General features: G+C 48.5%; 7 annotated features.

The window, feature by feature from the left end:
- Positions 2,537-3,452: an enhancer, noted in NCBI's record as "H3K4me1 hESC enhancer chr18:76447079-76447994 (GRCh37/hg19 assembly coordinates)". NCBI's record gives its function as "activates a minimal SCP1, AML or CMV promoter by ChIP-STARR-seq in primed H9 embryonic stem cells {active_cell/tissue: H9 hESC(primed)}" and the evidence as "EXISTENCE:reporter gene assay evidence [ECO:0000049][PMID:30033119]".
- Positions 16,734-18,181: an enhancer, noted in NCBI's record as "VISTA enhancer hs1011". NCBI's record gives its function as "enhancer in: forebrain[5/7]" and the evidence as "EXISTENCE:transgenic organism evidence [ECO:0001131][PMID:17130149]".
- Positions 35,884-36,804: an enhancer, noted in NCBI's record as "H3K4me1 hESC enhancer chr18:76480426-76481346 (GRCh37/hg19 assembly coordinates)". NCBI's record gives its function as "activates a minimal SCP1, AML or CMV promoter by ChIP-STARR-seq in primed H9 embryonic stem cells {active_cell/tissue: H9 hESC(primed)}" and the evidence as "EXISTENCE:reporter gene assay evidence [ECO:0000049][PMID:30033119]".
- Positions 37,180-38,715: an enhancer, noted in NCBI's record as "VISTA enhancer hs1056". NCBI's record gives its function as "enhancer in: neural tube[5/8] | midbrain (mesencephalon)[5/8] | forebrain[7/8]" and the evidence as "EXISTENCE:transgenic organism evidence [ECO:0001131][PMID:17130149]".
- Positions 37,180-39,264: a biological region, named in NCBI's record as "VISTA enhancer hs1056".
- Positions 38,070-38,667: an enhancer, noted in NCBI's record as "H3K4me1 hESC enhancer chr18:76482612-76483209 (GRCh37/hg19 assembly coordinates)". NCBI's record gives its function as "activates a minimal SCP1, AML or CMV promoter by ChIP-STARR-seq in primed H9 embryonic stem cells {active_cell/tissue: H9 hESC(primed)}" and the evidence as "EXISTENCE:reporter gene assay evidence [ECO:0000049][PMID:30033119]".
- Positions 38,668-39,264: an enhancer, noted in NCBI's record as "H3K4me1 hESC enhancer chr18:76483210-76483806 (GRCh37/hg19 assembly coordinates)". NCBI's record gives its function as "activates a minimal SCP1, AML or CMV promoter by ChIP-STARR-seq in primed H9 embryonic stem cells {active_cell/tissue: H9 hESC(primed)}" and the evidence as "EXISTENCE:reporter gene assay evidence [ECO:0000049][PMID:30033119]".

Consider the following 71,570-nt stretch of genomic DNA (forward strand, 5'->3'; position numbering starts at 1 on the left):
TAGAGTTAGCATAAAAGAGACACGTCACAGTGATGAGAGATCCCCCAGTCAGGATTATGAATTCCGTGACAGCACATTTGTCTTGATATCAATATGTTTTTTCATGAATTGCAAAGAAAAGCAGGTGTATAAAAATAAAACTCGCATAAAATATAAATTATCATCGTGCAAGTTAATTCTATACCCTCAGGATACAATAGCTCACGCACTTTATATTTGCAAAAATGTTTGTGAGTTACTTTTTGAGACTTATTTATTTATTTCTATTTATTTAACATTGTTTCCTCACTGAGAGGATTCTGAGATCGACACCTTATTTCCATAACCGTCCCTGGGGGCCAACAGTCTTAAAGGTGTCTGTATTAACCTCGATATCCCAGGTAATATAATACAGAGTGTGACATCCCAAGTGCGCAGACACTGCAGGCAAGCCTTCTCCTTTGAGGGGCTGGTAAAGGAAAAATGGAAGCAAATGCTCTTCCCTATCAGAGCTGGCACCTCCAATTCCGCGCCTCTGCTCGTTACGGTGATCAATGTCTAGGAGGTTTTAGCGCCCACCTGCTATGGGCACTGTTTCTGTTGTTACATCAAAAATGTCCTAATTATTTTAGTGGATCCATTTCTGTGTTGGAGATCATTTTCCATTTTGTCTCTATGGAAAACAGAAGAGTTGGGAAGCCCTTGGTGAACACATTCCTGTCTGTTTTACCCCGCAAAGGATTGAAGACTCTTCAGGAACTCTCCAGGGAATCATCCCCTAATATAGGGTCGCCACCAAACATGGTTCTGGCCAGAGCGTCTCAGCTGCCAGCACTCACCGGAGGGCCCGGTTAACAGGCAGCCTTCAGCTGGGTGGGTCTGGGTGGGCCTGAGCACGTGGGGCAGGTCTCAGGTGATGGTGATGGGGAGGCCGGGGCCCAGGGACCAGCAGGGACCCAGCTGCTGACAGCCATTCAGGCGTGGTCCTGAGATTCAACTCATCCCTCCGCCCCCACCATCCACCCCAGAGGCTCGAGGCTCTGACGCTGCTGCCCCGGGGCCCAGCTCTGCTTCCTCCCCAGTGCCAAGATTCTGCCGAAATGCTGCCTTCTGGACTTCCCCAGCATCCACACCCAGAAGGAAGGGCTTGTTTCTCCCGATCTCAGCCCTGCCACTTCCCACACTGTGAATGTCCCCTGTGTCCACCATCACCTCTCTGCCACCTTGCCCCACTGTCCCACCTAGGAGGGACTGGAGGAAGAAGCCATGACTAGACGTTATATTCTGGTCTGGGGAGCTTCTCAGTGGACGTCCGGCTGAGTGAATGAACATGGCTCCAGAACTGTCGCAGAGGAAGCTGCCTCCACATCCCGCCTCCCGCTTTGCAGCGAATTCTCACAAGTCTTACGTCCCACCTTTTGCAAAATATCCACGCCAAGCCTGGATGATTTTTATAGCTGAGGCCATAGCAAGCACTCAGGATCCTTACCAATCCGTCCTCCTCTCTCTGGACACAGAAAAGCTGTGTTAGACGGGAGCTGCGTGCCCGGTTTCTTGCCCACGGGCGGTGGTGGCAGAGTTCACACCTGTTACACCGGAGCTGACTGTAACTGTGGTGCACGACCTGCAGGCTGTCTTTGCTCATCAGTCCCCTAAGGGGAAGGACCCGGGGCCCAGCGTTAAAGATGGTACCCCACCCCGTGCCCCAGATCAGAGGCGCCAGGATCCTGGAGCCCCTGGGTGTCAGGGAAGACCCGGAACGCCGAATCCTGCTGGGAAGAAAGAAGCTAACCCAGCGAACTGAGTCACTGGGGTGTGGACGACGCCCAGGGCGGCCGCTGGCCTCCTCTACCCCAGCCCCAGCCGAGTGAGACAAATGCTTCACACCACACTCCCTGGACTTAGAAACCACTTCACGCGTTTTCCAAAAACCTGACTTACGTCCTCCCTCTGCTTCTATTTTCGGACGGAGAGACAGTGAAGGTGCACTCTGTCACCTCCTTCTAAGCAAACCCGCCATCCAGTTTATCTATCTTTTTTACCAAAGAGGCACAGTTGCAAGATAATATGACTGATCTTTTCATTAACTGAATTTTCTCTGAATATTATGCCTTGGGTATTTGGCACAGAAATAAGAATACTTGGGAACGCTCGTCTGAATGTCTGGAGCTTAGGTTTTCTGCCCCGTCGGTAGCATCAACCACACCCTCCCTGTGCTGTGTGGAATTATTGTACTGGAATAGATTCCTTAGCAACAAAATATATTTTGTGGATCCTGTAACATCTCGCTGTGCTTTGATGCTTGATAAATATTTAATTGCCCATACAATATCAGTTCTGCTAGGATATACTGTTCATTAGTCTTTTTATTGAGAGTGCATTTCTTAATTATATTGATCACTCATATCATGTGAACGATAATTGGTTCTTTCTTCTGACCATATATTTTTAATGAAGTGCTTTTGACCTCTTTGTAATGGCAAAGTATGTCTTCCAGATAAAGTATATCACTTACAGTGCAATGCCTGCTCCCCTCCTTTGAATATTGTAGATCCAGACTTGAGTTTGAGGGATTATTCGTTTATGTATCTATCAGGAAACCTGTCTTGGCAATCGGGGGCCATGCTGTTCGTGACAACAGAATGAAGTAGTAACAGCTATCGTGATTTTCAGATAAGCTCTGAGCGCACACCCACACAGCTCTCAAACCCTCACCATTGGGCCCTACGGCTTTGCTCTTCATGGCTACATGGCGGCTTCTCCAGTCCAAGGTCAGATGAAAAGGCACAAGCTGCAGGCTCAAGTGTTGTGGGGCAGTTTCAGAGTCTGCTCCCGAAGACAGGACTTCACCTGTCACAGTTTCCTGTAACCGGCATCACGAGGGGGACCGGGGTCAGACCACCTCCTCCAGAGCCCTCCCCTCGGGCTCCCCATTCAGGCTCCTCCCTCCGGAACCCCCTCTGCTCCCCCACTCAGGCTCCCCACCTTGCCTTGGGGCCCTGCCGCCAGCCCCTGCCTGAGGTTGTGCTGTCCACCTAGGTCTAGATCAGCTGAACTGAATGGCAAGGACACCTGTCCCCCCGCCACCTGTCCCTCCCCACCACACACAGGTGCACCCGGGCTCTGACTGCCCAGCCATGGAGGCCTCACCAGCCCCCAAAGTCCTGAGAGAGCCAACATTGCTTTCACAGGGCCCCAGGCCCTGGGAGCTGTCACCACCTCGCCCCAGAGCCATGTTGCTGGCCAACCACTCGGAAACATGCCTGGCTCAGACCAGAACCCCCAGAGGGCTGCGCCTCTCTCTGTCACTGCAGCCAATGCCAGCCTACCAGTCGCCAAATGTGTCCCCCCAAAATTCGTGTTGAAGTCCTAACCTCCAAGGTGACAGTGTCAGGAGGCAGGGCTTTGGGAGGTGATAAGGTTGTGAGGGTGGCACCCTCAAGGAAGGGATGCGTCCCCCTGGAAGGAGGGCCTGTCATTCACCACCACACAGGGCACAGCAAGAAGGAGCTTCCAAGAGCCAGAAATCGGGCCCTCACCTGACACCTGACCTGCCAGGGCCCTGACCTGGATGCTCAGCCTCCAGAACAGTGAGAACTAAATGTCTCTGTCCCTCAGCCACCCAGCATGTGGCATTCTCTGTCCCTCAGCCACCCAGCATGTGGCATTCTCTGTGGCATTCTCTGTCCCTCAGCCACCCAGCATGTGGTATTCTCTGTCCCTCAGCCACCCAGCATGTGGCATTCTCTGTCCCTCAGCCACCCAGCATGTGGCATTCTCTGTCCCTCAGCCACCCAGCATGTGGCATTTTGTCATAGCAGCAGGCGTCGACTGGGACACAGGGCCCCTCAGGACCGCCGCTGCCTGTGGGCTGGCACCACGGACTCTCCGTGCCCAGGGCAGACTCGGCCTGGCCGGGTGGGGCCCGACCTTCCTCCTTTCCTGCCCTCTTTGCTTCCCTTTCCATCCCTGGCCTGAGGACACGCCCTCAGAACATCCTGAAAGCAGGTTCTCTGCTTCCACAAATGCAACCTAAGAGTCAGGGACCCATGAGTCCTGGGAACAGATGCCAGGATCGGCCCGGGCTGGGTAGAATAGCTACAGGCCCTGGCACCTCTGGGGCAGGAAGGCTACTCAGGCCTCCTGCTGGGTTTGACTGATTTGGGGTGAACGGGTGCAGGATTTCCAGAATTTCAGAAGTATTGAGGGGGGTAAATAGTAAACATGGAGGCTGCAGAGTTGGGGGCTGTGACCAGAAGCCACCCGTCCACTGAGGACACAAGGAGACAGATCCTCTGGTCAGAGACCCCAGCCCCCAGCTGCAGGAAAAGAATGCCTCCCCAGGCAGGTGCAGGTCAGACAGGAGGGGGTAAACAGGGGGAGGCCGGCGATAGGCATGAGCCAATCTGGCAAAGTGCTTATGAGAGACGCCTTGTGACACCGACAGGGCCAGTCACAGGCCCAGCCCAGGCCTCACCTGCCAAGGCTGAGCAGCCACCACCACGACAGGAGGCCCGACCCACCAGCAACAGAGACCTGCTCCAAGAGACCCCAGCTCCAAGCCCCCAGCTCCGAGCCGCTGGCACAGAGCCATCTTGGGAGGCGTCCGACCAGCCACTTCTTAGCAAGTCTCTTCTAGGGGACCCGTCCCACCCCAGAAGGGCACCATTCTGTCCCAGCCAGCACTGATGTGGACTCTGGGTACAGTTTCAGCCATCGCCACTGCCTGAGTGGCTGATCATCGCCCCAATGTCCACAAAGGAGCTGCCAGGGTGGGCTCCTGGCCTGGGACACCCTGTCCCACCACTGGCCCCTCCAGGGTGCCGAGCTGACAGGCATGGAGTGGGCTCTGGAAGATGTAGTGTGGGCCGTGGGAGGTGACACAGAGACGGGCACTTTCTGGAAAGGCAGAGAGAGACCTGGCTGGAAGGATTCATACAGATGGCTTGATTCTGTTGGATGCTAATTTCTTAACAGAAAACTTCCCACCTCTGCAGAGCACTCTTAGAACAGAAGCTTACATAGCAGGGACCTCGTTTCCTCGGCTGATTATCCTCAGGTTTACAGACAGCAGTGGAAGCGAGAGGTCAGGAAACACCGAAGCAGATGCCGTCCTGACCACAAGCTTTCCAAGAGAGTAGACGGGAGCTGGGGCATCCGGGCCTCACTCCTGGGGCACCCAGTTTACATTTTGAGTATGTCCCTTTCTGACAGCCGCCTGCCTTCAAACCACTTCCGATGGCTGTTGGGTGGACACCTGCGCAAACCACACCAAACTGGTCCATCATGGAAAGGCTGATGTGGAAAGGGGAAACTGCTTTTTCTCTTTTCCAGATGTCTAAATGAGACTGATATTCCCTCTGAATACACGGCCTGTTCCCAGATGACAGGCCCTGGGAACGCCAGAAACAATGCGGAGGAGACAGTGACACGTCCCGTCTCCAGCGGAACACACCGAAGGCACTGGCCTTACCGCATCACCCCAGAGTTACCAGGATGAGGATGCTGCAGACTCCACACAGAGCCAGCACAGTGGGCCATGTCAGCGCCATGGCAGGGTTTTGGGAATTGCAGGCCAAGTTGGAGAATGGTTCTTTTCAAGACAACAGCAACAGTAAGAGAAATGGAAAGTTACCACTTGACTGCCACTGTGCGGAATGCTTTGTGCAAAGCATCCTACTTAATCTGCACCATGATATAAGCCAGAAATTTGAATAAAGAGAATAATTGTTGTCAGCGCCAGAGTCCAGGTAGAGCCTGGGAGCCCCTCAGGCAGGGAAGGCTCCATCTTCTTAGGAAAACAGACCAGGAACAAAACAGCAGGTTTGAGACTCTGCACCTGCTACAAAGGCGGCTGGTGGCGTTCAGGTGGCAAACCAAACACTCACTCACTCAGGTGGGCCTGAGAAGGAAGACCACCAACACCATAACTCCTGTGGCAACGCAGCCACACAACAGCGATTTAATTTGCTCTTCAGAAGGATTGTATGAACAGTGATTTTGTCTGCGCAGCTCGCTTACAAAACAAAACTTAGATAGCAGGGAAGCATGTGCATGTGAAAGATGCCCTCTGAGACCCTGATCATCACCACCTAGTACATCTTATGTGACTGCAGAACACAGTCTTAGAAGCAGGGGGATGAGGCAGGGCTGTCAGCGAGCAGTTATGACTTGTGGAGAGAAACTGCTTCTTAAGCACTGTGCGGGCTAGGGCAGCATTTGCTCAGAGCTCACTCCCCTAGGCTGGCACAGAGTAGGAGCCTCCTACCAGAGTGTGAAAGCAAAACAAATCCAAACGTCGATGAAGGCAGACAGGGATGAGGCAGCCATCTTTGTTTAAAACAGAGCTATCCAGATGCCACTTTAGACTTTTTTATCTGAGGCACATCAAAGCAAGGAGCTCATTTCTTTCTCCAGTAAGCATTATCTGTTGTTTACTAACTGCAAGGCCCAGAGCTCCGCCTTAGAGATGGAGTGGAGAGAAAATTCAGACCCAGCTCCTCTCCTCTCTGCTCATGATCCTGTGTTTGGCTACCTTAGTATTCTGCTTTTTTTTCACCTAGGTAAACATGGAGAAAGTTTTTAAATGCCAGAGAGAACTGAAAGAAGGACCTCAAAAATACGAGTGCAAATGTTCCCTGAAAATGTATGGATACTCAAACAGATGCAATTTTAAGTATCTGGATTCTCTACTAGCTATGTTACATACTATTCATGGGAAAATAAAACAAAAAATACCTAGGAGTGGAAATATGGTCTAACCTCTCCATCATGATTGATTAAACATTAGAGAGAAGAAAGCGTAACTTTACCGGTATACAGATTGCGCCACTAAGACTATAACGCCTGACTGAGAAAGAGAGGAATTAGATCAATCACTTAGACTATTTTTAAGAAAATGAGAATTGACTATATGATTTTTAAACAGTATTTGTCTGAACAACCCAAATCAACAAAGTAAGTGTTTCCCCTCATCCCCTGCTCCGTCTGTTGGCTCCAGTTCTAAACACCCTCACACACAAGGGACATCACGAGGCTTCCTTATTTGGAATAAGTTGTCCTGAACTTATCACTTTATTATCCCTTTTAATTGTTTATTTAGCTTTAAAATAATAACTCACATATTTCAAAGTTCAAAAGGCAGGAAAAGGCACCCAGTGAAGTTTCCCTCACACCTGCCCACTGGCCTCCCCTGCTTCCCCTCCCAGAGGCACACAGTGGTAAGAGCGTCTTGTGCACGTCTAGAAACATTCTAGGAATATACCTACAAATGTGCACTGGGTCCTCTTTTCATTTTCGGTAGGTTTTAGGTCATGGTAGCTGCATTGTTCTGAACCTTGCTTTCCGCTTTTGTTGTTTGTTCGTTTTGCTAGGGAGCATTTAAGGTATCATCACATGGCAATTATAAAGACCCTTCTCATTGTGGTAAAGATGTGCATTGTTCCTCGTATAGATCCCTAAATAACTAAATAAGAATGAGAGACCGCTGTGTGGTACCAAAGAGTATTTATGGGGTCTCCTATGGAGAGGCATTAACTTCTTTCCTACCTGTTGCTTTTACAAAAAAAAAAAAGTGTCACTTCACTTACAAGTAAGTATGCCTACAGGATAAATTTCTTAAGGCAAGATTACTGTGCCAAAGAGTACATGTGTAATTTTTATACTTCTTGCCAAGAGACCTCCTTAGAGGTTTTACCAAGTGACACTCCCATCACTGTTTCAAAGACCTGTTATCTCTTCAGCAGTGTGTTACCAAGCTTTTAGACCTTTGCCCATCCCGTGAGTACAAAGTGACAGCTCAGTGTTCCTTTCATGTGACTTTCTCTTACTCAGAATGAAACTGAGTATCTTTTCATGTGTCTGAGAGCCATTTGTATTTTTTCAGGCAGTTTATGTCTTATGCCCTTCATTCCATTACATTGTAGATCTTTTCTTCTTGATTTGTAAGGGCTCTTTATATATAAGGGAATTAGCTGTTTTCCTGTTATGTGAATTATAAATATTTTTGCCAGTTTGTTATTTGTCTTTTGGCTAAGAAATGAAGAAAAGTTATATAGCTGAATTTACCAACTAGTTTCTAAATGTTTATGTCATAATTTAAGATCTTTCTATATCTAAGAATATTTTTTAATACCCCCGATAGTTTCTTCTAGTACTTTCATGGTCCATTTTTTACACTTAATTTTTTTGTCCATCTGGAATTTATTTTGGTATAAAGTATGAATTATGGATCAATATTGTTTTCTAGTTCCATACTTAACTGGCTCCAAAATTGGCCCAATCAATCTCAGTGTTATATGTATTATATTTAACCTTATGAGAAGCAGATATCATCACTCCCCTTGCACATGAAGAACTGTGGCTGAGAGGAACTAAGACTCATTCCAGGCCAGGTATCGTGGCTCACGCCTATAATCCCAACACTTTGGGAGACCAAGGTAGGAGAATCGCTTGAGCCCAGGAGCCTGGCAACATAGCGAGACCCTATATCTACAAAAAAATTAAAAATTAGTGGCGTATGCCTGTGGTCCCATCTACTCAGGAGGCTGAGGATGGCTTAATCCCGGGAAGTTGAGGCTGCGGTGAGCCAAGGTTGCACCAATGCACTCCAGAACAAAAGAATCATTCCAAAGCCAGAGAGCCAGGACTTGATTCATTGAATCTGAGCCATGCTTTCTGCTTCACTGGTCACCCTCATCCTGTGCAGGTTTAACTTCCTCACCACAAGCTTTAAGCATATGCATGCAGCATTTAATGCATATCCAAAAGGACAGATCAAGAAATCAGTGGTAGACAGATAGATGATAGATAGATAGATAGATAGATAGATGATAGATAGATAGATAGATAGATAGATAGATAGATAGATAGATAGAGATAGGCAGACAGACAAGGGTGATGGATCAGTTGATCAGTAGACAGAGGAAAGAGGTCTTGAAAGACACATGGAGCAAACAGCTTCAAGGAAGACAGGTCCGTTTGAACCAGGAGTGGGAAATAGGCACACTCCGGAGCCAGGCACCAACCACTGAACTTCCTCGGGACCCATATGGGGCATGTCAACACCCCAGCATGTCCCAGCATGGAGCCCACAGGGAGAACTCCCATACAGAGCCCCCAAGGAGCCTTCACTGACACTGGGCGACCGGACCAGCAAGCACTGTCCGCACAACCAAACTGCCCGCAACAGTCACTGTGGATACTTAAGAACAAGGCTGCTGGTCCCTGCCCTGGGTCTCCTGAATTGACACCAGGATGGGGCTGGGAACACACATTCTTAACTTGTTTCTCATATATCCCTATGATCCTAACAACAGAGAACCTCTGAGCTAGGAGCTACAAAATAAACCTGGAATATTTCCTTTCCGCAAGAACCTTTAAGGAGAATGTGAGGCTTCGTTTTTCTTTCAGGGATATCTCATACTTCCCTGGATCAGAATTTTCAAGCTAATTTCCTTCTTTATAAAAATAAATGACTTGGAGCTAACTTCTTTCTAAAGTCCCTCCTGTACCTCACCTTATAGATAACCACCACCATTAAAGTATTGTGATCATATGATGTAGCCATTCCTGTTTAAAGAAGTTGGCTAAGGTATCCCAAAAGTTGACCAACACTTTGTACCATCCGTCCAGTGCCCATTTTGGAATTTTTGAAATTGGTAAGTTACTTTAAATCAGAATCTTAAATGAAGATAATTACTAAGTATCCTGGCTGTTGGATGAACATTGGTACAAATTATCTAAAGATTATAATAAGCATCTTTCTCATTAGAGCTTTTTTTTTTCTCAAAATTATAGCTCCATGAAAAGTCCAGTCAGAGTACTCTTTGAAATTTCTCAAGTTCTTACTAAAAAATTCTACAGGTCCTCAGCCGTGGTGGAAGCGGAGCAGCACATTAGTGTAACATCGTAAGGAAGATGGCTGCGGCCCACTAACCATAAGCACCTGCACCCTGCAGGGCCACCTGCTCTGGGCGTCATGCTCCATGAGACACCATGGGGTAAGTTTGGAGTCCTGACCATCACTCCAGACACATCCTGCTTAAATCACAAGCAGCACGGACTCCCCTGAGTGGCTGCCACTGGTACCCTGCAGAGGGCACGACGCGGGCCTCACACCCGGGGGCATCGGTGCCTGTTTCTTGAGTTTAAATAGCCAGGATTCTGAAGTCATTCCATAGTTATTTACTGAGGACCTACTATGCAGCAGTCATTTTTTGCTGAAATCTGGGGACACAATAATTGTCAAGAAATAGCCCTTTCCGGCTGGGCATGTTGACTCACGCCTGTAATCCCAGCACTTTGGGAGGCCGAGGAGGGCGGATCACCTGAGGTTGGGAGTTCAAGACCAGCCTGATCAACGTGGAGAAACCCCGTCTCTACTAAAAATAAAAAATTAACTCGGCATGGTGGCGCATGTCTGTAATCCCAGCTACTCAGGAGGCTGAGGCAGGAGAATTGCTTGAACCCAGGAGGTGGAGGTTGCCATGAGCCAAGATCACACCATTGCACTCCAGCTTGGGCAACAAGAGCAGAGCTCCATCTCAAAAAAAAAAAAAAAAGAAAAAAGAAAGAAGGAAACATCCCTTTCCCTGAAAGAAAATGCAGTCTCGTGGGTGAGATCAGCACAAACTTAATCAGGGCAGTTATGGAAGCATTGCAAGGAGAGGTGCCAGCCCCCCCACCCCCCAATAGTATGAGAACCATCATTGCCAAAGGAAAAGCTTCATAAAAATCATAACCTGTTTTTAACTATGTGAATGCTGATAGTGAAAAACTGGCATAGAATAGTAAATATATATATATATATGTGTATAATAGATATACGATTTTTCTTATCCCTAAGCTCACTGAAATCTGCATCGTCTCAATGCCCTGCCACGGCTTACACACATTGAGCTATTAACAGATTATAGGAAACAGCTGAAAAACTGGCCCTGAACTTACGACAGCCCACACAGCAATGAAACAGCACTGGCAAAATCAAAACATGGCTAATGGGCTAAGTTTTATTTGTTTCACTGGGTTTTTGATATTTCATTGTGTTTCGACATTCCAGATACCCTAAATCATCTCCCTCAAGTTCAAAGTCTCACAAATCTCTAGGGGAGGGGCAAAATGCCGCCAGTCTCTTTGCTAAAACATTGCAAGAGTCACCTTCACTCCAGTTCCCAACATGTTGCTCATCTCCGTCTGAGACCAGCTCAGCCTGGACTTCATTGTCCATACCACGATCAGCATTTGGTCAAAGCCATCCAATAAGTCTCTAGGAAGTTCCAAACTTTCCCACATCTTCCTGTCTTCTTCTGAGCCCTCCAAACTGTTCCAACCGCTGCCTGTTACCCAGTTCCAAAGTCACTTCCACATTTTTGGGTATCTGTGCAGCAGCACCCCACACTACTGGTACGGATTTATTGTATTAGTCTGTTCTCATGCTGCTAATAAAGACATACCCATGACTGGGTAATTTATAAAGGAAAGAGGTTTAATGAACTCGCAGTTCCATATGGCTGTGGAGGCCTCACGGTCATGGTGGAAGGTGAAAGCCAGGTCTTACATGGCAGCAGACAAGACAGAAAATGAGAACCAAGCAAAAGGGGCTGCCCTTATAAAACCATCAGATCTCATGAGACTTATTCACTATCATGAGAATAGTGTGGAGAAAACCGCCCCTGTGATTCAATTACCTCCCACCAGTTCCCTTCCACGGGAAGGGAATTATGGGAGCTACAATTCAAGATGAGATATGGGTGGGGACACAACCAAACCATATGTTGTTTGCTGAAGAAAACCAAAGTTAAGTATGGCACAAAGCTCTGAGTTAATCATTTGGGATTGTACTCAAGAGGAAAGCCATCTTACAGACAATGCTGACGAGCACTGACAAAGCGTCCAACATGAGGTGACTCCAGACTCGAGCCTTTAGCACTGCTGGGCTAAACCCGACATTGTCTTCCACTTTGGATTGTCAAGAGAGGATACGAGAATGGGTCATTATTTGTTGAAACAGAAGAAAAAAATCTTTACAAGTTACTTTTCTTAAATTATTCTGTCTCTGAAGAAAGTCAGATACCAAAGATAAATTGTATCTGATCCCAAAGTGCCTGATCTAACAGCAAATGTGAGTGACCATCATCAGTGAGCAGCTTGCTCTAGTCACAGATGGGTTTTAATTTCAAATGCCAGAATTTTGGTTGGTGCAATGCTACTTTTTCTTGCTGGAAGATTGGAACCAAATTCCTTCCAGCTTCCGGGAAGGTGGTGAGATTTAAAGCACTCTTCCTGGAGCTCTGCCACGGACAGGGCAGCTGCCAGTGGGGAGCATGCCCTGCCACCCAGCGCGCACCGCAGGCATCTCAGGAGCCCAGCCCCTCTCTGACCTCATCCTGCCGCCATCTCCACAAAACTCAGCCTCACAATCGCCCCCCGGCGCCCCAAAGCCTGCCTTCTGCAGGTTGTGTTTATGCCCCATTCAGAGCACGCACTTTCAGATCAGGCAGGTTTGGGTGAAAAACCCTGAGTTACGTGAATTTGGGCAAAGTATTTAACTTCAAGTTTCCGTTTTCTCATGTGGAAGATTAAGATACTATGGTCTGTCTTAATTTTGTCACAAAGATGAAATGATCTGTGAACATTTCTGTCATTCTCCCACACAAAACCCTCAGCAATGGTGTCGGTGGTGGTGGTGGTGAGCGCGGCGCTCCCCATGCCCACCCCAACCTTGGCCGTCTGATGTCCAGGTCCTCTTTCCTCTCTCCTGTCTGGTGAGCCACTGAGCCCTGTCAACTCCACCTGGGTCTGCGTCTGTGCCTTCACCCCTCAACTCTGAGTCTAATGGTGGCAACAGCCTCTAGCCTGAGCCCACTCCTGTCCACCGGACATGTCGGCATCCATGTCCTCGATAGACCAGGTTGGTTTCTTCCCATTTTAAAACTTTTTAACATCCCATCCCAGCCTACCTGACCAGCCTGAAATATCAGCTCCTTCAAAGCCCCCACCCCTCCAGGCACTGGAGATTCCCTTCTGCCCCCAACACGACTTTGACCATGAAGCCAGTGCTGTGATTCTCTTGTTCTTCCGGTTCCATTTGTTCCAGCCTGTCCTCGCCCATCAGACCCTGAGCTCTGAGGACAGGGGTCCTTCTGACCCTCACACATCGCGGGCTCCTCTGCGGTCAAGTTGCTGACCTCAAGTATCTGCAGACACCGTGGTAATCACGCTTAAGCTAGTAAACTGCACTACCGGGAAAGTCTTCAACGTAGCTTTTCTTGCTAAAATTTAAGTAACATTTTTCCTGTTCTATTGTAGAGAGGTATCTACAAAACTGTTCACAATTGATGAGAGACTACCATTAAATCATGACTTAGCTTATTTAGCTTTCTCTTCTCTGGGGTGGATAATCCCGATTATTTTATTTCCATGGATCAGCCCACCCATGGGTCGTGCCTTTGTCTTGCAGGTGTTGTCCTTATCCCAGCTATCTGGCCGGCCACAAGCAGGGTCAAAAGCGTCACAATTCTGACAACTGCTAAACAGATGACAATGACTTTGCCATGCAGATGCCAGCTAATTTAATCTGAGCTGCACTGCCCTTCTTGGAGGGGTTTGGGGGTGATACTTGCCTCATACTGAATTTCTTTGAAAACTTTATTACATCCACTCCGGCCATTTGGGTCTCCCTGTCTGTTCTGACGACCCGGCACACAGCCACTGCCTAAGGAGTGAACATTTATTAGGCGAATGGTGATGCTACAGTCAGCGCCCCAGAAGCCCCACCACAGGGTCCTGACTGGCACTGGCATGAACAGGTTTTCATTCTCTTCAGGAATGAGCGCAGGTGGCCCCATGCTCCCCCACCGCCTCCCTCCCCTCCCCAGCGAGGGCCAATGACCATCCAGAAAATATCGTTTCTCAAACCCAAGCTCTTTCACCCTCACCTCTGAACTTCTAGCTTGTGAGACTAAAACACAAAACAAAACAGCACCAACTCATCTCTGTAGAAAGTCCAGGCAGGCCGCGGTGGCTCACACCTGTAATCCCAATACTTTGGGAAGCCAAGGCGGGTGGATCACCTGAGGTCAAGAGTTCAAGACCAGCCTGGCAACATGGCAAAACCCCGTCTTTACTAAAAATACAAAAACTAGCCGGGCATGGTGGTGCATGCCTGTAATCCCAGCTACTCGGGAGGCTGAGGCAGGAGAATCGCTTGAAACCGAAAGGCAGAGGTTGCAGTGAGCCGAGATCAAGCCATTGCACTCCAGCGTGGGCGAAAGAGCGAAACTCTGTCTCAAAAAAAAGAAAAAAAAGAAAGTCCAGTGATTTTGATCACGCACTTTAAAAAGATTGCAAAGGGAACACAGGTAAACATCTTCAACCTAATTCAGTCTGAAGAAAATGATGGCCTTTGTTTTGGTTTCAAATTCATTCCATCCTCCCCAGAACACTTTTCTGGATGGGGCTGTGTTCACCCCTGTGTTTCTGTCTCAACTGTGTCTCCTATCAACAGTGAGCTTTCCTGTCCTTGGCCTTCTCTCCTGGAATTTGTATAAATGTCTCCTTGGTTTACGAGGCCCTCTCAATGTGGCACCATCATCCGTGGGAACCTCTCAACGTGGCACCGTCATTCATGGGGTCCAAGTGTGGCACGAGGTTGGCAATGCCCCATGAGATTTTTGTTTTGGGTGAAAATTAGAGTTTTATGTTGTGGCTCCTTTTAATTCAGTCAACAGGGTGCTGTTTTTCATTAATGAACTTTCACTTTGGGAAAACAAGAAGCCTTCCAAACTTTAAGGAGACTGGACATGGATGAAATGAAGAAGCAGAGGCAGGAGAACTTAAGAATGCTCAATGGAAAACCACGAGTACAAAGAAAAAGGAAAAAAACAAAAACAAAAAAAGAAAAAAGCCAGAATTCTTGTGATGTGTGCAGACGTGCCGAAGGAGAAATTTGAGCATTACATCCAAGGACAATGCCTCTCTAATCATGACCCTGAAATGGGAATCCATGCAGCCACCGTGTCCCACTGTGTCCCACTGCCCAGCTCTGTTCTTCCTGAGGGACACTCTGCAGGAAAACACAGTCCATGTCCAGGTGCCAGCTCACTCCCCGTTCCCACTCATCCCAGGTGCTCGTGCCATCGTGGGCATTGGCCTCTGCTGTAGATCTCGTCCAGGCCCCTGAAGGTGCCGCTGTCTGAAGCCATGTTCCTCTGCTGGCACCGGTGCCCACGGATTGACCAAGGCGCTCCAATAAATGTCAGCTCCGGCATGAACATTTTGATTAATGACACAAAAGCAAAGAGAGTGTGTCTGACTCCCAGCTCTGTAGAAAATTAACGTTGAAGCAGTAATTTACTCTTGCAGTCGGCAAGACATTCGAAGAGACTCAGATACCTACCAAGAGTGAATAATCCACACATGTGAACATGTATGTGAGCTGCCCGGGGAGCAGATAATCCTCATGTGTGAACATGTATGTGAGCAGCCTGGGGAGCAGATAATCCTCACGTGTTAACATGTATGTGAGCCTCCCAGAGAGCAGATAATCCTTATGTGTTAACATGTATGTGAGCCTCCCAGAGAGTGAATAATCTGCACATGTTACCATGTATGTGAGCTGCCCGGGGAGCAGATAATCCATATGTGTTAACATGTATGCCAGCCCCCCAGAGAGTGAATAATCTGCACGTTAACATGTATGTAAGCCACCTGGGGAGCAGATAATCCTCACGTGTTAACATGTATGCCAGCCACCCAGAGAGTGAATAATCCACCTGTGTTAACATGCATGGGAGCCACCTGGAGAGCAGATAATCTGCACATGTTAACATGCATGGGAGCCACCTGGAGAGCAGATAATCTGCACATGTTAACGTGCATGGGAGCCACCTGGAGAGCAGATAATCTGCACATGTTAACATATATGGGAGCCACCTGGACAGTAATGGAATTCAGACTTCTGTGCTCTGCCCTAAATACTCTGATTCTGTAGACATGGTGAGGGATCCAAGAAATTGTGCTTATTTACACTTATTTATTTATTTAGAGACAGAGTCTTGCTCTGTTGCCCAGGCTGGAGTGCAGTGGCATGAACACAGCTCACTGCAGCCTCCAACTCCTGGCCTCAGGTGATCCTCCTGCCTCAGCCTCCCAAAGCACTGGAATTACGAGAGTGAGCCACCACACCCGGCCAGAGAAACTGCATTTAAACAAATTTTGTTGGTGATCTGGATGCAGCTGGTGCTCAAAGCCCACTCTGAGAAGGCTGCAGCAGACCCCGAGCCCTGCCAGGACCACCTTTGCTTTCCTCATGACTCCAACCCCAGGATCAACCATGGCACCTTTGGTCTTAGATAATATGCACACTTTAAAAGAATGAGTGGGTGGGAGCAATGGATGAAGGAATGAATGAAAGTTTAAGAAAGGCAATGATACGCATAAGGACAGGTGCAGGGATCTAACTTTTAAGACACATCTACGATTCCTACTACCAGGCATTATGCTAAATCCTTCCTCACAGCAGCAGTGAGGGGTAGCAATTCCAATTGTCTCTTTAGAGATGACAGAAAGGCTCAAGGAAGTGAAAACCTCGCCCACCATTCACAGAAGTAGCTAGAGTCCGAGGAATGAAGTCGGGACTGGGTTTCTGTTACACCAACACCAAGGCAGGCTCTTTCTGCAGAAGAAAAGACCCCAAGAGTTAATGAGCTGCAACCTAAATGGGCCATTATCTTGAAGTCTAATGTAGAAAATATTCTCAATCAAGTTTGCCAATCAGCCTGGATAAATAATATATGCAGACCATATTTGGGGGGTTTTGTCTAAGGTTTTCTTAGAGTCTTCTCCTACAAATACTCTAGGTCCACAGCATTTGATTCAGATGGAAGGAAAAAATGATAATCTGTAAATAATGCTTTTGGTGTTGTGAAGACAGAACAGAGTGGTGAATGAAAATGAGATTAAGAAAGAGAAGAGTAGCATTCTGCAACAGCATCTAGTGCCATTTTGGCATTGCATACTTGAATTTCCAGCATTAAATTGCATCCTCTTAGAAGAATAGTTCAAGCCGCAGTAAAGGCACCTGATTAATGGAGCTTGAACAACTTCAAAAACCACTGAACAAGTTCTGACTATTTCTTATAAAGTTTCTTCTCTGCAGGCTGGGTAAACAGCACACTGTCTCTTTAACTGATTTATTTTATTTCTTTTCTTTTCTTTTTTTTTTTTAGTTTAAAGATTACATTTAATATCTATTTCCCAGCAGTGTACAAACTGACATCATCTACTCATAAAAGCGGAATGCTTTGCTTTTTTAAGCTTCAAGCTGAATAACAAATTGCCACAGATGACAGCATAAAAGAATAACAGAATGGAATCAAAAGAAAATTCATTGTCAACAGAAACCCCCTGCTGAGGAATTTCAATTTCATATATCTAATTATCCCTGTCAGTTGGAAGAACTGACAAAAAGCATTCTTTGTTCTCTCCTTCTGCCTCCCGCATCTCACTCTCAATTAATTCCGGCATACAAATATGACTAATTGTCTTTGCAGTGCTCAAGAGCGCTGTATATAAATGTTCACGAACTGAAAATGATTTGGAGGGTATTCATGCACCGATTTATGATATTTGAACACAATAGACATGCATAATTCAGGTGACCACGTTAGCACCCTCCCAAGCCCGCATTACAGAGATTAGGCAAGATTCCCTTTCACGTCCTTTTTTCATATCTGCTTTGTGACAATAACTCACTTTGCACCTATTAAAAGAGGGAGCATTATATGTCTGCGGCGGCTCATCGAAATTACCATGAACAAGATCATCAGCATTTAAATAACATGTGGGCAGTGAAGAGAAGGGGTTGGGGAGGGCGCATAAAAATATCGGGGACTTTTTAAAAGCACAGCAAGATCTCTCAGAAGGTTAAAGTTTGAGCTTTGATTTCAGGTTGTTGGTGTTTGGGAGATTTGCTTTGTTTTGTTTGTTTATTCTGGGTTTTTTCTCTTTCTTTTTTTCTTTTTCTTTTTCTTTTTTTTTTTTTTTTTTTGGCCCCTCAAGCTTGATCAATGTTGACAAAATGCATTTCAATTAATATAACTAATGATCTCCTTGTCTTCTTGTCATCAAAATAAGTAAAGATTTGTCTCAATTTAACTTCAGCAACTTGTCTTTACACTATTTGTAGCGGCATCTAAACAAAATGTAAATGGGATTCAACATACAATGAAGACGAAATAACATTTAAAAGGACAAAGGCTTTGCCACTAGAAAATAAACATTTTCTCTATATTTTAACAAAATGATTTTTATAGTTATAAAGTTCACTCTATAATTATAAAACTCTATTTTTATCATTATAAAGTATAATCTGGAAAACGAAAGTGAGAGGTCTGTCCGAATTATGGCATCCAAATGGTTTGTTAAAATAAATTTATGTCACTATGACATTTATTTAACTGTCACCAGATAAGCTGAATTGAATGCTTGACCTAAACATATATTTTACTATCATCTGTGCTTTTCGGTTGCGAAAAACTAAAAAATGAAGCTTGCGTTGGTCACGGCGGAGCAGCCTCTTTAAAGTTTAGAGAATGGAAGCTATTCACTAACAAGTAGACATTTTTTGGAGTCTAATCATATTGTCAAGGTTACTAATAAAAGGCCAATATGACATTCTAAAGGGCTTAGTATAAATTACCAAAAAAAAGTGCTTTTGAGCAGTGAAAGAGATTTTTTTGTAAATTGTGTCTCCTGAATATTTTTAGTGTGGGAACTTGAAGAAGCTCGCTTCCGGGGTTATTTTCTCAGAGAAAGCACAACTCAGGGTGCCTGATCTCTGCCGAGACGCACGCCAGCGGCTGCTCACCTGCCGGAGACAGCTCAGTGACCGCCCAGGGAACCGCTCTTCCGACACACGGGACCCGCCAGGCCACAGGGCGCTCCCCGGCCCTCACCCCTCCCCAGGCCCTGCTGAAGGCCCACGTTGGCCCCAAGGCTCTGGCCTGTCGTCTTCTCTTTGTGTCCTTTGCGCATTCACAGGAGCACTCAGGCAGCCTTCAACATCCAGGGAAAGGGGACACAATTAATTCGTTAAAAAGCACGTGGTGGCCGTGAAACGTGGCTTTCGTCACCGAGGCTTCAGCGCTTGCCCGCCGCTCAGACACTGCAGAGGCAGGACAGAGGCATGGCGGCTATGAGTGTGTGGTGTGTGTGTGAGTTGGGGGTGTGTAGTGTGTGTGGTGTGTGTGTGTTGGAGGTGTGTGCGGTGTGTGTGTTGGGGGTGTGGTGTGTGTGCTGTGTGTGTTGGGTGTGGGTGTTATGTCTGTGTGTTGGGGGTGTGGTATGTGTGTAGTGTGTCTACGGTGTGTGTGTTGGAGGTGTGGTGTATGTGTGGTGTGTGTATTGGGTGTGTGTGTAGTGTGTGTGTGGTGTGTGTTGGGGATGTGGTGTGTGTGTTGGGTGTGTGTGTAGTGTGTGTGTTGGGGATGTGGGGTGTGTGTGTAGTGTGTCTATAGTGTGTGTGTTGGGGAGGTGTGCTTTGTGGTATGTGTGTGGTATGTGGGGGCGTACGTATTATGTGTGTAGTGTGTGTGGTGTGTGTTGGGGATGTGGTGTGTGTGTTGGGTGTGTGTGTAGTGTGTGTGGTGTGTGGGGGTGTGTGTATTGGGTGTGTTTGTGAAGTGTGTGTGTGGTGCGTGTTGGGGATGTGGTGTGTGTGTTGGGTGTGTGTGTGCAGTGTGTGTGTGTGGTGTGTGTTGGAGATGTGGCACGTGTGTGTGTAGTGTGTCTATGGTGTGTGTGCTGGTGAGGTGTGCTGTGTGGTGTGTGTGGGTGTGTGTGTTGGGTGTGTGGTGTGTATGTGTGTGTGTATGTAGTGTGTGTGCTTAAGTAACTACAGAAGATCTTCTGAGATTCAATGAGAACTACTTTCCCCAGTTCACCACTGAATCCAAAAAGGCCGTCCCCACGAAGAAGAAATAGGTCCTGAATCTAGTGGTGAAACCCCGGGCTGAGGGCTGCTCCAGGCAGATCCAGACTGAAGCTGGGGCCAGCTGCCTGAATGCTCACCAGTTTTTGTATAACATCTGATAAAGTGTTCTCATGGTCGCCTCAAGCAAAGAGAGACATCTCCGACCTTCCGTGATAGCAAATGTCATGGTTAACGCTTTGGTCAAGTTGACTCGTCTTCAACATAATGACAAAAATTCATCAACTGCAGGAAAACGTTCTGATATTCCTTATCAACTGCCAAAACCAAACAGTAAAACAATAGTGTAAATTAAAGTTCAATCAAGAGAAAATAGGTTTGTTTGTTCTCAAAAGATATTTAAAGTTACCAGACTGAGTAGGGAGTTTGAGAGAGAGAATGAACATCTAATAAAGCATCACAGGAGAAGGGCTTTTCCAGGAGAGCCAGAGCTCAGGGGAGAGCTTGCACGGGGGGCGGGGGTAGCTGAGCATCTGTAGGATTCTGAGTCCATCGCATTCTGCCCTGAGCACGTCACCATCTGCCACCTCCACACCTGAGCTTGCTGACAGCACAGTGTCCACATGTCTCTGTGACCAGCCAGCCATGTGAGCTGGGCCACGAAGGACTCAGGGCCTCTTTCAGTCCTGTGGGCGAGGAACCAAAGCTCTGGCAAAGCCAGAAAACGCAAAGGGCAGCTAGACAGTGGCCATCAGGCGTGGGCGGGAGGGACCTCCCAGTGGACTGCTGCGGAGCAGAACAAGGGAGGCAGGCAGGCAGCCACTACTGCAGAGCCTGGGCCTCCCGGAGGGAGAGGGGGGATTTCCAAGGCTGAGAAACGAGAGGAGGCACAGAAGAAAGGCAGCCGGTGACGGGGACAGGATCTTCCTCGGCTTTGACAAGACCCAGGGCCCCTCGGGCCACGGGGACCCAGGATTGCTGGGAGACTCCAGCCGACACCAGCACCTGGCGTGGCCTCAGAAGCCTGGCAGGGCTGTGGGTGAAGGGAGCTGTTGAGGTCCCTCAGGAATTCTGCCTCCATTCACGTTCTCTGCTCATAATATTTCATCTACTGATATGCAGAGTTTCAAACTTCTGTTTTGCCTAGCTCCAGAGTTGCAGGGAAGGGGAAGCATGTGGAGGGCTTCTGTGATCTGCACGTAATCGCCTGGACAAAGTCAAGTGCTAAGTGTTTGGGTTAAAGTGTTTTCTAAAGACTACAAGCACTTTCAACTCTAAGCCCCTAGAAGGAAGGCAGACTCTTACAGGCAGAGGCTACAGAGCCTACGGCGCAAGGGTTAACTGATTGTAAAACGCAGGCACGTGGCTGGTTTTACCACATCCAAAAATACGATGATGATGCTGATTGGGTTGTGCCACAGATGACTGAACCAGGCCCAGCAATTGTATTTGCATAGAAACTGTAATTACTGGAAATTTCCTGCTCTCCTTGGTCCAACGACAGGGCGTGGTGAAGATGACACCAGTGTATCCCCCGGAAAAACGCTCAAGGATTTACAGAATCGTGGACCGTTTTCTTCTAAAGGGACTGAGGAGCTGGCTCTTGGGGTTCAGCTGTTTTCTTTACAGCCCAGAGAGGTGAGGGACCTGCCCAGGGGCACGCAGCCAGCGGCCAACTACAACTGGATCCCACGGTTCTCGACTTTTAGTAAAAGCCCCACAGTGGCATTCTGCCCCACTGTAGGCTGATGGCGGCTTTAAATCAAACTGCACCTATTTTCGAAGCCGGTAAACTCTCCACAGGCTTTGCACCATGACGTTTCCTCACTTTCTCTGCCAAGGTTTTACACAGGTGAGGTTGTGATGGAACGAGGGTTGCTGGACACCCTGGCACATATTGTGCTATGGCTGTGGCAAATCCTAGCAACGCAACCGGAAGCCAGAGAGAGCCCAGGCTGGTGCTGGAGAGGGGGATGGACCGGCCAGGGAGAGCCCAGGCTGGTGCTGGAGAGGGGGATGGACCGGCCAGGGAGAGCCCAGGCTGGTGCTGGAGAGGGGGATGGACCGGCCAGGGAGAGCCCAGGCTGGTGCTGGAGAGGGGGATGGACCGGCCAGGGAGAGCCCAGGCTGGTGCTGGAGAAGGGGATGGACCAGCCACTGTAATGAGAGTGGCTCCGTTCTGGAGTTTCTGCAACACACAAACTACAAAAATAAAAATGTGCTTTTTTAATAGGTTTTCAAATTTTTACGTTAAGATGACTGTAGATTCACAAGCAATTGTAAAAACTAGAAAAGAGAGATCCTGATAACACCTTCACCTGTTTTCTCCCAGTGATAACCTCCAGCATAACCGTGCAACAATATCACAGAGAGGAAATTAATATCAACAAAATCCACTGACCTTTATAAAGATTTCACCATTTTTACCTGCGCTCATGCCTGTGTGTGCAATTTTATCTCAGGGGTACGTTCATGTGACCACCAGCACAGTCAGTGCACAGCACGGCTCCTTCACCAGGATCCCTGAGCCGCCCTGTATGGCTTCGGCCACCTCCGTCCCAGTCCCCAACCCCTGGAAACCACTAATCTGTTTCCCATTTCTATAATTTTGTCATTTCAAAATACTATATGACGCCAAGCGTGGTGGCTCACGCCTGCAATCTCAGCACTTTGGGAGGTCGAGGCAGGCAGATCACCTGAGGTCAGGAGTTCGAGACCAGCCTGGCCAACATGGTGAAACCCCATCTCTACTAAAGATTTAAAAAGTAGCTAGGCGTGGTGGCACTCACCTGTAGCCCCAGCTACTCAGGAGGCTGAAGCAGGAGAATTGCTTGAATCCAGGAGGTAGAGGTTGCAGTGAGCCAAGATATCCCACCACTGCATTCCAGCCTGGGCAACAGAGCGAGACTCCATCTAAAAAAAAAAAAACAAAAAAAAAACATTGTATGAATTACATCATACATATGGAACTTTTGAGACTGACTTTTTCTACTCAGGACAAGCCCTTTGGGATCCAACCAAGTTGCAGCATGGACCAGTTGTTTTTGCCTTTTTATTCCTGGGTAGTATCCTGCTGGATCAGAGTTTAACCATTCACCTATTGGATGACATTTGAGTTGTTTGCAGTTTTTGCTATTAGACATAAAGCTGCTAGGAACATGCATGTCCAGGTTTTTATGTGACTATAATTTTTCTCTCTAGGATAAATGTCTAAGAATGCAATTGCGGGGTCCTATGATACAACATGTTTAGTTTTGTAAGAAACTAGCATTCTTTTCCTTTCCGCCTGCATATGGCATTGTATCTGAGGTGAGTTTCTTATAGACAGACTCTTGTTGGATCACGTTGTCTTCTTCTTTTGAATCTCCTCTGCCAGCCTCTGACTTTTAATTGTTCTGTTTAGACCATTTACATTTAAAGTAAGTATTAATCTATAGGAACTTATAACAGCCATTTTATCTGTTTTTGGTTTGCTTCTCTGTTTTCACATTTCTCTTTTTCTCATGTCTTGCTTTCCTGTGGGCTACCTGAACAATTTTCAGGCATTCACCTTGATTTATTTATAGTGTTTTTAGTATACCATTTTGAATCGCTTTGCTCTCTGCTGCTCGGTAGTACAATTTACATACATAACTTACCACAGCCTACTAGTATTAACATTTTACCACTTTGAGTGAAGTATTAAAGCCTGGCTTCCGTTCAGCCCCTTTCAATAGAATTGTGTTATTTTCCAATATGCACTGACGTCACATCACTTAGGGTTATCATTTTTGCTTCAACAATCAAGTATGCTTTAAGAAACTCATGAGGCTAATATGATATTTACCTTTATTTTCACCCATTCTGATCTTCTTTCCTCTCTGAAGCTCCAAGTCTTCTTCCGTTGTTATCTCCTCTCTGTTTGGAGAACTTCCTTTAGTGATTCCTTAAGGGTGGACTTTCTAGCAACAAATTGTCTTAGATTTTCTTCATCTGAGAGTGTCTTGATTCTCCTTCATGTCTGAAGGCTGTTGTTACTGGACATAGAATTCCTGGTTGACAGTTCTTTTTCTCGGACTTGAGCCACGCTGTGCTGCTTCCTCTCATCCTCCTGGTTTCGGGTCAGGAATCTTCTGACATTCGGGGCTGTGGCTTGTGGGTAGTGTCATTCCCTCTTTCTCTCTAGTTTTCAGAAGATTTCTAGTTTGCATAATTGTGATGTCTCTTGGTGTGGATTTCTTTGAGTTTATCCTACTTGGGGTTTGTTTAGCTTCTTGAATCTGTGATTTTGTCTTTTGCCAAACAACAATTTATTAATTCATCAAATACTTTTTCAGCCCATTCTCTCTCTTCTCTCCTTCTGGAAATCCAAGGACATAGATGGTAGCTTTTGTGTCGTTGCACTACAGGTCTCCACTGCGTTTAAATGTTGTCTGCCTGTGCTCCTTGCTGTCCGGTTGGGATAAAGGACACTCACCTGTCCTCGCTTAGGTCCACTGACCTTGTCCTCTGTCATCTCCACTCTACAACTAAGCCCATGCAGAAAGTTGGTTTTTTAATTATTATTATTTTGGTGATTCTATTTCTCAGTTCTATTATTTCCATTTGGTTCTTTTTATATGACATATTTCTTTGATGAGATTTTCTGCTTTTTCATTTGTATCAAAAGAATCTGTAACTCCTTACTGAAGCACTTTTATGAAGCTTTAAAATCCTTGTCTGATCATTTCAACCTCAGACTTATCTCAGTGTTGGGTTTCCTGATAGTCTTTTCTCATTCAAATCGTGACTTTCTGGTTCATGGCATGATAAGTGATTTTTGGTTGTATCATGGATATTCTCGATATTATAACATGACACTCAGTCCTATCAAGCTTTCTGTTTTTAGCAGGTGGTCAGCATATTGAGGTACAGCACAGGGCCCGGGTGGGGTTGTGTGTCTGTTTCCCACAGGGCTTCTCAGCACCTCCGAGCCTTGCTGTGGGTGAATAGGGAAGAAGTTCACTATCGGGTTTACTGCCCCGCCCCAGCAGAAGCAGGGTGCTGAACCCCACTGCTGGCTTGCTTTCAAGTGGAGGCATGAGCCCAACACCCTGGTGGGCCCTGCTGAGCCGGGACTTGGGAAATTATCCCTGTGCTCAGCCCCACAGATGCTGCCAGGCAGAACCAGAGCACTGCAGACACTTGCGCAGGAGGATGGGGAAGGACCTGTTGAAATCTCAAGGAGGAAAGAGGAGGTTCTGCCTTTCGGTTTGTGTGCAGTTTCCTGTTGCTAGACCACCCTGTATGCCACCCTTGATTTAGGGGAGCTGCCTTTTCTTGGAGATTTCTTGTCTGCACCTGTCAGTGGTTCTGGGCTAGCAGTCTCTCAGGGCCCTGTCCAGCCCCCAGGTGTGAGGGAGGCAATAGAGATGCCCAGGGAATTCACTGCCGCATCACTCCTCCAGTCCAAGGCCCTGGCCTGGCCACTCCACCTTCATCGCACTCCTCAGGGGTTCATGCTTGCCTGTGGTGTGACGGCCAGGATTGTTTACCTGTAAGAGGGAGGAAGTGGGGTGAATGGAACTTTTCCAACTTAGCCAAGAGAAGAACTTGTCCTTAACACTTTTAATCCATTACATAAAAATAGAAGGAAATAAAGAGATATTGTGATGAATTAAATTCAGTATAGACAAGAACCTCTCTATCTCAGCAATGTTGACCTCTGGAGATTAGAGATTCTTTGCTGTGGGGCTGCCCTGCACCATGGGGTGATGAGCAGAACCTGGGCCACCACCCACTAGATGCCAGGAGTGAACCCCTCCTGGTGGGACCACCAAAATGTCTCCAAGCATCACTAAAGTTTTCCAGGGGGTCAGTTCACTCTTTCTTGAGATCCCTGGGTCTAGAGCAATTGTAAATACTTTATCTACATCCAGGCTTACAAATACCTAGAGTATCTTATTGATTCTTTTTAGAAAAAATTAATGAATTATAGCAAGTTTCTCAATATTACTAAAATTGCGTGACAAAAATATATCTTGCCAAAGCACAATAGGTCAACGCGGTATCCAAAAGATGTTTTATTAATTTCAGTGATGTCACTAAAACTACCATTTTAATTCAAATGCATAAACTTTATGTCAAGAAACACATGAGGTGTGAGGATGCTGAGTTATGAATATATGAGAGTCTGGACACTGGTTTCAAGGAGTTTATCTGAATTTGCTCATGTACTCAAACTAGCATTCATTGATCACTTATTAGTTACACCTATCAAGTGCTGTCCTGGGGACAGAGATAACAGTGATCAAGACCAGGTCCTCCTTTTGTAGAGTTCACAGTACAGTGGGGACTCAGGCGGAGCACAGCTCAGTACCAGGGAAAGGGGTGTGCCCTGCCCCCAGGCGGTTAGGGAGGGCTTCCTGTAAGAAGTGGGACCCCAAATAGAAAGAGTTTACACAAGCAATTGTGGGGAAGAGAACCTGGATAAATGAAAACCAAATCAAATATGTAAACACAGAGGGCACTCAGTCAACATGCGATCACTAACAAATTTGATTGATTAACTCATGATCAGATGAACTTTCTTTGCAGAGGCCAGAGGAGAGCAGGGTGAGGAGGGAATGTGACCAGTCCAGGGTCTCACCTGCTACTGAAAACAGAAAATGCCAGATTATAATCTTCCATTCCTGGGCAATCAAAAAATGGCACGAAGGATCATAGGACACGAGTACCTCCCCTAAAAAGAAACAGAACAAACTGAGGAGTCCTAATTTCCCCCCATCTTCCCATTCCCAAAGTAAAAGGCAAGAGTCAGCCTAGACAGGATGCCGTCGGGGTGCGGGGTTTGGAGCTGAAGCAGACATTCTTTACAGAGAAAATACATGGTGCTAAAAGCCAGCAAAGTTGGTGTTCTTAGAAGTCTGAAATAAAATATCAGTGACACCGAATCCTAGTGGAAATTATGGAGTCAGTAGCAGGAAGTCAGGTAAGAGAAACAGGCCCAAGAATGTGGCACCAGAATGTGAGAAGGAAAGAAGCACTTGGAAGCTGGGCACAGTGGTTCACGCCTGTGGTCGCAGCAACTCGGGAGGCTAAGGCAGGCGGATCGCCTGAGCCCAGGAGGTCAAGGCTGCAGTGGGTGATGATTGCACCACTGCACTCCAGCCTGGGCAACGGAGCAAGACCCTGTCTCTAAAAAAATTATTTTTAATTAAAACTTATCTGAAAGAAGAAAGGGTTCAAAGCAATTGCCCTAACCCCCATGGGGAGTCTTAGCTGCCTTCAGAGGTGGCCAGCGCACCCTGGGCATCTTAACAAGTCAGGGGCACTGTGACTCCTCAGAGGTACAAGACCCTAAATGCCAAATGCTCTGCTGGACAGAGCTGCTCAACTGTGGCTCAAGAAAGATCCTCTGCCTCAACAATTTGAAGCATCAATCCTTCCAAGTTTACTTCTTTCCATTCTACCTGTCCTATTCTAGTGGGATGGAGCTGAGTTGCATAACTGATAAAATGTTCCATGTTGAGTGCCTCAGATCCTGGAAACTATCATGGTATGGACTGCAATTCATAAATGGAAGCCCTAATCCCCACTCTGATGGAGTTTGGAGATGGGCACATTGGGAGCTGATTAAATCACAAGGCAGGAGCACTTGCGAATGGGATCAGTGCCCTTATGAGAACAGACAGGAGGGTTCTTCCCACTGCCCACCCTTCACCACGTGAGACTCAGCAGGAAGATGGCAGCTGCACCCAGAAGAGGTCCTCCCCGGACTCCGGCCCTGCTGGCACCTGTGCTTGGCCTTCCAGCCTCCAGCTTTCCAGCCTCCAGTACTGTGAGAAAATAGACTTCCACTGTGTGAGCCACAGTCTATGGTATTTTGTTATGGCAACCCAAGCTGACTAACACATATCAATTGACAGAATCCCAGAAAATTAGAAAACTTTAAAACACTCTTTTTAAAAAATTCTCTCAAGGCTCTTGTAGAAACAAAACTTACATATTAAACCAATACTTAACTAAACAAGGATAGTATTTAAATACCCCTAATCTGTTGGAAAATGTTCAGGTTCTGAACCACCTTTACAGATGCAGGTTTTTTGGTCCTTTCTGAATGACACTGTAAGATTTGAGCCTTTTATTAGATCATATGACAAAAGTATGTGACCACTGGCCCCCGGGAATGGGAGAATGAGAAGGAGAGTTGCTTAGACTTCTTGTTCTACATTTCTGTAGGGTGTGTGATTCCCCCTGCAAAGGTGAACATACAGGGTGCCTTGGGTGCCTGCTCTCTGGCAGGGCAATTGAGTTCTGTGCCAGTATTTGTCCAGTAAGCATCCTCATTCACAAATCAATGGAGTGTCCTTGTATGCAAAAGGAACAGAGAAAGAGCTACCATCTCAAAGAACTATATCCACCTAAAGGCCATGGGAAATGTATGGTGGAACAAGTCAGAACCCAAGGCATACAAAACATGATGAGAATAACAATTGATACTAATTGAGCACTTACTGTATACCAGGCACTTGTCAACGTGTGTTCATGAATTATCTCAGTATTGCCACGCACTAATAGAATATTATTATTCTCATTTTACAGACAAAAAAAGCTAAGAAAAAATGTGAAGTCATTTTCCCAAGTTCACAGAAAAGTGGTTGGCAGAACAGGGACTTCTATCTAAAAAATGGACATTTGTACATTAATTGAAACACACAAATACATGTACAGCCACGGTAAGAAAATATAAAAAGAAAAGAAAACCAGAACTTCCCAGCAGCCAATAGCCAGGGGCGGACAGGCCTGAAGACAGATAGTGACTGCTGTAGACATGAGTTTGTGATAGGGTCCGCGACCCCAAGTGTGCTGCTGTCCATGGTCCTGGAGGATTGTCGCCTAACAGGGTGTGGCTGTTTCTCCTCATCCCGGGTAACTGGGGATCCTGTCCTGGCTCTCCAAGGAATGCTGAGCTATATACAAGAAGTTCCATGGTGAGAAAAGTGGGAAGCAGAGAGAGAAAATTCTGGAGTCACAAACACTGTCAGATTCCAAAGGAGAAAGCAAGAATTTGTTTTCAAATAACTCCATGTAATATTTATTTCAGATAATTGGAAAGAATATGGTTTTTCTTTTCAATGTACTCTCAAAAAGCAGTAATTCACCGAACACTATGACACCTATGTTCGTGTGGGTTTTCCGGCTTTTCACTTTAGGCCAAAAGCTCCCAAGTCCTGGTTTCTGCACCACATATTGCCTTTGATGCAGCAGCATCTTGGTAAATAAACAGCCAGAATGCCACGACATCAGATTCATGTAAATGGCTGGTTGCAGCCTCTCTGACTGCCCCATCTTCAGTCACTCATAAGGTAAACTTTCCTTGCCTGTGTCTTTGAAACTTAAATAGGCTTTGCAGTACCTTCCGGGCAGCTTGCTGTGCCCATGAGGGAACGGCCACTGAGGAGAGCAGACAGGGAGAGAGGGAGAGTGGCCCCAGACGGTCCACCACCCTGCGCCGGACATGGGGCAGATGTAAGGATAAAACTGTCAGCAGTGAAAACACAAAGAGAAATATTGCGATTTCCTATTATCCACATTGTTCCCAGGGGCTGTTTGCCCAGTTGCCATGGCACAGGCCCTGAGATTTCATAATTTTTCTCCTGCCGGCCATGTGCCCGTGCAACAATGTGAATTCAATCAGCCCAGACGGTTGGGTTTTGTCCATGTGAGTGGAATAAAACTTTTCTCACCAGCTAAACCCACAAAGTTTCTAAAAGCCATAAATAATGGGTAACTCCTATAACTTGCACCTGCCTGTTTTATTTGATCAAGGCTGCAAGGACTCAGAGGAACTGCAGAGCTCCCAAGTGCCGGCGGCTGCTCGTGGGTCAAGCTTCCCAGACACATTTTCAGTGGAAACGTTTATTTTGATAGGGAGGTATTCTTTCTGAAGGACTGAAATAATGCTGGTCCAAGTACTAATTTTAAATGGAACAGTCCTAACTAAAAACGATTCCTTCCACCAGGCAAAGAAAGGGGGAATAATGTGGGGAACCATCAGGACTGTCTGAGCATCAGAGGACGGAGGAGCAGGTTTAACCAGCAGATCGTGAGGGAGGACTATCTGAGCGTCAGAGGACAGAGGAGCAGGTTTAACCAGCAGATCATGAGGGAAGACTGTCTGAGTGTCAGAGGACGGAGGAGCAGGTTTAACCAGCAGATCATGAGGGAGGCCTGAGCATTGGAGGATGGAGGAGCAGGTTTAACCAGCAGATCATGAGGGAGGACTGTCTGAGCGTCAGAGGACAGAGGAGCAGGTTTCACCAGCAGATCATGAGGGAGGACTGTCTGAGCGTCAGAGGATGGAGGAGGTTTAACCAGCAGATCACTAGGAACAGAAAGTGAGCACGGAAACCCCACACATTGCTTTGGTTGTGGTGAAAGGCAGAAATGCGTAATACCAGCCAGGGGTGTGAATACGGAGGACCCAGAACTGGAATTATCTGTCACACCTAGAAAGATTATTTGAACTGTTTGAAATTATTTGGATCCTTTCAGAGAATAACTTGCCCTATTTAAAAATATCGTTACAATAAGATCAAGAGGAACTTTTTCTGAAAAGTAGTTATCTGACGTTTGCATATCATAAAAAGTATGTCATTAGTTTAAATTTACTGTGGAGAGAGATTTAGATATGCTTTTTTTGTCTCTATATTCTGATACAAAATTATTAAACTTCCAAGACTCTTAAAAATCTATGCACATTATGGTCAAATGATCACGAAATTCTTTATTGTGTTTTTAATGTATTAAATGACCTAAAATAATAATACTGGGAAAATGCTTCTTTGATACAAAACTAGAAAATAGGACTATAATAAATGTATTTGCTGGAAACCGTTTTTCAAATTAACAAATCTATTTTCTATGATATGCTGCCAAGAGTCATGTTGCTTCTCAGGGCCCACTGCAAAGGACAGGCCATTATTTAAGCCATTTCTTAATTCAGCAGGAATTAAAGAACAAGAAACCAGACAATGGAATATTTGCAGAATTGTTTTTTGAGGTCATGTATAATGCCCACTAATCTAAAGAGACTCCTATTTTGAAAAAAGTTGGCAAAGGCTAAAGATGGCTCAAATAACTTCAAGTATTTGAAGTAGTGAAAGAAAATATCGGAAGACAGTAGCTGAAAATGGCAGTGAATGCCGTGTGCACCTGTTATTTTGATCGTGACCCACGATTTCTCTACCGTGCCACCATTTCCACTGGCCAATCTCGTTCTGTTGCCCAGGCTAGAGTGCAGTGACACCATCTCGGCTCACTGCAACCTCCACCTCCCAAGTTCAAGTGATTCTCCTGCCTCAGCCTCCCAAGTAGCTGGGATTACAGGCACATGCCACCATGCCCAGCTAATTTTTGTATTTTTAGTAGAGACGGGGTTTCATCATGTTGGCCAGGCTAGTCTCAAACTCCTGACCTCAAGTTCCCTGCCCACCTCAGCCTCCCAAAGTGCTGGGATTACAAGCTTGAGCCACCACACCTGGCACCCCCACCCTTTCTGATATTCTTGTGACCAGTTCACCAAAGGAGATATTAATTTTTAAAATGCACTTGTTTTTCCGTTGAGATCCTGCCCAGTGAATGTTTTCATAATGAGAGAAATCCCTACACCACGTCTTTAGCCACCTGTGCATTGCGCTTTCAGGGTGGAGGCAGTGTGGAAGAAAAGAAACACCTCCCTCCGGGCCGGCTTTGAATCCGGATCAAATGTGGGCAAGTGGTCAAATAGCTCTGAGCAACAGTCAAAATGAAAACTGAAAATCTAGTTAAAACGTCTGAAACCACTTCCCCCTTGAATTCTGAGCTTCTGGCCCTCCACACCCAGAGGCCTCCACACACAGCAGGCCTGTGCCCTGAGCACGAAAAGCCACTCATCTGGGGAGGCCCAGGCAGGAGGAGCACTTGGACCCAGGTGTTTGAGACCAGCCTGGGCAACAGTGAGACCTTGTCTCTTAAAAAAAAAGAGAGAGAGAGAGAAAGAAAATAAAGGAAAAAAAAAGCCTCTCACCTGCTTTAGCGAGCTCTGCCTGTGCAGCTGGACTGCTTTTCTCTTTTTCTTCAGTTCTCTGGATGCTCCCTGCGCCTGATTTCTTTGATGTCTTGGATGATTCACTCAACACCTGAGACGATGAGGAATGAGGGGAGGTGTTTACAGCTGCCTGGATCTTAGGTGAGCCTGGACCTGCGACCTTACAAATGTGGTTCCCATGATGTCCGCTCTCACCTCCTGTAACACTGAACAAGGCGGGGAGTGGCGGGACTTCCTTCCGGCCCGCGCTGGCCCTCGAGTGCTCGTGCATTTGACCACGGTGGCTTTTGTCAGGACTCGCGAACGTGTGGGTCTGTCCGGGCCCAGTCTGGACCTCCAACTCCACTGGCCAGGGCACCCTTAGGTCTCCATCCCTGCTCCTCCCTCTGGGAACGGAGTGGCAGCTCTCAGGAATCAAGGTTACTGCATTTCTGAGGACCATGTGAGAGGAACAGGGATGCAAGACACGTTAAGGATGGGAACAGCAGAAGCTGAAGAGTGCCAGTGGAGTGAAGACGCCCGTGTCTGCACTAAACAGCTAGCAGGGAGAGGAATTAGAGAGTGTTGTCTCTCAAGGCAGAGCACCTATCTAAAAGGCAGACATTCCTCTCACCAGGTAGAGCAATGCCCATGACCGACACCATGGGTCTCCACTTCCCAAGCCCATGACCGACACCGCGGGTCTCCACCTCCTGAGCCCATGACCAACACCATGTGGGTCTCTGCCTCCCGAGCCCATGACCAACACCGCGGGTCTGCACCTCCCGGGCCCATGACCGACACCGCAGGTCTCCACCTCCAGAGCCCATGACCGACACCGCGGGTCTGCACCTCCAGAGCCCATGACTGACACCGTGGGTCTCCACCTCCCGAGCCCATGACTGACACCGTGGGTCTGCACCTCCAGAGCCCATGACCGACACCGTGGGTCTCCACCTCCCGAGCCTATGACTGACACCATGGGTCTCCACCTCCCAAGCCCATGACCGATACCCTGGGTCTCCACCTCCTGGGCCCATGACCGACACCGAGGGTCTGCACCTCCAGAGCCCATGACCGACGCTGCGGGTCTCCACCTCCCGAGCCCATGACCGACACCGCGGGTCTGCACCTCCCGAGCCTATGACTGACACAGTGGGTCTCCACCTCCCGAGCCCATGACCGACACCGCGGGTCTGCACCTCCCGAGCCTATGACTGACACCGTGGGTCTCCACCTCCCAGGCCCATGACCAACACCGTGGGTCTCTACCTCCTGAGCCCATGACTGACCCCGCAGTTCTCCACCTCCCAACCCATGTCCAGGACATACTGGGGGGGCGGGTGCATTGCATGTCCTCCTGCTGTTTGTGGGAGACCTCGGTCACAGCTTTTCATCAGCATGTTGACTGCCTGGGTGTCACAAAGGGTGACTTGGGGACGTGGCCCACATGCAGCGCACTCTGCCATGCCTCACTCCAGTGCCAGGTGCTGGCAGCACACAGAGCAGGCCCAGCAGGGTGGGCTGCGCTCAGTTCCAATGCATGGGCTGAGCTAAGGTGCAGCAGCACTGCCTCTTTTAGGTATTGACTATGATCACATTTAAAGGTCCCTATGCAGCAAAGCCTGCTGGGCTGGCCACCCCACCAAGGTTTTGGGGAGGGTGGGATCCTACCACAAGCCCCATTCTGTGGCAACCTCAGTAAATCAAACATGGGACCAGCGTGGCTGTGGTGTCCACGAGTCTGTCATGGTTGGATGAAGGTTCTCAGGGCAGCACTGCTGTCTGCACCGTGCACATGCGTCTCAGCCCCACAGACGCAAGAGGAGGCCCTGCTAAACTGGGGGTGCACTAACCACTCATTTTATTACATAAAGGAGTGTGAGGGCCTTTTGTCCGATGGGCTGTGACATGTTCCACCTTGCTTTTAAGCAAACATGTTCAAAGAGAAAAAGCACACTTTTCCCCTGGTGTGTGTTTTGGGGCGGGTGTGAATTTTAATTAAAGTGGATAGGCCATCAGGATCAAGTCACACCATGTTGCACTACACGGGAAAAGATGGGTATAACAAAGTGATGTCCAAGGAACAAAGATGACACCATGTAGAATAAAAATGGATCTATGCAGAGCAAGACAATGTCTGTGCAGAGCACTGTGTGTCCAACAACGAGGATATTCCTATCAGAGCAAAGCTGTGTCCCTGTAGAGAAAGGATATGTTCATGCAGATCAAGGCTGTGCCCGTGGAGATCAAGGCTGGACCCGTGGAGATCAAGGCTGGGCCCACATAGATCAAGGCTGGGCCCATGGAGATCAAGGCTGGGCCCGTGGAGATCAAGGCTGGGCCCGTGGAGATCAAGGCTGTGTCCGTGGAGATCAAGGCTGGGCCCGTGGAGATCAAGGCTGGGCCCACGTAGATCAAGGCTGGGCCCATGGAGATCAAGGCTGGGCCCATGGAGATCAAGGCTGGGCCCATGGAGATCAAGGCTGGGCCCACGTAGATCAAGGCTGTGTCCATGGAGATCAAGGCAGGGCCCATGGAGATCAAGGCTGGGCCCGTGGAGATCAAGGCTGGGCCCACGTAGATCAAGGCTGGGCCCGTGGAGATCAAGGCTGTGTCCATGTAGAACAAGATTTTGTCCACGTAGAGCCAGGATGTTCTCATGTAGAAGAAGGGTATATTCACAGAGCGCAGATACGTCTATGTTGAGCAAGGGTTTTTCTGGGATTCGAGCTCTGCTTTTCTAAGGCCTGTGTCTATCCTGCCATGAGGACTTTCACATCAACCTCCTTGAGCCGGGCCCTTGAACGGTCAATGTGTGGGACATGGATATGTTTTCCAGGGCTGCAACATCAGAGTATCACAGACTTGATGGCTTAACATGGAATGTATTTTCCTGTCATGTTGGAGGTTGCGTATCTGAGCTCTGGGTGTTAGCAGGGTTGGCATTTGGCCGCTGAGGAGGAGAAAGTATTTTACATGATGGGGTTCAGGGCTCACTGCCCCAAAATATGGCACTTTACATATGGCATTTAAGAATGGGGCAGAAGCAGGAAGGTCACTCCCCAACCTTCTCCTCCTCTTCCACAGAAGCAGGTCATAAAACCTAGCAGGTACTTTCTGGCCTTTCCCTGAAGCGAATTATAAGATCCTCCTGACCTAATGGCCTCCACTGCACTGCCAGGGAAGACACATCCTTAGCTTGGAAGATGTGGGGACAGAGAGATGCACCTGCACACACAGGCTTTGCTGCATCCCCGCTCCATGACCATGTGATCACACCTGTCTGGGGCCATGCACTTCCTCATCTAAGCCAGCCTGACAACACCCAGGCTCCCCCAGTTCTTTGTGTCTTCATTCCGTTATGAAGGCCTCCATGTCATTAAAACGTATTAATTAAATTCCAGGTTTTTCTCCTGTTAACCTGTCTTTGTCTGATTTTCAGACCCAGGTGGGAACCCTAGACAATCCGGGACAGCCTTTTCCCTCAGTGGCTCCCGACGCCTGCACAGGCGCCTTGCTCCGCCTGCAAGCGGCAGTTCAGCAATTCGGGAACCTCTGACAAAGGCCGGCAGCGGGAGAGTTCTCACCACATCAACCCCTCATGTCTCTCTCTGTGGGGCTCATTCAAGGAAAAGGGGTAAGAGTCTTTTTTTTTTTTAAGTTTTCAGACCCAGCCAAGACCCCTAAAATGGCTGAGGAAAACCTTCCCTCCCTACACAGGCCTCTCCCCAGCATCTGGTGGCCACTGGTGATCATTGCCCTTCCTTGGCACGTAGAAGCAGCACCTCGATTCCACCTTCAGGAGTCGTGTTCTCCCCGCATGCACATCCATCCTGGCTCCAACTTACCTCTTTCTATAAGGACGCCAGTCATACTGGATTAGGGCCCACCCTAATGATGTCATCTCAATTTGATCATCTGCAAAGTCCCTATTTCAGATAAGGCCTGTCAACCTAAACACAGAGAGAGAGGCTCTCTAAGAGGAGAGATGTTGGACTGAGAGCCGAGCGTGGCCGTGGCACCTACACGCCACAGCAGACTCTGCACGCTTGGGGAGGAAGGGAAGACCAAGGCTTGAGGGAAACCATCGAAGGATGAGGCCATTGTTTGAAATGATTCTCCTCAGCTGCAAGGATGGATAAGGGTGTCGCTGATCTGAGGCTGGCCAGGCCGTGCTGGGCCGACGTCCTTGCCGACTGCTTCTTGTACCAGGCTGCGGGTTTTGTACTGTTTTTCATGACGAGGCCCACAAGCACGAGGACCATCTCCTCATGGCGTTCCCCGCTCTGTTCAGCAGTTTTCTTAACATTTGTGACTGCGCTGTGGCTCTGTCAACATTCACAGCTCACATTCTCGGACACTGGGTGTAGGACTTGGTCACAGGAATCTTAGGGGACAAGCAAAGCCCAGGCTGGAGGGACGCGGAAGGAGGAGCAGGGCAGAGTCGGGGGAGCCCTGGCAGAGGCGCCGGGAAGCCGGTGTTGGACGGGGAAGGGCCCCACGCAGGCTGCTCTCCTCCTGGCAGGGATCCCTGGGCCTGGGAGGACTCCTCCTGTCCGCCTCTCACGTCCAGCTCTTTTCCTTAAAAGGATGCAGGCATAATCCTGGTGAGGCGGCCCACGCCCAGCACTGCCTGTGGGGGCAACAAGCTCCAGTGAGGGGGTGAAACCCACCGCAGAGACCACAAGCCCCAAACTTAACACCAGATGCCTGCCCTAAGCACGGCCACCACGTGGGCCCCAGACTATAGCAGGGGCATTTACATCTTGACAGGACTTTGCTACTTATGACATTCTAGTGCCAAAAGTGCAGAGAGCCTGTGAGAGAAGGGGCCGTCCTGGAGGAGCTGTGGAAGCCACTCCTTGTCTGTAGCTCCCCCTGTTCCTGGGGAGGGGGGGAGGGCTTCATCCCTTGCATTCCTTCCTGTGCTGGGGTCGGCTGGATGCAGCCTGGGGGCTTCAGAAGGGGAAGGGAGAGGGAGGGAGACTGCCCCTGGGCCCAGCCTGGCGTCCTTGGTCCCTGCCAGAGCTCACCAGGGGTCCGTGGTGGGGCCGCCCGACCACACATTCATCCGTTTACAGGGAGACCCCATCTAACCCTCTGCAGTAAGACTGAAAGAAGAGGAGGGCAGAAAGCCGTGTCCTGACAGGGAGATTCTGAAGGGACGGACCTCCTGCCCTGAAGCAGCTTCAGAAACAGACATGGAGAAGGTGGCAAGGCCCTTGGAGAAGATCCCCGGGTCCCTCACAGAACTCAGGACTAAACCGGGGGCTAGGAGGCCTCACATCTCGGCCCACTCCGCGGCAGCCCCGCGCCAGCCAGGAAGACGTTATCCGTCCATCGCCGGAGACTGTTCGTGTATTAGCAATTCACTGTCAAACGCTCAAGAGTTTGCCAAAGCATAATAGATGCTTTACATTTTATGCATAACTAGTTCTGAGACCAGGGCTATAAAAGTTTTCTATTAACATGTAAGCACTAAGACAAGTTTTTTTTCACTTGATAAATATACATAACTCCTTGACAATGAGGCCCTTGTGTTGCTAATGGGGCCCTTAATGGAGAGTTATATTTCCAGGATTATATCTTTATTCAGTTGCAAATGATTTTTGGGGGGAGTTTTAATGCTCTGCTCCGTCTATGAATAATAGTATCGTTTGAATGCAGCGGACACCTGGTGCCGGAGGACAGTGGGGCTCTGCAGTGACCTGGCGACGCTGCCAAGTTCGCATTTTCCCAGCCTTTCCTACCCGCTCCATTCAGCATCTAATTTCATTCTCCCTCAGCAGAATGCTAGACACTTGTAACTTTATTCTCCCTCCGCAAAAACTTGCTCTCTTGTAAGGAAAAAATCCTGGAAGAAAAAAATTTCTCTTATCAATCTCTTCTTATATAGAGTCTAGTAATTTGAAGGCTGGCTAAAGTTTCAGGAAAAACCTTCCAATTAAATACTGTAAAAAGATAAAATAACAGTGGCCTTGCTGCTGCCCAATAGCTTTATTGAAGCGCTCTTTTGTTGATTTATTGTACGTTAGCCACCGAGCCGTGCAAAGAACATTACGTTTCAGAAAGAGCTATTCGTATGCGGCCTGCATCCACTCCAAAAACAATCAGGCCTGTATTGCGTTTTGCAAATTTATACCAGGATGTTGGTTTAGAGTGTTTCCCTGAAAAGTTTTTCAAGTAAGTGTCTGCTTTCATGGGCGAGAGTGATTGAGGCACACAAACAAACCTTTGTTTCAAAACTCACAGATGTATGGCCGGGCTGAGCTTTGTTTTCCCCTTTAAGAAGTATTCTCAGATTTGTGTTTGGAGCACAACACAGGATTGTACAAAAAAAAAAAAATCAGCTTGAGGATGAATGTCTCGTATAATCTGAGGCTTTTCCAGATTTTCCCAGGGTTAATTTTTCTACCCTGAACTTTGCGTGTTGGGTAGGTTAGGGTTTTTTTTTTTTTCTTTAATTTATTTATTTGTTTGTTCGTTTGTTTTTGTTTTTAAATTCAGGCATGCCATGAAAAAGAATCCTGCCTACTTCAGCTTTGAATGTGGCTTCAGGAAACTTCATTTCAAAGCTATTAGGGAGTTTGCAAGCTCCATAAATATACTTTTGTTCAAGTTGCAATCTGCCCTTCTCTCTCGCGGGCGCCCGAGCATCGTGCTGGGACATCCGGCAGCCCCAGGCTGCGCGACGTGGAGCCAAGAGGACAGCCACCTGGGTCGGGGCTGAAGGAAATCCTAAGTGACAAAATATTTAGACTTCAAGGCAGGCATCTTCGGGGGCACAAACACAACTCTTCCTCCAAATAGCAGAGGAGATGTTCTTAAGCTCCACATAGCCACGTGTTCAAACAAAAGATATTTGACCATAAGTGAGGCTCAGGAATTATTAGTTAAAAGAAGAACCACATAGAGACAAAATCCATAGAGCCAAAGGTGCAAAAGCCGGCTCTGAGCACCCCTTGGCTCAGGAGGGTACGTGTGTCTGATGCCCAGGACCGAGCGAGGGTGATGCAGCCACCAGCCAGCCCGAGCCTCAAGTCTGGAGCCGTGTACACACAGAAGGGCATTCTTAGAAGGTCAAGTTAACAGGACAAGCCTTGCACAAGCAAAGATGTGTGTTCGTCAACCCCAGAGTGTGGGAAACTGTAAATCATAGCTGTGCTTGGTTCCAGGGATCAGCTCTTACCATGGGATTCTCACTTTGAAAGAAAAAAATGACATCCCTCAAATCTAGTGAGAAAGTAATCTGTCACTGCGCGGAGTCAGGGAAGGTAGGGGGGCGAGGGGGTAGGTGGGTTAGTAGTACTTGAGCTTCGTTGAGTTATCATTGCTTTAGGGTTAGTTACAGTTTATGATTTATTGCGCACTACGTCCTTTTTATATTGTAAACCAAAAAGTATCTGAGACAAGCCTCAGTCAATTTAGAAAGTTTATTTTGCCCATGACACAGCCTCAGGAGGTGGCTGACATGTGGCCAAGGTGGTTGGGGCACAGCTTTTGCTTTTATACATTTTTGGGAGACACGAGACCTCAATCAATACATGTAAGATTTACTTTGGTTCCATCCGGAAGGGCGGACAACTCGAAGCGGGGTGCTTCCAGATCACAGGTAGACTTAAAAATGCTCAGATTGGCAATTGGTTGAAAGAGTTACTGTCTATAGAAAGGAATGTCTGGGTTAAGGTAAGGGGTTGTGCAGACCCGGGTTTTATCATGCAAGTGGCAGGCTTCGGAGAGAAGAGACTGTGACTGTTTCTCATCAGACTTAAGGTCTGTGTTGATGTTACTGCTGGAGGGTACAATGAGGCATGTCCACCCCCTCTTCCTGGCCTGAACTAGTCTTTCAGGTTAAATTTTAGGGTGCCCTGGCCGAGGAGGAAGTCCATTCAAATGGTTGCAGGCAGGGGGCCGGGGGGGCTTTGACTTTTATTTGGTTTACGGTATCATTTATGAAACTATTTTTATTTTATTTAACTATTACATTTAACTCTCATAACAACTTTGCTAATAAGATTATTAATCCCAATTTAGAGATGAGGAAACAGAGACCCCAGGAAATGCATATAATTTGACCGACGTCCTCCCTCTGGTGCCTAGCAGGCTTGGTCCAGGCACAAATTCGACTTCAGCCAGGGCCCGAACCCCTTGGGGGCTGAGCTGACTGTCTCCAGTGCCTGGCAGGTGGAGAGTAATTCTTTTCCCCCAGACGAGGATGGCAGGGTGCCGGCTGTCACTTGAGCATTCCCTTCCTTTTGCCTCTTTTTTTTCCCCAGAAAATGATAGAATCTGCTTTGAGCTCTCATTGGGACTAGCTGATGTTGGCATTCACTCAGGCTGTGCCTCTGCACTCCTTGTTTAAAGACCATGAATAAATTGGGCTGCGCCAAATTGTACGACAGCGTGGAGATTTACTGCTGCCGCGTGGTTCCAGAACTGCATCTCCACCAGCTCACATCCATGTCCTGTTCACTTGGGATGCCGAATGTTGCCAATGGCTTTTGAGATATTAGCTGGGACAAAACATTTAATCTAGAAAGTGGCATGCTGGGATGGTTTCTCAGGAGAAGACAGAGAATCACACACCACAAAGATGCAGGAGTTGGTGTCAGGCAAACGGAAGTGCTCAGGAAACACCTACTGTGCCCAGTCCAAGTCAATGGGAGACTCTGGGGTTGATGAAACTGCTCAAGGTGGATTTATTTTAAGTGTCCAAATGTGTGTCCTCTTTCCAAGTTTCCTGAGATGTAGGCAGTCTTCATCCTTCCACCAAGAAAGTGGCGTTCATCATAAATTCACTGATGGTATCAGAATGAAATAAATGAGACTAGAAAAATGTATCTCAAATTAGAAATTAAAAGTCAGAGTCAAGTGCTTCTGGGAAGCATCTGCAAAGTTAAAGGAAGTCACCCAAATACAGAGCTTGTTCAGGAGCACTTGCTCTCAGACATTATTAGTAGATGTACGTTCTTTCTATCACCATCAAAACGATCAAAGCCTGCACACAGAAGGTGCGGGTTCCCCACCAGGGCTGCTGAGGCATGTCCGTTGGAGACTGGCCCAACGCTGCATTCCCTGAGATCAAAACTTGGACACAGATGGTGCGGGTTCCCCACCAGGGCTGCTGAGGCACCTCCGGTGGAGACTGGCCGGACACTGCATTCCCTGCAAGACCACCTCCCCTTCCAATCCCACCGCTGCTGTGTGGCTGAAACGCCTGCCCTCTTGATCTTTCATTTCTGACCATTTTGGAATCTAGACATAAATTATTCTTAGTCATTTAAAACATTTATTGCCTCAAATCTGAGATCCATGACTAATTATCTTTCTCTTCAAGGGATTGAAACTGTGTGGGAGGATTAAAAAAGAAAGAAAGAAACAGGTTTGTTTTTTCTTCCAGTTTTTGCAATACGCTGTTTGTGAAACCCCAGACTTCCCCACCTGATGTCTCAGAATCGTGTCTGCATTTCTAAGATCTCCCAAGAACCGAAAGGAAAGATTAGGGAGATCTTAGAACCCAAATCGGACCCGTCCTCACGTCCATACTCGGAATTCCAGGGTTATACTGGAGAGATGCTGCGCTGGACGTCATTTCTGCGTTAACTTCACTATTTCCAACACAAAAGCAAGGAGTTTCTTATCAGCTGAATGTCAATTTTCTAACCATGAGCCATGTCATGAAAAACTCTTTTGAGCTCTGGGTAAGAATAAGGACCAATATCTGAAAACGCAGAAATCCATAATTACTTTTTTATTTGTCCTTTTCAAGGGAGAGACAAGGGTCAGCTCTCAAAATCATCACTTGTCATCTTAATAACAGGGACTCAAAGCCGAGTGATGGCGCAAAGCAGGCCGGTGAAGCCTCGGCGCTGGGCCCGGCCTGGCACTGCGCATCCTTGGCCTTCGGGACCCGGGCTCCCGCCCCCGTGCCCAGCCTCACGGAGCCCGCCCAGGCCTGCTGTCCCCCGAGCTCCAGGCCCACTGCCCGCCAGAACCTTCTGGTCTTGCCTCGCTTCCCGCCTGCACTTTTCTTTCCCGGCCTGGCAGAGACATCTATACCAGTGGGAAAGGCGAGCCACTCCGGCAGCGCTGCCAGGTTGCACTCCAGCACCTCACACTCGCTTCTCCCGGGACTTAAATTTAAACTCCTCGAGCGTCATGTCCCCATGGCTGTCTGGGGCCATCATTGCCACCTCGTACTCCTCTCTTCACTGCCACAAGACCAAGAGACAGATGCGTCCCGGGGTCCTTCCACAGCGTTCCCAGGGGAGGAGGAGGGCGCCTGGAGCCCTGGGGAAGGCGAGCCCGAGCCAGCGCACGTGGAGACTCCCTCGGAGACCTCTGCGCACATGGAGACCCGCGCGCACGTGGAGACTCGCGCGCAAAAGGAGACCCCAGTGCACATGGAGACTTCCACGCACTGGTCTCTCCAAGGAATACCTGCCTGCTCCCACAGGTCGTCCGGACCCACCGGCCTCCCCACGCCTGGATGCGGGAAGGGGCCTTCCTGTGCCATGCGCTGCCCGCCTCCCAGGCCCATGGGCGTGAGGCTTTGGCCCTGTTCCCTCTCCTGGATTTGCCTGCCTGGCGCCTGCCACCTCCCTCAGAGGAAGGGCTAAGTGTTATGAGGACCCTTTGTGTTTTCCCTTCTGAAAAACACAGACAAAGCCCAGGAGAATCGGGGTCCCGAGGAATGATAGGGAGAGCCGGGCCCATGGTACATCCAAGGCCATGAGCGCTGCGGGAGTACGAGGATGCTTTCTCAGAGATGCCTTTGCTAAAAAATAAGCCAATAAGGAACAGAACTTTGCCTCTTCATGCGGAAAGTGGTTATGACTTCCGCGCAGTCGCTGTATAGAAGCGTTTTTGCGGTTTACATGACAGCCAGAAGGTATCTGCACTGCAGGAGGCTCCAGACATACAGCTCCTTACATGTGAACACACGTGCGCGCACATGGGTGGAACAGCGGAGACACCAGGCCAGCAAGACCCCAGGCCCCTTGGGTGGTGCACCTACTGTCCCAGGGACACTGCCACCCTTCAGCTCAGCAGGGGCTCATGGCGCAGCCTTGGCGGGGCTTTCTGCATAGGCAGGAATGTAGCCATTTGCCCATTTGCCAGGCTGCAAGGAGCGCGGTCGCAGCCTGGCAGGGCTCCCTGACATGCTGAGGACAACAGGGGCCATAAGCACCTCACAGAGTGAGCACCGCTTCTCAAAACAGGAGACTCTCGTGTGGCCATCGACACCTTGCATTGAATTATTGGCTTCTGTGTTTTAGCCAACTGGAGTCCTGGAAAATTATTTTTACTCAGGTGACATCTGTGATAAAGAGCCCATCAATAAATACCTTCCAGCTGAGAAATGTGCTCTCCCCAAACGCTGGCGCCAGAAGATCCTGCTCTGTGCAGCTGGCCTGGGGTCCAAGAAGGCAGAGCTCCGTGGAGACAGGCAGGGCTGTGGTGGTCCTGCCCCACACCAAGGCCCCTGGCTGCGTTAAATGGCCAGTGCGGGGCGTCCTTAGGATGGGCCAGCCACCAGGATTCTGACCAGAGGATGCGCCTTGTCGCTGAGGACATGACAAAAGAGAATGGCCTAGGAGTGCCGTGGAGGCAGCGACAGGGCAGGTGGTGTTAGGGGACACAGTGGTCTCCATCCACAGGCCCTGGTTCCCAACTCCCGCAGCCTTTGCGATAATGCTGGGACCCTGTGGGCCTTGGGATACAGAATCTCTGACTGTCTCCTGTCCTTCTTTTGCCTGACCCAAGGCAGGACTCTAACCTGATCGTGGATCAAAAGATCTTCATTCCAGAGAGGGTCCCGCCCCACACTCTGCAGGAAGGAACTTGCACAGAGGCCGGGGTAAGTCTGAGCAGACAGGCCCTGCGAGGGTTAGTTACTGCATGTTTTGTCCATTCCCATTTCTGCATGGCTGTCAATCATGCCTATGTAATGAAATCTCTGTAAGAACCCAAGAGGATGGAGTCCGTGAGCTTCCCGAGAGCTGAGCACGCCAAGGCCCCTGAAGGACGGAGCGCCCATGAGGGCACAGAAGCTCCACGCCCCTCCCACCACCCTACACCTCCTCTTCCTGTATCCTTTGCAATATTCTTGATAATAAACCAGTTGACACAAGCGTTTCCCTGAGTTCTGTGAGCCACGTCAGCAAATTAATCAAACCCAAAGAAAGGGTCATGGGAAGCCCAATTTGAAGCTGGTTGGTCAGAAGTTCTGGAGCCCAGACTTGCAACTGGTGTGGGGGGCAACCTTGAGGACCAAGCCCTCACCTGTGGATCTGATGCTGTCTCCAGGTGACAGTGCCGGAACTCAGCCCGAGGACACTGCTGGTGTCTGCTGCTGAGTGGGGGGCAGCCTTGAGGACCGAGCCCTCACCTGTGGATCTGACGCTGTCTCCATGTCGACAGTGTCAGAACTTAGCCAGAGGACCCTGCTGGTGTCCGCTGCTGAGTCGGGGGCAGCCTTGAGGAGCGAGCCCTCACCTGTGGGTCTGACACCATCTCCAAGTGGACAGTGTCGGAACTCAGCGTCCACTGCTGAGTGGGGGGGGGGGATATCCCCGCACATTTGGTCACAGATGTTCTCTTCTGCAATGCTATTGTCATGGTGATGTAAGAACAGAGGAAAGGAACAGCTAGAGCTTCCGGAAACGTGCAGCATCCACGTCCCGTGTGAGCAGGATCTCCGGGAGCCACGCAGGGGCGCGTTCACGTGTGAGAGAATTTCCTGAGTAACATGGGGGCGGCAGGGGAGAGAGCCCACAACAGTGAGAGCTCTTCAAACCCTAACGCTGGAGGGATGCCACAGCTTGCAGAAGCTACACATGGACCAGCAAATCTCACTCACAGGGTTATAAAGCCATGGCGCTGGCTGGCTTTGGGGAGGGAGGACTGAACTTAAAGGTGCTTCCATCTATTTGTAATATTTTTCCTTCTCTAATTGCCGGCGTTAGGTAGCAGTATGCTTTGCTGTATTGTTTAATTTCTCAGAAAGGTGGTTTTTACCGTTTTTAACAACCGGGGCCTGGTCTGGCAGCTTAAGGGCTGGGCTCCAGGAGACAGCAGGACTGGCTTGTGAAATGCGTGTTGCTGGAAGATGGTTTTGCTAAAGCTAGTTTGATCAATGCCATTCCTGGACATGTCTGAGGACTTTGCGGAGGTATTAACAGAGGAAAACATCTCCACCTTGGAAACTCTTACTGGTGATTTTCTTATTTAATTAGCTTTGGCATAACAGTAATACCCCTAAAATCCTTTGCAAACTGACCCTCCATGATCACACATGCTGCAGGTGCATCTGGCGGATACAGGTTCAGGCTCAGACAGTTTGCTCATAGACAGTCTGGACAGTTGCTTTAGCAAGACGGAGAAGCAGCTACAGTGACGATCTCCCCACATCGAATTCCACCCTCCCCACATCCTCTTTTGCTTTCTGTATTCAGATTAATTATTGGTGCTTGTGCCTTTGAGCTATGCCAGCCTATGGAATTATATCTCTTAATACAAGGCCAAACTGGCAGTGATTCCCCTGCCATGGAAGGTGGAAAGTTCCCAGTAAATCAGGCTACGCTTTCGCCGGGTGCACTGTGTCAACTGCAGCCTCTCCTGGTGCTTCATCAGTGCGGTTGACCTATTGGAATTATGGTTATCACATTTCAGCATCAGTCATCCCTTAGAGATGAGCCGGTTCTTCACTGATACGGCTAGATTAGGAGATAGATAGATACATTAATACATATCTAATGCAATCACAGTTCCCCTGAGAATCACTGGAAACATAAGCTTTTTATTTATTTATCTTACTTAAACCCCAAAGACTCAAATGCCCACATGGGCTCCTGTCTGCTGTGTGCTGCCAACTCACTTGATTAGGAAGCATCATGGTAGGAGGGACTGTGGCAGGCACCTCCCAGGGTCGCTCTGCAGACATTCTGCAGGAAGCCGCACACATTCACCTTGAGAGCAGCCTCCTACCCGGTGCCCACGGAAATGACTTCCCTAATTCTACCATCTCCACTGCAGTGGTTTCTTAATGCCCCATAAATCCAGCCAAATACTTTGACCTTTTTATACATTGTCATTGTGCTTCCTGAAATTGTCCAGCAAAACGCCTACAAGAGGTCTTCAGTGCAGCTTTTTGACGAATGTAGGAAGGCCAGGTCAGAGCATGGCCAGGAAGAAGCCAGCCACGTTCACCAGCAGCAGAAACAGCAGCAGCTTACAGGACGCCCAGGCAGCCTGTGAGCATAACACACACGCCCATGCCGACACCCACACTCCCCCAAACACTGTAATTCTTAGCACCGGCCATGATAGGCGACTTATGATTCAATTATTTTTACGATGGTGTCCCAGGATGTGGTTTTGTTTGTTTTATATCCTTTCCTAAAAGTGTGGTAAAATATACATAGAATAAAATTGACCGTTTAACCATTTTTAAGCACACAGTTCAGCACATTAAGTACACGTTGCTGTTCAACCATCACCACCGTCCATCTGCAGAACCTTTTCACCTCCCACAACTGCAGCCCTGTGCCCGTCCCACCCCCTGCACTGGTACCCACCCTCCCACCGCCTGTCTGTGAGGCGGAGCCTGGTGTCTCCTGTGCAGAACACTGCTGCATTCCTGGTGTCTCCTGTGCGGAACGCTGCGTCGTTCCTAGTGTCTCCTATGCAGATCCCAGCGTCGTACCTGGTGCCTCCCGTGCAGAGCCCCGCAGCGTTTGTGTCTTGCATGGTGCGTTCTGCGTTCAGGGCCTGTGCTGCACCCATCTTGATCATCTCCGTGCTTCTCACGCTGGACTCACAAGAGCCTGGCACTGTTCAGCCCCTGGGTGCCTGGACGTCACGTCAGCCTAGCCGCACAATCAGAGGGCACCATCGTGAGCTCAGGCCATTTGCTGAGAACCCCCTTGTGACAGGCGCTCAGTGGGTGCTAAGGGCAGCAGCAAACGAGCCAACCTAGTCCCCTGTGGGTTTGCTCATCACATGGAGCCAACCTAGTCCCCTGTGGGTTTGCTCATCACCTGGAGCCCCTGCGGGGCCGGCTGCCGCTGGATGCGGAGGGTCCCACTCCTCCCCACAGGCTGCCCCAGCACTTAGGGCTTTGGCTGCTGGGTGCCTGGCAGGTCGTCTCACTCACTCTCTCCAGCGGCTTCGAGTCCTGCACTGCAGGTCGCTGGGAGCCCACCCTCCACCCCAGCTGCACACAACCCTCCGCCTCTCAGCACAAATCACATCCTGCCCCTTCCATCGGAGGTGGGGTCTGCGTCCCTGCCCTGAATCCGGGCGGGTGTGTGCCTGCTGCCACAATGGGGACAGTGGAAGCAATGCTGTGTGACCTTCAGGGCCAAGCCAGAAAAGGCCTTGCAATTGCTCTGTGGTCTTTCTGGGATGCCCCCACTGGCTGCTGCAAGAGATGCCAGCCACCCTGAGACTGCCACGCTGGAGACCGCTGTGTTCACCCTGCTGGCCCCAGGGCTCCAGCGCCAGTGCACAGGGACACCCAGCCTGCTCCAGCTGCCACAGCAGCCCAGCGACACCCATGAAGCCTCAGGCAGGACCTGCTTGGTAGAGCCCTCCCCAGGGTCCTCACCCACGAGAACAAAAGTCAAATGGAAGTTCAAGGCCAGCCTGGGCAACCTAGACAGACCCTGACTCTAAAAACAACTTTTGTTTAATTAAAAGAAAAAAATTTTGCTTTAAAGCCAAATAAAATGGCTATTTTAAGGTGCTAAGTTTTGAGGTAATTGGTTATGCAAGAATCCAAACTCACATCGTTAAACTTCCCCTTGGAGAAGAACTGACTTTCTGCCCAAGGCAGGTGCTGTCTGGCCTTCCCCCTCCGTCCCCCTCCCTCCACCTCTTTTTGGTTTTGCTTGCTCTTTGGTCTGAGCAGAGTGGAACTGCCCAATGGGCCCTGCACTGTCCCTTCCTGGACGTGGACCCTCGGCCTGGCTTCCTACGCTCCTCCCTGCCTCATTTGCCACCAACTCTGGGGGATCCTCTAACACGTTCAAGCACTGCATCAAAGCCTGGAACACAAGGCAGCCAAGCCGGCCCCTTCTCACAGGGGACAAAGACATAAACTAACACCTTCAAGCCCAGACCATGCTCTGAGCTCCCAGCCCACACGCCCCATGGCCCCAGAATCCCCCACGTGCACATCTTCCAGATGCCCAGCATACAGAACCAAGCCCTGAAGCTGCTCACTTCCAGCCCAGTCTTCCGTGAGTGGCTCTGGCCCCCACCCTGGAGCACCCTGTTCTCCTGGTCTTCCTTCACACCCCACAGCTGATTCATCTGTGAGCCACTGACCCTGGCCCATGGTTCATGCTGTGTGTCAGCTCCACGGGCCCACAGGGTGCCCAGCTGTTTGCTGGAGTGCTGTTCTGGGTGTGTCTGTGAGGGTGTTTCTGGAGGAGATCAGCATTTGCATGGATAGACTGCACACAGCAGATTCTCCTTCCCAACATGGGTGGGCCTCGTGCAATCAGGTGAAGGCCTGGAGAGAACAGAAAGGCTCAGCAAATGGGTGCTGCACCTGCCTGGCCCTTCAGCCGGGACACTGGCCTGGTCCTGGACTCAGACTGGAACCCAAGCCATCGGCCCTCCTGGGTCTTCAGCTTGCAGGTGCTGGGACTTCTCAGCCTCCAAATTCACATGAGCCAATTCCTTTAATAAGCCTATACTTCTGGACCTGTTGGTTCTGTCTCTCCGGAGAACACTAACACCATCTTCAAATCATACTCAGACACTGGCGTTTTGGCGTCAGCCTCCTAACTGGCCTCCTGCACTGACTGGCCCCTGTCCTTAACTGACCATTTTCCACAGAGCAGCCTAATCAATTCTTCTACACTGTGAATCAGGCTGTGGCTCTAAACCTACCACCTTCTCCACTTCACCCAGAGAAATGCCAATGTCCTTTCCATGATCTAAACCTCCGGCCCCTCCTAGCACTGGCTGCCCTCTAGACTCTTCACCTCCGCCCTCACTCTCTGCTCAGGACGAGTTTTCAGACATGTTGGCTGCACACTTGAGCTCTGAGAACTCAGTATCTGCATCTGTGCAGAAGGGAGAAACGGAACCTCTCTCTCCCAGGCCTCCATGGAGTGCTACATGCAATCGCGGCTCACAGTGAGTGCTCCAAAAATTATCCCCTGTCCACAAGACATATCCAGGCACCCAGAGACCTCCTTGAACTACAAGACAAACTAAACATTTTGCTTCTACAATTTACATGGACATGAAAGTTTACGTTAAATGTCAGCAAAGGTGTGTAGACACATATTGAAATGCTGCGGGTTCGAAGAAAGCTCCAAGCTGCGTTCCCAGTTTCACCGGAAGATTTCACCCAGGGAGACATGGATTCTTAATCAATCATCACAACAGCTGCTGTTTATTGACACCTGCCTATGCCGGGCTCCAGGGCTGAGTGCTTTGCATGCCCTGTGTTCTGAATGGCAATGGGGTGCCTCACAGATAAGGACAGCTGGGCTCCGAGAGGCCCAGAGAATCCCCGAGGCCTTGGTGCCAGGATGCACTGGCTGCAGGCCGTGGTCTTTCTAAGCACCTGCGTGTCACACACTTTTCACCTGGACATGCACCGAGCCGTGTGCAAGCAGGAAATCCGATTCCATTCAAGACCTGGCAAAGTTCACACCCATCGAAATTCCAACTCCTGGCTTCCATTTTCCAGTCTGATTTCAGCTGATAATCGTGAAACAAGAGTCACATTTTTATGGGACTTTCCTACTTCCTCCTAACTCTGCACCCGCCCTCTAATAGAAGCTTTCTGGGTAAAAGCCATAAAAGACAGCAACGCACCCATCTTTGGGAACAGATGGCCTCTCGGTTTCCCACAGATCCCTCCCACAAAGCGTTCTCTCACAGCCTCAGGACTCTCATGGCCCGGCCACCGGGCTCCATCTCGCAGCACTGCCTGGCACGGTCACACAAACCGGGGGTGGGCGGGGGCCTCGTCTTTGACAGGACTCCAACTGCCCAAACGCACTGCGTTTAAGAATCATCTGAGGACAGGGTGGAGGAGGCTGTGAGCCAAGGACGGTCAGGACTTTAGCACGAGTGAAAGATCGTTTAAGAATCATCTGAGAACAGGGTGGAGGAGGCCGTGAGCCGAGGATGGCCAGGACTTTAGCACGAGTGAAAGATCTTGGGGAACATCGTCCAGCTTCTCCTTTACAGACAAGCAAACAGAGATGTCTGGGACTTGCCCCGCACATGGAGCTGCCACTGAACAGACTGCGCGGGGACGGGGCTCCTGGGCAGGAGCTACAGTCATTGTCCCCTCCCAAGAACTTCTTATCAAGGGGCAAAAAATATGTAAATATAAAAATATATATATAATATATATGTAAGTTGCGTCTCTATAACCACATAGTGGGCATGTAAAGTAGCATGCTACATGTTACATAGAAGCTAAATACATATATGCCTGTGAGATGGTGCCCCCCACAGCAGAGAGGCTGGACTGAGAGCCACAGACTTCGGGGGCACTCACCATCACAGGTCCATGCTCTGCCGGGCACCTGGGGGAGGCTTTATCCTTCATGCCCCCGACTTCACGCCCACCCTCCAAGCCCTCCTGCTCTGGGTCTGCCCAGCCTCTTCTGCTCTGAGCCGCAAGCGTCCCCCTGGGTGCAAAACAGGGCCTCCCCTTTCTGCTGTTCTGGTCCCGTTGGTGCGGGCGGCAAGCGGTGAATCCCAGGAGGCAGGTCCAGGCCCGGGGCACCGGCCGTGGTGCACTCATGGGTGCGCAGCTGTTTCGGGTTTCCAGACAGCAGCAAGTCGTCGCTGACGGAGACGGGAACAACTGCCCAAGGTCCTCCCATGGAGAGGGGAGCGTGGTCAGACCCGCGCAGTCATTGCAGTCATCGGCCTCAATGGCCACAGTCACCCTGATTGTCCCACGTGGCGAGGTGTGGAATCACCCTCCAGCAGAGCTGCCCCTGGCGGATGTCTTCGTTTCTCTTTTTAAGTGTGAATTCAGGAACCAAGGCATCCTGTGATTTCCTGCGGTGATTGAGCAGTCATGCTGCAGCTGACGCAGGACCGGCTTCTGAGGAGCAATGAATGCCCGTGGCCTCGGGTCTCACAGCCTTCCAGGGCCCCTGCTCCCTCCGCAGTGCACACCGTGGACGCGTCGCCTGGGAATGGGCTGGCACCAGCACACGTGGCCCGGGCTCTGTGGCCTGGGTGCCAGGACCCTCTGGGGAATGTGGGTGATCTGGGGGCCCTGGGGGATGTTTTCAAATGCAGACTCCCGGGCTTACAGAATCAGAATCTCTAGGAGTGAGGAGCAGGGCCTGCCTGGAATGAGAACGCCACAAGGAAACATTTTTATCCTCGGTGTGAGCCCGGCCTCGCCTCCCTGGTCACAAGCAAAGCCAGAGGGAAGCAGCGAATATCTGTGGACACCTGCTCTGCGCCGGGCCGCCCGCACGGCTCCAGGGCAAGCTCGGACCTACTCTGTGAGCCGTCATTTTGCCCCATTGTAGACAAGGAAGCCGAGGCCTCCGGGCAGCCGTCGTGGGTAAATATTCGATCCCAGCTCTGAGTCCTGATGTGCGGTGGTTTCCAGTTTCCAAGGGGTCCCCGTCACGGCCGATTCCAAGGTAGCAAGCAGACAGCACTGACGGGGTTAGGAAGAGACGGAGTGGGAACAACACGGCGGCGTTCCCTCCCCGTGAGCGTGAAGCGCGGTCGATGCCCCGCAACGGTGCGAGGTGAGCAGTTTCCATGTTTATCACCGTCGTGTTTAATAGAAGTTATTGCTAATTATAAGTAAGTCCACATAATTTGTTATGCATACATAGCACATATATATATATATATATAAATTGTATGTTTAAATGATTTGATCTTTAATAGTGACAGTGTTTCATAACCGGCTCATGAAATTCCTGAAAACGCATCACTGGGCTCCCATGGGCCTGCAAGGACGCAGGCCCCAGCACACCTCTGCGAGACAGACAGCCCGTCCGAGGTTGCCCGGGTGAGTGTGGAGATCTGGGCTGTAAACTCAGGTCTGTGTGATTCTGCTCTTGACCTCCACTGCTGACATGAGAGCTGAAAACTGCTAGGATGTTGGGTCTGATAGGAATATTAAGTGATATGCTAGTCAAGCCTCGTGTAACAAATGAGGAAACAGAGACCAACGGAAATAAGATGACTTGGAAAGTCACAGAATCAGCTCAGAACAGAGCCAGGCCTGGTCGTCCCTTCCTCCTAGGCCAGTCGCCACCTGACCGAGATTGGAGATAAAAGGTAAACAGGGAAGAAAGTCAGAGTAAACGATACCCTAGGCAATGCACCTAGCTATAGGGAGAGTGGGGTTTCCAATTGCACAAGTTATAATAATTATTTAAAAGGATGTGGGCAAAATAATTGCAATAACAACAAAACAATAATAATACCACTTTGCACAGATTGCTTTCAGAGTCACAAAGCTGTCTTATCTCATTTACTCCTCTAAACTCTGAGAGATCTGTGGCCACCCCACACAAAAATCAGACCAGAGGCAGAGAACCCAGCTGACGTATCCAAAGTGGTAGATTTGGGGTTTGACCTCGAGTTTGTAAGACCTTGTTACCACGCATTTCAGGGACATCCCCCCGCACCCTAAGAGTGATGGACATGGGAGCCTCCGGTCTATTTGTGATCCCAGATTTGCCACACCCCCAGGAGTGCACGGTCTGATACTGAGCAGGAGTGCCTGTCAGATAAACTGGGAAAGGCAGGCCTTTCTGTGGGCTTCTGCTCAAGACAGGGGGCCTCCCCAGAAAATGACCAACTCTAGAACAGAGTCAAATCCTGCCCTGGAAGGAAGGCATCCCAGTGCTTCTGGTTACCAGCCACGGAAAGGTGGAGACAGCAGTGAGTGATCAGTGACAAGGTCTTGTGGGGTGACCTCAGTGCACACAGAGCTGGGAAGAGCATTGCCTTGCACTTACCCTGAGCGCAAGGGGGATCCGAAACGCTAGAGAGTAGAATTGTCTTAGGTAGGGGGAAGAGGAGCTGGTCGAAAGTCAGCATCACGTGGCGTGGGGCTGCCGTGGGGCCCTGAGCTCAGACATAACACACCTCTGACATGGAGGCCAGGCCAGCACTGTTCTCCGAGGACGTCAGGTCTGAAATAAATAGTATCTGCACTCTCTTCTCCCAGAGACAGGGCTTTTCACCCTGTGGCCAGGACGCTATACTCAAGTCCTGTCCAACAGCTGGGTCTGCAGGAATTACACCTGAGCCAGGCCCATGAGCAGCTCATTGAAGAAAGGGCCCTGGGGTCTGTGTGTGCAATGGAGGGGACAAGAGAGCTTCCTAAGGTGACCCACACTCAAATTCTCCTGCACACCTGAGAAAGCCTTCTCATTACTAGGCTGCTGCAACCCTTTCTACAGAAAGAACTTGCCTATGGTTTGGACACCATGCTTCACTTGGCAGCTGTTTCTTAACTGGAATTGACAGATCGGTGATCCTGCTTACACAGTAGTCTCTTGGCAAAAGCACAGGATCTGGAACTGTGTTTGCTTCAATCATTTCCCTTGACATTTGTCTGCTCTGGGGAAAGTAGTCACACTAAGGTGCTGGAAAGGGTGCTGGGTTGTGGTCCCCAGTGAGGTGCTGCCCTGGCCATAAGACCCATCCGGATGCCTTTTAAACACAGAGGCTCACATTCCCTGCCCAAGTCAGTATGACCATCCTCAATGAAGAGTCCACCCCATCAACAGGTGTCCCAAAAGCAAGAGACTCTAGGATGGGGCCAGCGTGGACTGTGAGAAAGACCCACAGAGCCCATACAAACCCCACACAGCCCACATGCAGTCCACACACAATCCCCACACACAAACCCACACACAATCCCACACAGCCCACACACAGTCCCCGCACACAGTCCGCAAACAGCCCACACACAGCACACACAGTCCACACACAGTCCCCACACACAGTTCCATACAGCCCATATAGCACACAGCCCACACAACTCACACACACTCCACACAGTCCCCACACAGTCCACACACAGCACACATAGGCCACACATAGCACACACACAGCACAGACACTGCCCACACAAACCCCACACAGCCCACATGCCGCCCACACACAGCCCATACAAACCCCACACACTTCCCATACAGCACACACAGGCCACACACACCCCACACAGCCCCCACGTATTCCCCACACAGCCCACACAACCCACACACACCCCACACAGCCCCCACGTATTCCCCACACAGCCCACACAATCCACACACAACCCACACACAGCCCACACACAGTCCCCACACAGCCCACACAGCACACACACAGCACACACAGTCTCACATAGCCCACACACAGTCCCCCCACACAGTCCCCATACAGCACACACAGGCCACACACAGCACACACACACAACCCACACACAGCCCACACACAGCCCACACACAGTCCACACAGAGCCCACACACAGTCCCCACACAGTCCCCACACAGCACACACACAGCACACACACAGCACACACACAGTCCCCACACAGCCCACACACAGCCCATACACAGTCCCCACACAGCATACACACAGTCCCCACACAGCACACACACAGTCGCCACATGCAGCCCACAGAGCACACACACAGCACACACACAGTCCCCACACAGCACACACACAGTCCCCACACAGCCCATACACAGTCCCCACACAGCACACACACAGCACACACACAGTCCCCACGCAGCCCACACACAGTCCCCACACACAGCCCACAGAGCACACACACAGCACACAGTCCCCACACAGCCCACACACAGTCCCCACACAGCACACACACAGTCCCCACACAGCCCACACACAGCACACAGAGCACACAGGGCCCAAGTACAGTCCACTCTGCTGCTCTGACAGGAGGGTCTATGCTGCAGAGCCACCTTCCATGCGTGGTGCAACAGGGTGCAAAATCCCACTCTCGTCTTCCCAGAAGTATAATTATGAGCAAGTTACTTTTGCATGTTTATCTCAATTTCTACTCCCATAAAGTGGGGTTAATATTAGAGCCCCCACTAGAGTCACTGAGAGAGTCGAATGGGCCGATGGTACCGATCACGCACCCCCCTTGCTCAGTTTCGTGGTATAGGGCACCCCCCATTGCTGGATTCCCTCTTCTTTGTCTAGAAAACAAGGATTCTGAAACCACCCACGAAAGACACCTTGTCGGACTGCGTCAGGTGGAAACACTGCTGACTATTGCTATAAGCGAGCACAGCTCTAGAGGCTGAAGAGAGATCCCGATGTCAGCATCACACCCGCAAAGAAGTACATGAGAAGGCCACAGCTGGTGGCTCCTCCCCAAATTACAGAACACTGAGACTCAGAATGAAAGATGGCGAGTAGGAAAGGAAAATTAGCAGAACAGTTAATAAATAGGACAAAATAAGAGGAAAAACACCCTAAAATGTCCTGAATGCCCAGGCCTGTCTGCAGCACCCTCCCGGCGCCGTCCCTCCTGGTGCAGCCAGCCCAGGTCTGCAGACCTCGCTGCTGTCAACTTGAAGCTGCAAACCCAGACTCACCTGCAGAGAAATGCACAGGCCCCACCTGTTCCTAGCTGTGTCCGTGCCATACTGCCCCAAACTCAGTGTGCACCCAGCAGCCAGTATTCCTTTTCCTGCAGAGCCTTAAACGGAGACCCAGAAATAATTCAGCCCCATCATCTCGTGAGCCTGTTGACGTTTGCGAGCCACCCAGGAGAGAGGAGACAGCGGGACTTGATGACGACACCTGGAGGGTTTCGCTGGTTCTGCTGATCCCACAGACCTCCTTCTGTCTCAGCCGTGCACACCCCTCATCTCACAAATACTGGCAGGCACAGTGACCACGGGCATCAAACCCGACTCAGCCCCAGAGAAGGTCACCCCAGAAACGCCCGGGATAGTGGGTTTGTTTCATGAGTGCCCACGGGCCACCCCCTGGGCCAAGCAGCAGCTGCAGCCTCCACTGTGGGTCAGGTGGCGTGAGGGCAGGAAGGCCCTGGTCACAGTCCTGGGGCTGTCCTTGGACAGCACTTGGGGGCTGAAGTCTCTCCTCCCATAGAAAACAGCGCCTGGTAGATGGACCGCCACAGCAGCCGACACCCATCTGACCCTCAGAATTGCACCCCGGAAGCTCCAAGGGACCCCACAGCTGTGCTTGCGTACACTCTGGGTGGCTGAGAGGACAGGAGGGCACAGGAGATATGAAGAGACATTAGTATTTTGATTCTCCCTGAGTTCTTAGGATTATTGGTTAAAGTGATTACAATTAGAGGAAGAAAGTTCAAAATAATTTTGCAAATGCTATAAAGATCTAAGATGCCAGTCAACAAAATATATTCTTCCATTACACAGATTGGATTCTGCAGGAAAACCTTAATAATGGAAGGAAGTTCAAATCCACCTTCCAGGACTGTTTATCCCCGTTCTAAGGGATCGAATAGCACCCTGCACCCAAGCACGACCCCTTTGTTCGCCCTGGAGAATTCGACACCCGTGTTTATAATGCTGGAAGGATTTCTGTACATCTTAGCAGGACCCATGCAGACGCACCGCCCGGAGCCACGGGGGACAGAGAGAAAGAGATCACTTTCCCCCCAGGCTGCACAGGGGCTGAAATGTTGGGGATGTCGCTGAAATCATTCTTTCTTCTGCAGCCATCAGTCATTCCTAAAGGCAAAACTTTCGCAAATAGAGTAGAAAATAGTATGAGGACATTTTTACTTTCATCCTGAGATGCTCCGTCAACTGGACACGGGCTACTAATGTTAGAAGACTCCAGGAAGCCCTCCCGCTGGTCCTGAGGAAAACCCCTCACGGGTAAAATGGCACCACCATGTGTCTCCAAAATTAAAGAGAATCTTTGTCTTTAATAACACATAAGTGCTGTCCTTATAAAGCGCAGTCCAACTCGCCGTCAGCACAGTCAGCAGAGCTCAGGAAGTGCGGCTCTCAGTCTATGGATCCGCTGGACGACCCATCCGCTGTTCTCAACTCACCGAATGACAGTAAAATCAAAGCCTTGTATCATATTCAGAAGATTCAGCGCCAAGACTCAGCATGTGGCGGTGTCTTCTTTAGGACGCAGCAGTGCGATGGAGAAGGTAGAGGGTAACTCTGGCAGGGTGCATCGGTAACCAGCAAGACGTCTCCACAGCATTTTTAAGTCTCGTTGCCAAAGTCGCTGAGCACAGCACTGGAGATGAGAACTGAGTTGGCCAGAAGCCTTGGTGCTAATGAGCAGCGCTGCCCCTGCTCAGAGAAGCCCCGGCTCTGGTCCCACGTGGGCGTGTCCCAGGAAGGAAGGGGCTCCCGCCTCTGGGAATCCTCGTGTCCACCACGCTCTGCTCAGCCTTGGGCTCCCGCCTCTGGGAATCCTCATGTCCACCGCACTCTGCTCAGCCTTGGGCAGGTGCACTCATTTTCTGCTGCCACTGTGACAAAGCACCTCATGCGTCAGGACTCAGCACAATACAAATGTGTCCTCCTCCAGCCTGGGGACCAGAAGCCCAAAGTCAGCTTCACTGGCCTGAAATCAGGGCTCTGCGCCTTCTGGGGGAGACACTGTCATCCTTGGCTTCTCCAGCTTCCAAAGGCAGCCCACGTTCCGTGGCTGGCAGCCTGGTCTCCTGCCAGCCTCTGCTTCCATCTCCACATCGTCTGTGACTCTGCCTCTCCTCATTCATTCCCCTCTCACCTACTAGGACCAGTGAAGCACCTTGTCCACCTGCACAACATGGGGCTCCCCCAGCTCATGGTTCTCAGCCACACCTGCAACATCCCTGCTATCCCTGCTGCCCTGGGAGTTGATGTAGCCACAGGTCAAAGATTAGAATGTGGGCATCCTGGGGACATGATCCTTCCCACCCTAACAGCAGGACCCAATGCCGCCCAGCGCCCACCCTAACAGCAGGACCCAATGTCATCCAGCGCCCAACCTAACAGCAAGACCCGATGCCACCCAGCGCCCACCCTAACAGCAAGACCCAATGCTGTCCAGTGCCCACCCTGCAGCACAAGAGTCGGGAGCCTTCCTTCTCCAGCACCTGCCATCTCAGGCCTAACCCTGTGTCCAGGCTCTTCTGTGCACAGCCTTGTCAGGCAGCCTCCAGTCTGCGCCTCTCCCAGAAACAGTCAACACCGTGATCCTGCTCACAATCCGGGGCCGCTGCAGGATGTCAGAGACTCACTCCCACCGCAGCACTCAGGCCATGGTACACCTTCCAGTTGACCAGCTTCTTGCAGTCCCTTCCTGGAAACTGCCTCTTACCAGCTTTCCCAAGTCCCTTTCATGGGATCCAGGGAAACCTGCTTGTAAGAAACTTAATGCTCTCTCAAAAGTCGTGGTTTTCAAAGATATTTCAGTACAAGAACCTCTCCTTTTTCGAGGCCTGTACCCTCCTTGCGGTGCCCCCTGCTGCCCTCCACCCCTGCTCTGAGGTGGTCCTTAGCACTGTCAATGAGACCCAAGCACTACAGAAGATTGGAAAACACCATTCTAAAGGATCGCGTCTTTGCAAGGAATAGATAATGCTAGTTTCTCGTGCGCCAATGTGCTTGGGAGTTAGAAATATACCTGCCTGCTAAACAACAGCAACATCTGATCCCAGGTGCCTGTGAGCCAGTTCCATCTGGAGAAGTCTGAAGGAAGGCTTGGCTGAAATCCTCATTGTTACATCAGCCTTGAACACCACGTGCTCTCCACATGCAGCACTCGACTCCCCGTCTGGTCACTAACCACGTGTGAGGGACATACAGGGCACACGTCTGCCGGGGGCCGAGTCCCACACAGCCAGGCCTGAGGCCTCTGCACGAGGACCCCTGAGGTCCCAACTGTGACCTCTGCACACACTGCTCAGCCTCACCGTGCCTCAGTTTCTTCATCTGTAAAATGTGAATTATTGTGAAAACTAGTGAGATATCCCCACAAACTTGTTAGCTAAGGTGTGACACATAAATTCAATAAAGACTAACTTCTCCATACCAGGGGCCACTCAGCTTGACACTAACACCAAATGCAGAGGCGGAGCCCCTGCCTCTGATGGACCAGAAGTGGTCAACACCACTGAAGGTCTGGCTGACTACCTTCCAAAGCCAGTCAAAGTCTACGATCAGTGTCATCACACGTGGATGGAGCTGTTTCTCAACAAAGACAATTTTAAGACATCAACATCATCTGCCCCTTAAAGATACCTTTATGGGAAACTTGCTCTTCGCTCTCAGGAGGAAGTCATGAGGTTATCTTGACCACAGCACACTGTGGTTGTCACCATGAAGATGTGAATTAGAAATGATGGATTGTGGCCTGGAATTGATGCTCAAAGAATGCAAAGGAGTGTTGCAAGTGACAAGCTACCCTGCAAAGCAAACCAAATTAACAGCTTTCTTTTCAATGTAACAAAGCCTTGAGCTAAAAATCCTTTGTTTATAAGACCACTCCAGGAAAATAATTTGCTAATAGGAATAGATTCCTCAGGGACCTCACAGCTGTGATTCAAACCTCCACAAAAATAGCTATAGCTATAAATCAGTTATTAGCAACATAGGAATGGTCAGAAACCATTATTCCTCACAGTTGGTCTCCATTTTTTCCAGCTGGATTTAAGGAATTTTTAAAGAAGGCTGTTATTTGAGCTGTAATTGTCAACCTCACCATCTTTAAATAAATAGTCATAGAGAAAGTACAATGGTCAACGACTTAGTATCTCCAAAGTGAGCAGAAAACTTGTCATCAGAGCTCACCAAGTATTTCAGTGTTCACACAGTGGTGAAGGAGGATGAGGATGTCTAAGCAGGAATCCTAAAGCATTCTTCACTCTCAGTATCTCTCTCTCTCTCTCTCTCTCTCTCTCTGTGCCCCAACCCACCATTACCACCACTAAGTTATTATTTCTTTTTATTGACTAGGTCATACACACACAAGGTATCAAATGGTACCAACGAATCCAAGTAAATAGTTTTCTCCTCACCACCTCAACCTCACTCACCCATGGCCCCCTCCAGAAGTAACCATCATTGCCAATTTATCAAGAATATGCATAAAAGAAGTGTTTTCTCAAACCAAAATGGTTAGCATACCATACCACCACATGTATTTTTCTTTCTTATTTTGAAAATATTTTCACATGCATGTATGTAGAACTTTTTCATATTTTTAACAGCTACACAGGGCATTCCTTAGGACAGCTGCACTATGAATTGCTTGTCTAGTGCTCTCTTCATGGACACTTGCATTGCCTCAATCATTTGCTCCTAAAAGCAATGACACGATGAATTAACTCTGTGCGCCATTTCTCATGGTTTTAAATATGTGTATGTGATAAATTCCTGTACATAGACTGGCTGGGTGAAAGACTATGCAAATTTGTGATTTTGTCAGACATTAACAAATTGCTCTCCATAGACAGTGTACCAATTTATACTATTACCAGCAATGAATAAGCCTGCCTGTCTCCGCCCTCTTAACAAACCATTATGTTAGCAAATTTTTGGTCTTTGCATATCTAATAGAAGAAAAAAAAATCTCAGTATAATTTTAATGCATTTCTCCATTTATGAGTGAGGTTAAGTATCTGTTAACATGTTTAAGATTCATTTGTATTTCCCTTTCTATAAAGTGTTCGGAATATTTTTCTATTGAGTTGCTAAAAATTTCTAATTTATTGGTGGATCTTCACATATTAAGAAAGTTAGCCCTATGTCTAGAATATAGATGGCAAATATTCTCCCCAACTTGTCATTCCTCTTTTAATTCTGTTGTGCATAATTTTCATTATTAAGAATTGTTTGATTTTAATGTAGTTGAATCACTTAATCTTTTATTTTCTATCTTCTAGGTTTGGTTTTGTACTTAGAAAGACCTACTGTAGCCCAAGATTTAGCAGGAAAAATACAAATTTTATCCTGAGTATTTTTACAGTTTTATATTATATCATTTAAATCCTTGGTCCATTTGATATTTATTTTGGTGGAGGGTAGGAGGTGGGATCTTGTTTTTTAAATTTATTTTTAAAAGAGTTCTGTTCAGTATCACAACATCACTTATGGAGTGGTCCATCTTTTTCTAACTTGAAATCACATATTTATCATCTAACAGTATGTATTTGAGACTATTTCTGGACTCTGTCTTCTATGCCATTGGTAGTCCTATCTACCCACATAACCGTATCACACAAGTGCCATGTGACATTATCATCTAGAATCTGGTAATGCTAGATTGCACTTATTTTCCCATATTTTCTAGTTATTTTTGCTAATTTTTCAATATAACTTCAGAATCTCCTAAAATATTCTGTGGGGGTTGTAACTGAGATTGCACTGAATTTAGGTTTGTTTAGGGAAAAGGGATTCATTTATGATAATGAATCTTCCCAACTAGGTATTATTTCCCACTTTTTCAATTCTTCTTTTATATCCCATAGTAGGTTTAAATTTTTAAACAGATAGGCCTTTAGTATTTTATCTCCTGGCATTGTTATTTTTAACTGTTGAAGTTACGAATGAGGTCTTTAGTCATTCTAAGTGGATATTCAAATATATCCCATTAGAATAATTAAATATCTATATGAATGGTATTAATTTCTATGTATTTTATATCCAGCCAGCTCACAAAATTCTCATGTTTGCAATAGCTTTCCAATTATTTCTCTTGGATTAATTAAATGGTTATATTTATGAAAATAGTGATCATTTTAACTCTTTCCAATCCCCAGGGCCCATTTCCCTCCCTTCTCTAGCTGGATTAGCTGGTGCTTCCAACAGAGCATTGAACATGATGACGACAGGCCCCCGGTTAGTATTTTCCTGCCTTTAGCGGAAATGCTTCCATGTTTCCCGCTTCACATGATGCCGGCTTTGAGTTGAAACATCTATGCCCAGTACTAGACACAGCTGATCCTGTAATGCAAGTGAAACAGAATCATCAAAGAGTTTCTAAATCATGTATAAATATTATTATTATTACTTTTTAGATGGAGTCTCGCTCTGTCGTCCAGACTGGAGCGCAGTGGCATAATCTCGGCTCACGGCAACCTCCGCCTCCCAGGTTCAAGCAGTTCTCCTGCCTCAGCCCCCATGAGTAGCTGGAACTACAGGCGCCCGCCATCACGACCAGCTAATTTTTGTATTTTTAGTAGAGATGGGGTTTCCCCATGTTAGCCAGGCTGGTCTTGAACTCGTGACCTCAGGTGGTCCGCCTGCCTCAGCCTCCCAAAGTGTTGAGATTACAGGCGTGAGTCACCGTGCCTGGCCTAGATATTGATATTAACAAGTGCTGTTTCAAGATCTATGGAGATTTTTATGAATATAGTGAATGATGTAAACAAATATCTTAATATGAAACTCCGAATATTGAATTTTGGATTTCTGAAATAAATCCCACTTTTAAGTGATATTGCTCTTTGAATATGTTACCAGATTCTGTTTTCTAATATTTTGCTTCAGGTATTTATTGCTTTTTTATGAGATTTGGTCTGTAGTTTTCCTTTTTCTGCTATTTCTGCAGTTTTGCTGTCAATGTTTGATCCATCGAAAGAATTCTAAAGTTATTCTTGCCACAGGATGATGCAATGGAAACATCAGTGCCCATTAAAGGGTTAATGGAATTCACTGTGAAAGCGAGCCTGGTGGACGTGTTCTGTTTCTCTATTTTGCTCTTTGATTGGCCCGTTTATATGTCCTGTATCTTCTGGAGTCGGCGTTGGTAATTCATATTTTCCAGAAAACTCAACTATTTCACTCAGGCTATCAATTGTATTTGCAGAGTTGAGCAGGAATCTCTTCCGAGCCTTCGAATGTTTTCTCTTTGGTTTATTCACATGCCCTTCTCCTTTTGGGCAGGAGTTGGTGGGGGTAGGGGGAAGATATTATAATGGGCCATTATTCCCCTTTTTAAATTTTCCCCCAAAAGAGTTACCTTTGAATGTACTTGTTTTACTTATTTTCTGTTAAAATTCCTTGATTTCTATTGTTGTCTTTAATTCTTTCCTTTTGCTTTCCTAAGGTGATTTTTTTTTACTTTTTGTTAAGTTTTTTAACTCTTTTCGTTGACTATTTAGTGTATTTTGTTCATTCTTATTAGTATAATTATTTAAAGTTATGAATTTTCCTCTGAGAACTGTTGCAGCTATATCTCATTAGTTGTAACACACAATTTCTTAAATTATTATTTTATTTCTGAGAGATTTTGAGATTTTCGGTTTTTTTCCCTTTTTTACTCAAGTGGTTTTATTTTAACATTATCAGGTATTGAGGGTTCTGTTTGTTTTATGATTTTGTGATGAATAACTGTTTTATGATTCTGTGGTCCATTTGTAGCTTCATTGCATCATGATCAGAGAATGCATTCTGAGCTATACTTTTTAATGAGTTTTTTTGTCTGCAGTCAATTTTTGCTTGTGACAGTTTAGTTGTCACCTATATAAAAAAGCTGCATTTCCTGTTTGTAGGTCAAAGCATCACATGGATCTCAGTGATATTTATCTTGATGCGCCCTATTTAAATTATCCATGTCTATACTTCATTCCACGATCTTGATTTGTCCCGAGATTGAGAAACTAGAAATCATGTCTCCTGTTACTCATGAGTTTCTATGAATTTCTCCTTGTATTTCCCATGGTTTTCATTTTCTGAATGTTAGTGGCTACTGTATGATGCGTAGATACTCATAAACTATGAGATCTTTTCATTACAATTTTTTTATTATAAAATAACTTTCTCTGTCTCCTTTCATACATTTTGTCTGAAGTCAGCCTTGTCTGAAAATGAAATGAAAATATTACTCCTTGTGTTCTCTTTGTATCTGTTTGCTTGAAGACCTTTGCCTGTCTTCTTCTTTTATTATTATTTGTAATGAAAAAAAAATTTGAGAGAGTCTCACAATGTTACCCAGGCTGGTCTCAAACTCCTGGGCTCAAGTGATCCTCCTGCCTCCGTCTCCCAAGTTGCTGGGGTTACAGTGTGCACCACTGTACCTGGATACTGTCTTTTAATTTCAATTTTTCTGAGTCACCCTGTTCCAGGTGTATATTCCACATAACTGGGTTTTGCTTTGTGATTTTCCTTTAAAAAAAAGCTTTTTGTTCTTTTAATAGTTATTTAGCCCATTTACAAATATAGTTGCAAAAGGTGTGCATGGTCTTATTACCATCATCATTTGTGACATGCTGTTTTCATCGCATTTTTTCTTTTACTATATATTCAGTTTACATTTTCTGTGTTTATGTATCATCACCCAGTTCTAGGTGAGGACACTGTTTTTCTCATTTAGCTTGTTACCTTGAAATAGAGCCTCCATGTACATGTGTGCATGTTGGACACTGTGCAACTTGAGGGAAGCTGAGCCCATGCCACTGACCCCAGCATATTGAAATCTGCTTCTGTTGCTTGTTTGCTTTCATACTCCAGGCTATACCACTTGTGGAATCCAAGTATTAACTTTCCTCTTCTCTTTCCCCTTCCACTCTCAAGTGTTGCTAGATAATTTCTGCAATTTCAGAGTCTGTAACATTTACAGGCACCAGCATTCCCACTTTCCTCTTCATCCTCCAGTCAAGTGAACCCACTGCCGATCTTTTGCCATCGTTTCTTCGTTGATTTCTTTAGGCTAGAATTCATCACAGCTGTCATTAAAATGGTTCATGAGAACTATATTAACTGAGGTCTTGCAAATTCAAAATATTGGTCTATTGCCTTTATATTTATTAGTTTGCCTGGGCACAAAATTATTAGCCCACACTTGTTTTCCTTGAGGACCTTGTAGTCGCTGCTCAATGGGTTTCTAGTGTAGACTTTTGCTTTGGAGAGGCCTGAAACTTGTCAGACATTTTTTTCTGAGGTATTTTGAGAGATCTTGGTTGCATTGTTATTATTATTTTTTGGCCTGGAGACCCAACCATTATTTCTTTGTCTTTGAAGTCCAATAACATTATTAAAGTGCCTTTCTGTGTTTTGATTGTTGCTGTGGTTTGAACATGTTCCCCAGAAGTTCATGTGTTGGGAGCTTGGTTGCTCTCACGGTAGTAGTACTGAGAGAGGCCTTTTGGAAGCATGTGGGTCATAATGGCTCTGCCCTCCTGAACGGATTAATGCTATTGTCACGGAACTGGGCTCCTGATAACAGATCAGTTCAGCCCCCATTTTCTCTGTCTCATGCATTCTCTCCAAGCGATGCCTTCAGCCATGGGAAAACCCTCACCAGAGGCTGCACTGTGCTCTTGAACTTCTCAGCCTCTAGGATCATGAGCCTAATAAACTTTTATTATTTATAAATTAACCAGTCTGTAGCATTCTGTCATAGCAGCAGAAAATGGACTAAGACAATGGTTATGCCTTTTTATACTGGGATAATCTGAAGTCTTGTGGGTTCATTTTATTCTTGGAAAGAGTTTTGGAATTCTATTTTAAAGTATATTTTATTATCTTTTTCTTCGAAAATGCATCTGTGCATATTTTATACCTATTTCCCATCTTCCATATCAACAATTTCTGACTATTCCTTTTTAATTCCATACCCACTTTCATTTCATGTTGGTCACTCTTCTTAGTCCCGTTTTCCATGTCCCCCCACACTTCAAGAAGTCTCAGTCTTATTTATGCTCCTTCTGGGGTGGCCTCGACTCTTGTGGTGACTTCACTTCCCCCATCTCTTTCCTGAACTCTAACTGTTATATCATTTTCTTTCCCTGGTCATAGAGGCTGTTAGACCTACCATCTCTTCTTCAGCCTCTTGTTTTGTGAAAATGATTGCTTCAGAACATTGAGTGTCTGTGTGTTTTGAGCCATGAAAATACATAAGGTCACAATTTTCATCAGCTCTATGACAGCATTTTTTGATGAACATTCTTTCATCATTTGCCATTTTAAAAATTCTTTCTTTCTTTTTCTTACATTCTGCTTTTTAGAGTATAAGACTACCTCCTTTTTTCTAAACCAAATATTTGCAGAAAATGTATGTCCATGAAAGACCAGGGCTGTGTTGCAGACTAACAGAAATTCTTATGGATAGGGCTGTGTGTGTGTGTGTGTGTGTGTGTGTGTGTGTGCGCATGCATGTAAGACAGAGAGTGTGTGTATTCTTTTAGTTCTTACTTCTCAGAGTTCAGCCACTGCAGGGCTGCTGGTAATCTGTAGCAACTTTCCTGCTCTGGTGCATCAGTAGACACTTTCTGCCAGCATGGCTTATTCATGAGAACTCCCCTCCCACCTCCCATGCCTTTTCAAGCCCAGCACCAGCTCCTACACTTGCTTCTCCTTGCTTCTCACCTTCTTGCAAGGTAACTGAGCTCTGCTGGGCTTGTCCGGGGTCTTTGACTGTGTATGTCTCCTCGTGATATATGTGGAGCCGTATTTTTATCTTCACAGCATTGGCAGTCCTTCCTCATATATTATTACGTAGGGTTATAGGTGTCTCCTGATCTCACAGAAGATGACATTTGTATTTCTGCCTCTCCATATTCTAGGCATTTTGTGTATTTTCTGAGAGGAATAAGCTGTCCTTACACCATCCTCATAGAATCCAGGAGTCTTAGACATGTCTCTTTATGTCTAAGAATTATAGCCAATCCCCTCGAATTCCTCATGGGACCTGGACTCAGCCTTACCTGGAACCATTCAGATCAGGCATGAGCCAGGTGAAAGAGCTCCTCACAGGACCTGGACGAAGCCTCACCCGGAACCGTGTAGATCAGGCATGAGCCAGGTGAAAGAGCTTTTTCCAGATGCTTTTCTTCCTGCTTTTATTTCTCACTCATTTATTCCTGCTGAAGATAATTTAGAGGAAAAAGAAAGCGTGAAAACTTGGAGTGGGAGAGAAACTAGAGGTCAGGAGAAAAAGCTTCAGCAAAACACCTTGAAAAAGATACAGAAATTATAGTTTTGTCAGGAAGAAAACAGGTGAGATGTGAAGGAGGGAACTGATGGGGCCCCTGGGCAAAACTCAGGCTGCGCAACCCACGGGGGGCAGAAGAGTCCAAGAAGCAGCTTGCGACATGTGAGGTTTGCTCATTATCCACCCTGACCTAAGGATGTTAACAAGGTTTACTCATGTTTTAATTAAATACCTGAACTCCCTCCATTTCCCAACACAGTGAGGTCAGGAGGAGATAGCATGTACCGTACAAGTCAACCTTTAGACAACTGACCTCAAAAGGAGTGGACTCCTATGACGCTGGGGCCACGTGGCCTTTGTCACGCACTCTCCGTCGCTCTGACGGCCCTCCCATCACGGTGCAGTCTTCAGAGCATCCTCCCTCCAAACATCGACGTCAGCTCTGCAGCCATCCCCGGCTTTATGGAGCAAGGAAGTCTAAGTCAGACCACTCGCGCCTGCTGAATTCTAGATCCTGGTTGTTTATACCCAGTAGAAGGTCCACAAACCACAGACTCTGAAGATGGTGTCTTGGTCATCCTGAGCTTCGTCTAGGGCAGGATTGAGGGAGCAACGCTGGCCGCGTTGAGCGCCTGCTTGCTCCAGGGGGTTTTGGGGATGTGGCTGTTGCTTTCACTGCTCCTTGACACCATGGTGCACAAGCAGAAGACACCTAATTGGTTTATTTAAAGCCGTGGTCAGAATAGTCTGCCGTCCATTCTGCTTCCGCACATGAGACACAGACTGTGCTAACTATTTTAGACAAGAGATTAAGATCTGGGCTCCAGAGGGCTGAGATTTCATCAGGTCACATATAGTCTGGCTTGAAATCAAATTGAAAAATCAATTTAAACTGAACAGAAAAGCATGTCCATAATGCTGGGGGAAAAACACAGAAACAAATTACTCTTTCTTTTTGTAAGCCATCTTGGACTGGCGAGCCTTGCTCCCCCATGGAGTTCTCGCCACCATCTTGGCAACTTGGTTGTGAAGTTTGGCAGTCACAGATTTTCTTTTTATTTTTTTTGCTGTTATTAATCTTTCATGTGTGGCATTAGTGCACAATATGTCTGACACCCTAACTGTGTTCTACAATTAGCCTCTGAGTGCCCATGCTAATAACACTGACATTAGCCATGTTCCTCTGAGTATTACACTGCAGTCACCTCCTGACTCGATATAGTGTTTATAATAAAAGACCTGGACCCAATAAATGCAGGGCTATGGTAGCCTAAGGTAAGAATGCAAAGATGTATTTCTTATTCCCAACATCCAACTGCCTTTGGGACTCAGTTAAACAATATTTTACTATTTTGACTACTATCAAATAGAATATTGTATTTTTCTCCTCTGTGAGAAATTTGCAAAACCTAGTTGAGTCTTTGATAGACAGGATATAAGCCTCATAAATATCACCTGAAATTGATTATACTATGAATCCACTGGGAGGAACAAGAGAATAATTGTTAATGCATTATTAGCTACTGGCAAAATACTATCTTTTACATTTTACTGCACAGATGACATGTCCTAGTGCATATAGTTACATTGTATTGGTTTCTGACAGCTTGGTAGCTATTTTCAAAGGCTTTCAGCTGGTGTTACCCCAGACTGCAAAGCAAAATGAGTAAGATAAGTGAAGGTTATGTGATGATGCTCCCTTGACCAGCAAACAGGAGCACCGTGCCACATCTCTCTACCAACCATCCACTGGTCAGCAAACACGGGCACAAGGCCATATCTCTCTACCAACCATCCACTGGTCAGCAAACGTGGGCACAATGCCATATCTCTCTACCAACCATCCACTGGTCAGCAAATGCAGGCACCACGCCACACCTCTCTACCAACCGTCCACTGGTCAGCAAATGCAGGTACCGTGCCACACCTCTCTACCAACCGTCCACTGGTCAGCAAATGCGGGTACCGCGCCACACCTCTCTACCAACCGTCCACTTGTCAGCAAACGCGGGTACCACACCACACCTCTCTACCAACCGTCCACTGGTCAGCAAACGTGGGCACTGTGCCACGCCTCTCTACCAACCATCCACTGGTCAGCAAACGTGGGCACCGTGCCACAACTCTCTACCAATCGGGACAGACCCATGAGCCACTGCGTCCTCGGGGGCCCCTACCCCTTGCCCTCCTCCATCGGCAGCACTCAACCCTGGCCCGCCCACCCTCAGCAGAATGGACCCAAGCAGCTCTCGCTCCATGTGCTGGCCTCCGTGAGGCCGGTTCCGTGTATAGAGTTGAGTGGCCACTGTGTTTGCTGTTTCCTGTCCTAGGTGAGCCACCTCCAGCACCCAGACCAGGCCTCACTGCTCAGACCAAAGCTTTGCCGTTGAAAAGGATCCCCAAGCCCAGTCATGTGTGAGGCCCTGCCACAGCTGACCATTTCCCTCCAGCACCTCTCTAGCTCCACGATGGGGAGCTTGCCCTTCACCCTGAGCCCGGGAGGCCTCCTGCTGAGCTGCCCTTCACCCCGAGCCCGGGAGGCCTCCTGCTGAGCTGCCCTTCACCCCGAGCCCGGGAGGCCTCCTGCTGAGCTGCCCTTCACCCCGAGCCCGGGAGGCCTCCTGCTGAGCTGCCCTTCACCCCGAGCCCGGGAGGCCTCCTGCTGAGCTGCCCTTCACCCCGAGCCCGGGAGGCCTCCTGCTGAGCTGCCCTTCACCCCGAGCCCGGGAGGCCTCCTGCTGAGCTGCCCTTCACCCCGAGCCCGGGAGGCCTCCTGCTGAGCTGACCCTCACCCCGAGCCCGGGAGGCCTCCTGCTGAGCTGCCCTTCACCCCGAGCCCGGGAGGCCTCCTGCTGAGCTGCCCTTCACCCCGAGCCCGGGAGGCCTCCTGCTGAGCTGCCCTTCACCCCGAGCCCGGGAGGCCTCTTGCTGAGCTGACCTTCACCCCGAGCCCGGGAGGCCTCCTGCTGAGCTGCCCTTCACCCCGAGCCCGGGAGGCCTCCTGCTGAGCTGCCCTTCACCCCGAGCCCGGGAGGCCTCCTGCTGAGCTGACCCTCACCCCGAGCCCGGGAGGCCTCTTGCTGAGCTGACCCTCACCCCGAGCCCGGGAGGCCTCCTGCTGAGCTGACCTTCACCCCGAGCCCGGGAGGCCTCCTGCTGAGCTGACCTCGCTTTTCTGCCAGGGTGGACTTCGAGGCCTCTCCCATTGCAACGCCCTCACCCACAGCCCTGTAAGCGGCTGTTTTCGGGGCCTGATCTGGTATGAATCCACAGTTCAAATCCTCAGCGGGCCAACTTTCACCTATGAAGACCCTCTAGACACACTGCAAAGGTTAGTCTGAATTTTCAAACAAGGAAATGGGTGTGAAGAGGACTGTGACCAACCACTGCGCCTCCACGCTGGTCAATAAAGGCAAACCTTCTTCTGAGATGTGGCTCTCCAGACACGCACCAGCCCTGTCCTGCCCCAGGTCACATGGGGTGAGAAGCCAGGCCAGTGGGCCAGTCCCAGGCCCTTGGGTGTGCCCGACACCAAAGCCAAGGTGCTGCGGCCTCTGCTTCATGATGGGCCTGGGTCGCTAGTGGTCAACACCTGGTGATCAGTACTTGGTGTCCAGTGGTCATTACCTGATGCCCAGAGGTCAGCACCTACCTCGTGCTAAGAGGTGAGCACCTGGAATCCAGCAGTCATTATCTGGTACCCAGTGGTCATTACCTGGTGTCCAGTGGTCATTACTTGGTGTCCAGTCGTCATTACCTGGTGCTCAGCGCTCATTACCTGGTGTCCAGCGGTCATTACGTGGTGCCCAGAGGTCATTACCTGGTGCCCAGAGGTCATTACCTGGTGTCCAGCAGTCATTATTTGGTGTCCAGAGGTCATTACCTGGTACCCAGTGGTCATTACCTGGTGTCCAGCAGTCATTATGTGGTGCCCAGAGGTCATTACCTGGTGTCCAGTGGTCATTACCTGATACCCGGTGGTCATTACCTGGTCTCCAGTGGTCATTACTTGGTGCCCAGAGGTCATTAGCTGGTACCCAGCAGTCATTACCTGGTACCCAGCGGTCATTACCTGGTGCCCAGTGGTCATTACCTGGAGCCCAGAGGTCATTACCTGGCACCCAGCAGTCATAACCTGGCACCCAGTGGCATCCAGCGGTCATTACCTGGTGCCCAGTGGTCATTACCTGGTACCCAGTGGTCATTACTTGGAGCCTAGAGGTCATTACCTGGCACCCAGCAGTCATAAACTGGTGCCCAGTGGTACCCAGTGGTCATTACCTGGTTTCCAGCGGTCATTACCTGGTGTCCAGTGGTCATTACCTGGTGCCCAGCGGTCATTACCTGGCATCCAGCAGTCATTACCTGGCACCCAGCAGTCATAACCTGGTGCCCAGTGGTACCCAGCGGTCATTACCTGGTGTCCAGCATCATTACCTGTTACCCAGTGGTCATTACCTGGTGCCCAGTGGTCATTACCTGGTGCCCAGTGGTCATTACCTGGAGCCCAGAGGTCATTACCTGACACCCAGCAGTCATAACCTGGTGCCCAGTGGTACCCAGCGGTCATTACCTGGTACCCAGTGGTCATTACCTGGTGTCCAGCAGTCATCACTTAGTGTCCAGAGGTCATTACCTGGTGCCCAGCCATCATCACTTGGTGTCCAGAAGTCATTACCTGATGTCCAGCGGTCATTACCTGGTGTCCAGTGGTCATTACGTGGTGCCCTGCAGTCATCACTTAGTGTCCAGTGGTCA

The sequence above is a fragment of the Homo sapiens genome, chromosome 18, assembly GCF_000001405.40.
Source record: "Homo sapiens chromosome 18, GRCh38.p14 Primary Assembly".
Lineage (NCBI taxonomy): Eukaryota > Metazoa > Chordata > Mammalia > Primates > Hominidae > Homo > Homo sapiens.